We start from the raw sequence: 72,089 nt of genomic DNA, 5'->3' as shown, positions 1-72,089 counted from the left end.
CCTTAGATTATAAGCTAATTGGATTCTGTGATGCTGATTATGCTGGTGATAGGATTGAAAGAAAATCAACCAGTGGCAATTGTCAATTTCTGGGTGATAATCTTATATCCTGGGCTAGCAAAAGACAAACAACTATTGCTATGTCTACAGCAGAAGCAGAATACATTTCAGCTGCAAGTTGTTGTACACAACTACTTTGGATGAAACATCAGTTGGAAGATTATCAGATAACTGCTAACAGTATTCCCATTTATTGTGATAATACTGCTGCTATTTGTTTGTCTAAAAATCCAATTTTGCATTCAAGAGCTAAGCACATTGAAATCAAACACCATTTTATCAGAGATTATGTTCAAAAAGGAATTTTAGATATACAATTCATTGATACTGAAAATCAATGGGCTGATATATTTACTAAGCCTTTAACTGTTGAAAGATTTGATTTTATAAAGAAAAATTTGAACATGCACTTCGTGTCTGATTAAATGTTTGCTTGCTCCTGAATAGGATTTTAGGTTCTGAAGTTAGTTCAGAAGCAGTAGTCCATCAGAAGCTCTTTATTGAGGTTCTGAGGAAAACTCGCTTCTGATGATGACATCAGCATCTGAAGTCCAGAAGCTGGATTTGTTGCTTCTGAATAGTTGAATAAGTGGAAACGTTGGGAGTTACTTTTTAAAGTAACTTCTGGCCCACTAACCTGGTAGTTACTCTGTGAACTTCTTACGTGGCCTGTATGTGTTGGTGTATAACTAAAAAGGGCAATGATGATTTAAAAGCTTTGAAAGTACTTTTCACGCGCCCCCAATTTTGTCATTAATGTTATGTTTGTTTGTCTCTTTTGAATTGCAATCGTTTTACTTTTAACACTTTGTCAATTCACACACTACTCACTCACAACAAACACATTTGCTCTCAAACCGTTTGCGAAGTAAGCGCATTCTCTCAACCTTAGAACCCTAAAATCTTCATCTTCTTCAAATCTTCGTCAATCATCAAATGGCATCATCAAGCTCGCAACGAAAAGATTCAGTATCTACTTCAAGAATGGTCCCTGAATATGACTACAGAGGAAGAAGCATGAAATTGGAAGAATGGGATTTGCAAGTTCAGATAGAGAATCCAGTGGACTTTGATTCTCTGAATTTTCATAGGTGTTCTATCAGAAGCTACTATGAAGAGCAAGGACTCATGGATTATTTCAGAATGTTGAATGGACCAACATATGAAGCTCTGGTTAGACACTTCTGGGTAAGAGCAAAATTTTACAACAAAGCGGCATCCTTATCTGAGGAAAGTCAAATGGTGCTAATGTATCCTGAATTAGAAGGGAAAACAAGAGAAGAAATGGGTCTTGCGCCATTTGTTGAAGATGAAATCAGATCCAGCATCTGTGGTATTCCAATAAGAATTGCACAATGGCACATAGAGTATGTTCTCAAGGCTGCAGCCTCTGGATACTACTCTGGAATTGATCTTTCAGATGCTGCTGAAAAACGCATTTGGAAAAAGCAAGCCAACTTGGTGATTTACAATTCTGAGAAGGAGAAGAAATATGCTGAATTGAGCATGGAAACCAAGATGCTTCTGAAGATTCAGAATGAGACCCTGTTTCCAAGTGGTGACTGTGTGAAACCAAATCTAGCTCAGAAGGTCCTTCTCCAGCACTTCATCAAGAAGGAAAAGGTGAATGTGCCCAAATACGTGTTCAAGTACTTGGTAGAGTGTTTGAAGCAGAGTCAGCTACTGGATAAACCCTGGGTTCCTTATGGAAGACTCCTCTCAGAGATATTCTATCAAGGAGGTATCTTGAACAGTCTCAGTCAATCTCAAGGCTTCACAGATCAGCTACTTGACACAAAAACTGGAAAATTCATTAATGCTCATACTCTATTGAATATGAAGCTAATCAGTGAAGTCACCAAACTTCAAACTGATTTAAGTGAATCACTTGTTATGTCTGATCTTATGAAGGACTTTCCACCCATCTGCAAGAAGGATCCCATTGAAGTGCAATTGTACTATATCAAGGAACATTTTGAGGCAACCAATGAGAGAATCAGATTGGAAGATATTCCAGAGGAAATGTATGGTGGTGCTCTGCCACGAGCCAGAGGCAGAAAGTCAAAAAGGAAGATGACTGCAGAGCAATATCTAGAGGTTGAACAAACTACTAAAAAGACAAAAGTTGCTGCTGACAAGCTCAAAATTGGTAGTTCATCAGTACCTTCTATTGAAGAAGCCATTGAAGACATGGACTCCAGGATGATCATGGGTGTTGACATTCCTCTTGATCAACCTGCTATACCAAAGAGGAAGAGAAAGCCAGCCTTGAGGAGAACCAAGGATTTTCCTCATATCACCTTAAGAGCTCAAGCTGCTTCTGATTTGAAGTTAAAAGAGTTACAAGAGAAGAAAGCAGCCGCTGAAAAAGTTCTGGAAATTGCTGCTGAGCTACGAGAGTCTGTAGTTTCAGAAGCCAAGCAACTGTTGCAGGTGTCCAGTGAATCTGCTAAAGAGGATTCTGATCCTGAACCAGAAAAGGTAATTAATATATCTTCAGATTCCGCATCCGCATCATTATCAGATTCTGATGATTCTGATGATGATGTACCCTTAGCTCAACTTTTTCAAAAACCAGTAAAAAGCCAATCAACATCAACCAAAACCAACGATAAGCCCTCTTCGTCAACTTCTTATGAACCAGTTGGCCACATAGTTAATGAGAAGTTAGCTGAACTGGCTGTGCAGAGAGAAAGAGTCATTGATTCTATCTTTCGCCTTAACCCTCAACCCCTTTGCATTCAACCTCTCAACATGATTCCTCCTGAAAATGTTGAGTCCGCCTCAGAAAAAGCCTCTGAAGCAACTCCAGAAGCAGCTGCTTCTGAAAACGTTGTTTCAGAAAACCCCCATCAACAAACACCTGAACCACAAAAACCCACAACACCCCCACAATCACCAATAGCCATCACTGACCCCCAACTCAACACTCAAACATCAACTTCACCACAACAACCACCATCTGAAACTGAATTTCAACCTTTACCTGAACACTCTCCTGAACCAACTCCCATGGATGTTGACATCTCTCTAGTCAATGTTCAAGCATCAACCTCCACCACACACATTGATTCTGACCAGCCCTCATCTTCTAACACACAAACACACCTTACCATTCCAGTTCCTAACCCTATTCAAGACTTAGAAATCAGTGATTCTGATCTTGAAATCCTTGAACATCCACCCACAAACATCCTGGAATCTGGATATATCAATTCTGAGCTTCTGACAATCCTTAGTCAATTGCTTAATCTTGTGGATCAACGAAGGACAATTGATCTCACAAGTGCATATGAAGACTCCTGGGCATCACTTCAGAACCGGGCAACTGAGCTAATTGAAAGCTTAAGGGCTAAGTGCATCAGAAGCAAGGAAGCTTCGGTCAGGAAGTTAATGGAGCATCTGAATCAGAGTCTCAGAGTAAGAAGTTCTACACTGCTCCTGGCAAACCAGCCTTTCTTCTTAGAAACGGATTACTTGACCAGAGAAGCAAGGTTGTGTAAGCTTCTGAAGAAACAGATGGCACAGCAGCAGCTAGAAGCTAAGGAAAGGGAACAGGCTCTTCTCCAGAGGCAACAACAGCTTGAAGAACTGTTGCAGAAGAAGATTGAAGAAATGGAGGAGATGAAGAAACAACATCAAACCAACACTTAGTTGCACACCCTTGTGTTTTTCTTTTTGTTTGTTGTTTGTTTTGAATTCCTAGTCCTTGCTTCTGAAATCATTCTGTTTTAATTCTCTTTGCTTCTGAATGCTTACTGATTCTGACTGTTTAGCTGCTTCTGACAATTGAATATACATGATTTTTGCTCTGATTTATTTAGTTCATTGCTTAGTATACTCTCTCACGTTTGAGTTTTTCTCATATCTTTTTGTCTTTTGTGCTTAGATTTATTTTAATTTTTTTTGATAATGACAAAAGGGGGAGTATATGTGACAAGTATTTAAAGGCTCTGAGCCCCATTAATGGCATTTGAAATTTTTGAAAAACTTCTATCTTTTTACCTTATTGGTATAAGCTATGAATGAACGAAGGAGTATCAAAATTCAAGTAAAGTTAATTGAACCATTCTTCTTATCTATAAGTAAATTCTTTCAATGATTCAATTTTGCTTTTAAGCTCTGATAATAATTATTGCGCGCAAAATGAATTTAATTAACCTGGATAGAACTTAGGGGGAGCTTACAAACCTCACCTTAAAGACTATCAGACTCAGGGGGAGTTTGAGCTTACAAACCTCAGATTCTGAGCTTACAAACCTCAGAACCCCAAAGTCAACTTGTTAATTAGATTAACAGCAATTGATCAATTTTAAATACTTTTGTTTGTCATCATCAAAAAGGGGGAGATTGTTGGAACAAAATGTGTTTAACAATAAACCTTAAAGAGTTTTGATGATAACAAGGTATTAAAAATTGTAAATTGGATTAGCTAATATTTGTTCAAGTGTACAGGACCATAATTATAAAGTTACATCATCATTGGTTCTGAATGAGCAAATAAAGAGCTATGGAAACAACAAAAATTTGAAGCTTGGACGCTCCTGAAGGCAACTTGCTCCTGAAGAAAAAGCGCTCCTGAAGTCAAGCTGCTCCTGAAGAAATAGCGCTCCTGAAGAATAGTGCTCCTGAAGACAAGAGGTCCAGAAGTCACATCATCAGAAGCTGCATCATCAGAAGCTGCAGAAGTCATCTCATCAGAAGCTGCATCATCAGAAGCTGCATCATCAGAAGCTGCCTCATCAGAAGCCATTTCACCAGAAGCTGAATATCAACTGGATTTGCAAAGAATCAAGAATTGAAGAATCATTAATGCAAAAGCTGTCTATTGGATTCGAAAACACAAACAAAGGATTAGTGGAGCTTGCAACGGTCATTTCAAAGGTGTTTGAAGGTGTGTGTTTGCAATTTGGACGAAAGCGTTGACATTGTACTTTGTACGAATTGTACAACCACGTTCTCCACTACTCTGTTTTGTGTCTGCACTTCAAGACAAGAAAACAGCTCCAGAATACGGTCTCGCCTGCATAGATGTTCCTTTGGATAAGGAATGGATTTCAAATTTGTTCTTCATAGGACAACAACCAAATCAGGCAAAAGATCATTGGTGAAAGATCAAGCTTCAACAACGACTCTTTGGTGTGCTGGCAATTTCACAACGTCTCTTTCACACCTCTATATAAAGGAGTGAAGACCTAGAGAATTGGTAATGCAAGAACGCTGAACGAAAGACTCACAAGATTTTCACAAGTACCAAACCTCTGCTGAAATTGTTCTGCATTCACTTAGAATTTCTGTGTCTCAAAGTCATATCTTAGAAATTCTTAAGTCCATTGAGTCTGTATCTGATTTGTATTGTGAGCACCTCTGATTGTATATCAAGTGTTCAACCTTAAACAATTTTCTGTGTAATTTTGTTTAGTTAGGAAGTCTCTTGCAGTTGTGCTTGAGCAGGAAGTCTCTTGATTGTGTTCTTGAGCAAAGGAAGTCTCTTGCTTGTGTGCTTGAGCATTGGAAGTCTCTTGCTTGTGTGCTTGAGCATTTGTAATCAGATATTACTCATAGTGAAATCTCCTTGGAAGTGCAAGGGGGACTGGACTACTTCCGGATTGTGGAAGGAACCAGTATAATTGCTTTGTGTCGTTCTTCTTCTCTCTCTCTGTTTTATTCCGCTGCATTTAGATTCTGATCATCACTTCAGAAGCTGTCTCACTTAGCTTCTGATCAGTGTATTCAGTTATTTAGAGAAACGAAGAATTTTTGAAAAACACAATTCAACCCCCCTTCTTGTGTTTTTCTCACCTTCAAAGCAAACATGTTAAGACGTGAATTGATAATTAATCTCTTCACATAAGTAAGTATGAACAAGTATGAAGTTTACCGCTAATTGGATCGATTAAGGATTCGAGGTAAACAAGTAAACATGAATAGGTTTAACCTTTCATGATAAGATTAAGATTATGTTTAAAATGAATAATGTAGGTGCCATGTCTCTTGTCTTCCTTCCAAGGTTGGATTCAAGGGGTTCTCATGATGGGAACGGGATAAGCTCCACAAGGGGGGCCCGCATGTCACTGAGTAAGCAAGGTTTGACGGTGTCGTGTGTTGGATATTTGTATGTTGGCTTCACTTTTGCCTAAAACAAATATTCACTTCAGATGTGGAACACAATGTTCCAACATCGGTATGTACGTTCTGTGCTTTGCCTATGTTTACGCACGCGCTTGCTTGATTGAAGGAATCCAAGTCAGCTTGAGTTGGTCTGAACCGTGTGCAATGATGAGGAGATCAGAACATATGTGATTTCTTAAGGAATTGTTAAAATGACTTACGAAAGTATTTTTTTTTAAGGTGACTTTTAATGAACCTACTTTCTAGGAGTTTCCTAATCCGGCCATGTTGCTTAATCAATAAGTCACTGATCCGATCTGAAGCTTGATTGAAGGAATGACACGCCTTGCTTCAGTATATAAAGGAGGCTGCAAGACCTGAAGAATTATTCAAGACATTGTTTTACAAAATATAGCTTATCTAGGTTTTGAGTCTTTGTGTGTTCTACTCTTGTATCGGTCGATGCAAGTTTAGTTCTGATTTATTGTGAGCCTTTCGTGTATCATCTTGATGCATGTTTAGGACTGTGCTTTGAGTTGTAATATTGTGCACTACTCCGAAGCTTTTAAGCAAGGAGCTAGGTAGATTGTGAACTGCATCTAAGCTTTTAAGCAAGGTTGCATGTTGTTATTTTTGAGGGTAACCTCATTTGATTTGAGACTGTAATTTGGGAATCATAGGGGACTGTGATCTATTGTAAGGGAGTGAGATGGGATCTCAGATCTAGGAGTTCCTAGGTTGAAGTCTAAGTTGGGGTAGGTCATAGGTCATAAGTGCAAACGTGGTTTGCTGAGAGCTTTTGAATACCGACTGCACTAGTGGATTTCCTTCCTGGCTTGGTAGCCCCCAGAGTAGGTGACGTTGCACCGAACTGGGTTAACAATTTCTTTGTGCTTCTTTTCTTTCCTGTCTGTTATTTTGCTTTATTATGTTTATGACTGTTAGCTTAATGTTCTAAACATCATATACAACATCTGTTTTTCTGTGTACTGTGTTGGAACATTGTTTGGAACATCGTAAGTCTAACGGGCCAGAATAACATTTGGCATCAGAGCAGGCACCCTGCCTATTATTGGGTGAGATCCAGAGGAGATCTATTCTGGCAATATGGAGAAAGAAGGAGGTTTCGTTAATAGACCACCTCTATTGGATGGAACTAATTATGATTATTGGAAATCACGAATGAGTGCTTTCCTTAAATCCATTGACAGCAAGACTTGGAAGGCAGTGTTGAAAGGTTGGGAACATCCAGTGGCACTTGATAAAGATGGGAATAAAATTGCAGTTCTAAAACCTGAAGAAGAATGGACTTCTGCTGAAGATGAGCTGGCTCTTTCAAACAATAAAGCTCTAAATGCTATTTTCAATGGAGTGGACAAGAATATGTTCAGACTCATCAAAAAATGTGATGTTGCCAAAGATGCTTGGGACATCCTTAAAACAGCTCATGAAGGTACCTCCAAGGTAAAGAGCTCAAGGATTCAACTCCTGACGACCAAATTTGAAAGTCTGAGAATGCAAGAGGATGAGACTATACAGGACTACTATATGAATGTTCTTAACATTGCCAATTCATTTGATTCTCTTGGAGAAAAACTGTAAGATGAAAACGTGTTTTGCTGAGACCTTTTGAATACCGACTACACTAGTGGATTTCCTTCCTGGCTTGGTAGCCCCCAGAGTAGGTGACGTTGCACCGAACTAGGTTAACAATTTCTTTGTGCCTCTTTTCTTTCATGTCTGTTATTTTGCTTTATTATGTTTATGACTGTTAGTTTAATGTTCTAAACATCATATACAACATCTGTTTTTCTGTGTACTGTGTTGGAACATCGTTTGGAACATCATAAGTCTAACGGGTAAGAATAACATCGTGTCTCTGTATACCTTCCAAGGTTGGATACGTGAGGTTCTCCAAGGGGAATGGGATTAGCCGCAAGGGACCCGCACGTCACTTAGGGAGTCCGGTGTGCCTTAGCTAGGTTTTTCAACGGTAGTAAGGGATTAACTTCTGGGGTTACTCCACTCGAGATTAATCCGTAAAATGAACTCAGATAATAATGTTTGTTCAACGCTAACCAAGTATGACTCTGACTATGTTTATGATTATGTAAGAATGAATTCATGTACGACTATGTTATTGAGCAAGAGCACGAGATGCTATTAGACAAGTACAAGTTATGCAAATAGACAAGTAAAGAATGTTTTGCCGAAGACGTTCTTAGGTCCACCTAATCGTCCGGTTTAGGAATTGTGTCATGAATATGTTAAGTTAAGTCTTGATGCGTTTAACGTATCTTGAGTTAGCGGTCCTAGGATCCCTTGACCGCCATGACACATATGATGTTAGTAAAACCTATAACAAGATAAGATGAATCTATGACGGCCCCAGTATGCACAACCGTCTAAGTATGCAAGTCCCCACACACGTATAATCAACCGCCAGGTTGTATTTTAAACACGTGGTGACCTTAGGTTTCCCCTGAGGTACCTATAGCCTAGGATTTAGGGGAACTCACTGAGACATTATGTCTCATCCCAATATATATGAATTATTGGTGATTCAGTTTGGGGTTTTGACTTGCTTTTGGAGATCACGGCTGTGATCGATTTGGGGTTTTGATTGGAGATTACGATTTTGTGTGGATGATACTAATTTTGGTGGTTTGCAATCTTCAAGGTAACACTTGTCTCTTGGATTTTATTTGTTTGGTTTTCATTATTCTTGTTTACTAGTCAACACAGTAAAGGCATATCCTACAAGTTTTGGTGATTAAAAGTCCAACATATTGCCTCCTACCTTGACAGTAACATCACGTTCTATTAAAAAAAAATTAGTGTTTTCATAGTTTGTTTAAAATGGCTGGTGAAAAAGATGATTCTCTTCAGTCAATTAGTGTCCGACTTGATGGAGAAAATTATTCTTATTGGAGTTATGTAATGAAAAAAATTTTTAAAGGAAAAAGTATGTGGAATTATGTTGATGGAACTTCTGTTAAGCCTACTGATAAAAAGGATGAAGCAAAATATTCAAAAGAGTTGGAAACATGGGATGTTAGTAATTCAAAGATCCTTACTTGGATCAATAATTCGGTTTCTCAGTCAATAGGTATGCAACTAGCAAAATATGATACTGCTAAAGAGGTTTGGGATCATTTGAAGCGTTTGTATAATCAGTCTAATTTTGCAAAACGGTATCAGCTGGAAAGTGATATTAGGGCTCTTAAACAAAATAATATGACCATTCAGGAATTTTATTTTGCTATGACTAATTTGTGGGATCAATTGGCTCTTATGGAATCGGCTGAATTAAAAGTTGTCAAAGCTTACACCGACCAAAGAGAAGAGCAACGTTTAGTTCAGTTTCTCATGGCTCTTCGGGATGATTTTGAGAGCCTTCGTGGGGGTATTCTTCATCGTAGTCCTCTTCCAAATGTTGATTCAGTTGTTAATGAATTGTTGGCAGAAGAAATCAGACTCAAGTCTCACTCCAATTCGACTTCAGATAAAGGAACTCTCTCTGCTACTCCATCTGTTTTTGTTGCTCCTATTCACAAAGGAAAACATCAAGGGAGGGTTGGACTTGGTATTGATAAATGTGCTTTTTGTAAGGAGAAAGGTCATTGGAAAGCACAATGTCCCAAGCTGTTAAGAGGAAATAAAAAGAATTTTAAGAGCCAGTCATCAAATGTTGCTGTTGGTGCTCCTACTACCATTGGTTCTAGTTCTGGTCATGTATACCCATCTGAGACTACTTCCCAAATATCTGATATTGTAGAGCAGCTCCAAAAGATTCTTGCCACTCAGCCACATGCCATGTCTGTCTCCTCTGTTAAAGGTTTGAACTCTTCTAATATGTCAGGTATGTCTCCTTCCATATGGATTCTTGACTCTGGAGCATCACACCATATGTCATATGATGATAAATCATTTGTGTCTTTGAGTCCTACATTGTCTTTGTCGATTAGAACTGCTGATGGCACTCCCATGCCATTAGCAGGCATTGGTTCTATCTCCACACCTAATTTGTCATTTTCTGATGTTTATTATATTCCTAACCTCACTTTGAGTCTTGCTTCTGTAAGTCAATTGTGTGATGCTGGTTACTCAGTTATGTTTTCTTCCACTTCTTGTCATGTGCAGGATCCACATTCCGGGAGGTTGATTGGGACAGGCCATAGACAAGGGGGACTTTATGTTTTGGATGAGTTGAGAGTCCCAAAAACTGCAGCATCAACTTCTACCTCCACAACTGAATTATTATCATCTTTTCGTTTGAATTCTTCGTCTTCTAGTTTTTATTTATGGCATTCCCGTCTTGGACATGTTTCTGCTTCTAGATTAAAGTATTTAGCTTCTACTGGAGCTTTAGGAGAGTTACAAACCATTGATATTTCAGATTGTTGTGGTTGTAAACTTGCTAAATTTTCAGCTTTACCTTTTAATAAAAGTGTTTCCATTTCAAAAGCACCTTTTGATTTAGTTCACTCTGATGTATGGGGTCCATCACCGGTTCTTACTAAAGGTGGATCTAGATATTATGTTTCGTTTATTGATGACTATACTCGATACTGTTGGGTCTACCTTATGAAAAACCGTTCTGAATTTTTTGATATTTATCATATGTTTCGTGCTATGGTTAAGACTCAACATAATGCTGTTATAAAGTGTTTTCGTTGTGATTTAGGTGGTGAATATACCTCTACCAAATTCAAAGAATTACTTTCTAATGATGGTACTATTCACTAGTCATCTTGCACTGATACTCCTCAACAGAATGGAGTTGTAGAAAGGAAACACCGTCACATTGTTGAGACTGCTCGATCCCTTTTGTTGTCTGCTTCAGTTCCCAGTGAATTTTGGGGTGAAGCAGTTCTTACTGCTGTTCATGCTATTAATAGAATCCCATCGTCAGTCACATCAGGTTTGTCTCCCTTTGAAAAATTGTACGGTTTTGTCCCTGATTATTCTTCTATGAAAGTCTTCGGTTCTACTTGTTTTGTTCTTCGTCCACAAGTAGAACGTAGTAAGTTGTCTTCCCGTTCGGCTATGTGTTTTTCTTGGTTATGGGGATGGTCAAAAAGGTTATCGTTGTTATGATCCTAATACAAAAAAACTTTATGTTTCTCGTCATGTTGTTTTTCTTGAACACATTCCTTTTTACTCTATTTCCTCTGATTCTCATATTAATAGTAGTTCGAAACTAACCCATATTGATCCTTTTGGCCTTGATGATAATGTTTCTAGTGATTGTAATTTTGAGAATTGCAGGACTGATACTACTTCTACTCCAGATATTGACATCCCTCTTGTCCCCTCGGCTGCCCAACAACCTCCTGCAATTGTTGATCCTCATCCTCCTTCTTCTCCTCCTCGTTATCCATCTCGTCATCGTAAGTCTACTCAATTGCCTGATTTTGTCTATTCCACCTACTCAGCTTCTTTTGCTTCTTTTCTAACCTCTATTCATAGTTTATCTGAGCCCTCTTCCTATAAAGAGGCTATTCTTGACCCTCTTTGGCAGCAGGCTATGGCCGAAGAACTTTCTGCTTTGCACAAGACAGATACATGGGAATTAGTACCTCTTCCTTCTGGAAAACGTGCTATTGGGTCTCGTTGGGTATACAAAATCAAAACTAAGTCTGATGGGTCAGTTGAGCGCTACAAAGCACGCCTTGTTGCTAAAGGATTTTCTCAACAATATGGTATGGATTATGAAGAAACTTTTGCTCCAGTGGCTAAGATGACTACTATTCGCACTCTTATTGCAGTTGCATCTATTCGTCAATGGCATATTTCTCAAATGGATGTTAAAAATGCATTTCTAAACGGTCAACTTCAAGAGGAAGTTTATATGGAACCTCCACCAGGTGTTTCTCATAATCAGGGGGAAGTGTGTAAGTTGAAGAAGGCTTTATATGGTTTGAAACAAGCTCCACGAGCATGGTTTGAGAAGTTTACTACTGTGATTACATCTCTTGGCTTCCGCTCTAGTGATCACGATTCTGCTTTGTTTGTTAGGTCCAATTCTCATGGTCGTATTTTACTCTCATTATATGTTGATGATATGATTATTACAGGTGATGATGTTGTTGGGATTGATGATTTGAAACTACAATTAGCCAAGCAGTTTGAGATGAAGGACCTAGGTACTCTTCGCTACTTCTTGGGGATTGAAGTTGCCTACTCTAAGAGAGGCTACCTTCTCTCCCAATCCAAGTACATTGCCAACATTCTTGAACAGGCTCACATTTCTGATACTAGAGTAGTAGATAGTCCTCTTGAGTTGAATGTGAAATATGCTCCTTCTGATGGTGTTCCTCTGGAAGATCCCACTTTGTATCGTACGTTAGTTGGCAGTTTGGTGTACCTTACGATTACCAGACCTGATATTGCTTATGCCGTTCATGTTGTCAGTCAATTTGTTGTCTCTCCCACAACAGTACATTGGGCAGTTGTTCTTCGCATTCTTCGTTATCTTCGGGGAACACAATTTCAGAGTATTCTAATGCCGTCATCGTCCTCATTAGAGTTACGTGCTTATTCTGATGCTGATTGGGCTGACGACCCGACAGATCGTAAGTCCACCACAGGTTTTTGTATCTTTCTTGGAGACTCTCTTATTTCTTGGAAGAGTAAGAAACAAGATATTGTATCTCGTTCTTCTACAGAAGCTGAGTACCGTGCTATGGCGTCCACCACCACTGAAATAGTTTGGTTGCGTTGGTTACTTTCTGATATGGGTGTCACTCTTTCTGAGCCAACTCCAATGTATTGTGATAACAAGAGTGCCATTCAAATTGCTCATAACTCGGTCTTTCATGAACGCACCAAGCACATTGAGATTGACTGTCACTTCACTCGCCATCATCTTCAAGATGGAACGATTACTCTACCGTTCGTCTCGTCCTCCTTGCAGATTGCTGATTTGTTCACAAGACACATTCCATCAAACGTTTTCGTTTCTTGATTGACAAACTTTTGATGCTCCCTGTTAATGCATCATGAGTTTGAGAGGAGGTGTTAGATAATATCATTATATTGTTTATTATATTCTAGTAAGGGTTGCTTTGTCTTTTCTAAGTTTCTAGTATTTATACTCTATTGTAAACCTTACTTGTGTGACTTTTTCTCATATGAATGAAACCCTAGCCGTCTCTCTTATTATTCACTATGAATCTCTATGTTGTTAACAAATAGAAGGGCCCCAATTCCTTTTGCATGTTTACAAACTTAAGGTCCCCAATTCCTTTTGCAAATAGAAGGATGGAATCTGCAAAGGATAAATAAATTGGAAAACGCACAACATAACTAAATCAACCCTAGAGATGATTACTAAACATGCCCAGCAAAACAAATTGTTGTCAAAAAAAAAAAAATTTGTTTGGTAGGAGAGACTATGAAGCATGGACACTCCTCATATTAGGTGTGTTTCAGTGTCGGACACGCCGACACACACCAACATATATAATTACACTATATATTTATGTCATTTTTTCAAATTATTATCAATGTCGATGTGAAAAGTGTTTGTGTCGTATCCTATGTTTGTCTGTGTATTCGTGCTTGATAGGAGGCTACAATCAGAAACAATATAATAGTGCATCCACAATCTCTCAAGTTTTCATCAGTTGGAATTCAATTGTCAAACAATCTACAAGCAGTGAAGCATTTAGAGGGTGGATTTGATGAAAGACAGATCCATAATTAGACCTATTCAGTAAAGTTTTATTATGAAGAAAATGCGCAACAGAAGTTAGTAGAGATGAATCATGGTGACATAAAATATGAAGTAACTCAAAAATAAAAGCAGAAGGCCATCAATATAACGAAAAGTTTATAATAGAAACATATCTAATTTTCAAAAAGAATGGTCATGCACCAGGTCAATATGAGTCTTTATGCCTAGAAAAATAGAAGATTTACAATAATTTGAAACAGGCTTCATATCCTTTAAGAATCTAGTCCTAAAAATAGTCCAATATTTTCAAGGTACTAGAATAGAAAACCAAAGAAAAATAGATGATATCATGTAATTTTACAAGTTGTTTGTTGTACTTTGTAGTATAGTCTTCTCACAATTTATTGCTCATGCTTTGTTAAGGAATCAATTGTTTACCTGTATTTTCAAACTTCTCTTTAAGTACAAAGGTTGTTGCCACCTTATGGTCCAAGTACATTTGTTTGATTGAGTTTGTGTTTGATTTAACACAAAATTATTCTTAGGATTTTAACTCTCATTTAAGAGGATATTGCAATTCAAATCGCATACCAATCATATATAAGAACTCATTGATATCTTTCAAAAAAAAAAAAAAACACTGATAGTTGATTATATTAATGCGTACTTGTTTGATTTACAACAAGTTGTGAATTGTAATGACACTCAATCAAAGAGGATACTCACTTAACTAAATTTTATTTACTTGTTAAAAAAACTAATTTTTTTTTACAAAGTGTAGACATTTATTTTACAATTAGTTTTCCTTAATCATATCCTTCGTTTTAGGACATTCCATAGAATCTGCTGGAAAAATATAGTATAGTAGTATGGGCAAGAGGCAATGCAGTGGCGGAGCCAGAAATTTTTTGGAGCCTGGGAAAAATAAAACAACGATAAGTTTTAGTGACAGCCGCAACCGTAGGTAGAGGTTCATAATGCTTTAAAATGGTCTCCTTAGAATTACCTACGGTTTTTTCCGTAGGTAAAGGTGGAAAACATACAGTGACAGTCATTTGGCAATGACAGACAGATTTACCTACGGAAATTTGCCCTATAGTGACGGATTTTGGCCGTCACTAAAAGTCAAATTTCTTGTAAATTTCTCGTAGCGATACAAAGAAAGTATGGGTTGAGCCCGGGCGCGTGCCGGGCTAGCTGGGGGGTAAAATTGCCCCTGAGGCAATGCATTAGTAGTTTGCTTCCTGTAGGAGGAGAGAATATAATATGGTGTAGCCTTCAATATTGTTTACATTATATCTCGAAGACTTAATACAATTACACTCATATAAGTCGATTTATAGGTGCTTTTTTTTTTAAGAGAAGGAAACTTGTCAACAGACAAGTCCCAGTCCCATTTGATAGATAATAAAAAAGAAACAACAACAAAAAAGAGGGGGGACAAGAACCTGACCCTCAAGGTTAACAAAACCTATAGAGAGGTAAACCCAATCTATTTCTATCATAATCCCATATAATCTGTCTAGGAATACTATCCCACCAATGTTGAGATTGAATAGAAAAACCAATGTCTGCTAATTTGTCAGCACAATGGTTACCCTCCCTAAAAATATGAGTTACAATGAAAGACATAGATGAACAAAGATGCAAGCAGTTTTGCCACCTATTTATAGGTGCTTGAAGATGTTTCTAGAACAAGAATAATCTATGCTTTTGTTTGTCTATTCTACATTGGATTATTTTAAATGTTTCTAGGCTACAACTTAATCTAGGCATTAATAGAACAATTTAGAAACATGTAGCAACTTTAAGTTATTCTAGTTTTCTCTAATATACATCGTCATTTTTTTAACTAGAATATTCTTGAAATATGTATCTGTTGTAAAAGTGACTCAAAATTGAAGTCTGAAATCTGTCAAAATCGGAGCACGATTTTGAGAGCAGAATTGGCACTTCCATTCGTAAAAAATTGGAGTACGATCTGGCAAAATTGGAGCACAATTTCGCACAGAAGCATAAAAATAAAATGTATTTTTATGGGCCTGATTTTGTACCAATTTATGAGGGATGCTTTTACTATAAATATAGACCTTGTATCAGAGTAAACCTTGAGATAGAGGGGGCTGAAAACAAGGGTTTAGAAGGCAACACAAAAACTAGGGTTTGTATAGAGCTTGCTCTTGGCAACAAACACTAGGGTTGGGGTTGATTCACCTTGGAAATACTATTAGGATTGAGTCTCTTGGTCACGGGAAAAGATTGGGACTTTGGGTAGAATTAGGCGGGAGACTTATTCTTGTAATCCATTATTGATATCTCTTTTGTAAAGTTACTCATCATTATAGTGGAACGGAGGGCTGCTCTCTCCCCCAGACTAGGTCAATTTTGGACCGAACTGGGTAAACAAATTTTGTGTGTTCTCTCTTTCTTTCTCTCGTTGTTTTCTATTTTTGGTTTGTGCTTATAACTTCCATACACTTTATTTTGGTTGTTTCATTATTACTTGCTCCACACATCAAATATTTTATTTATTGTGTGGGCTTGTGCTTATAACTTACCAGGCTTGAACTCAAGTTGAGCATCAGAGACCACATGTCTCCATTTTTATTTATTGTATGGGCTTGTGCTCTATCTGAACTTGCCTTATTCACTATAGGTTTGCTACATTAGTTGGACTTGAACTTAAGAGGATTTGGTTGTTAGGTTACCTGAACTCTATTGCCTTCTTAGTTTTGGGTTTGAACTCAAATAGAGTGGGGACTTGTGGTTATATGTAATCCTTTTGTGTTTGAGTCATAGATTGGATTTTCTAGTTTAGTATGATAGTAGAATTCATGTTGTAGAATAAATAGTTGGTGACACGAGGTAATATTTTGCTACGATCAGTGAATGACCCAACACAACACTGATACCACTATTGGAAAAATATAGTATAGGAACCTGTGGTGTAAGGTTTAGTAAATATGGACCTTTTTTGAAATTTGTTTTTTCACAAAACCCAAACACAAAAGAGTCAAATAAGCTGTAAAAAAGAGCACCGTGCTTTAAAACCATATGCTAAATAAACAAATTGAATAAGTGATCCTAAATATTTTATATATAACAACATATATCCAAATCAAAATCACTAGACTGTCTGTCCGCTCTTTTTAGCACGCTAATATGTGTGTATATTTTATTATGTTTGTTTGTATAATTTTGATTACAATTTTTAAATTTTTAAATATTAATGGAAATTATTCGTACATCGATTTATCTACAAATTATTGTCAAAACATATAAAGAAATTATTTATCAACTTGACATATTTTGGTTTGTCCATATATAATATAAAAATAAAATAACGATCATTTTTTTATTGATTATATTTATAGTGCCATATATTAGATCTAGTTTGTTACATTTTTTAAGGATAAATGGAAGAAAAAAAACTGGACATATACTCATATCGTGTTTGTTGTGCGATATATTTTGTGTGATAACAAAAAAGTATATTGTATTTCTTATATTTTTTTTTTAATATTTGAATTCACTTTCTTTCATTATCTTTTCTAAATGTTAAGGAAAAAATCGGACATGTACATTTTATTGTATGTGCTATTTGTATTGAAAGTTGATGGTAATTTTGAAAGGTGAAAAAGACAACTCAAAAGAGCCATAAAACACATGCATTTCACGTTGTAAAGACAAACCTGGACCATTTTGCTCTGCATGCATGCGTTCATTCTTGCTCCGTCGACATAAGTGGAAAAGGACATACAATTGGTTTATATGAAATTTGTGGTTAATGCATTTCACGTTATTCAACTGTCATTATTATATGTCACCCAAATATTTGTCCTACTATTTGTCTCTTATTTCATGCATGATTTCACTACGCTCGTTTTGAACATAAAGAGTGATTAACAGTCATAAATTTATTTATTTCTCTGTTTTTTTTTTTTACCTTGTGACGAGAATATCAATATCAATTGTAGACATCAAGATAGCGCTTTTCTAGTTAAATAAACAGACAGTATACCTCCTTTTAAAAGTTATAAGCTATAAGTGAAAAAAGATAACGATTGAGAGATAACTCAAAAATAAATTTATAACCAAATGTATTATAATTAACGGTCATTGTAATATTGTATGTAAACTCTATGAAATAAAAAACGATTGTGAATTCAAAATCATATTATAATTAACGGTCATTGTAATATTATTTATTTTTAACAAGCAAAAATGGATTATATTAACACCAAAACAGAAACCTCTTTAACACAAAGTGGGCTAAAGAAATCCACAAAAGTTTACAACAAAGTCAACACACTTAGACAAAAATTAGCCGATGCTCAAACAAGCAAGCGTGCTCGACCACCAGATGTCATAGCCTAAACCAAAATTAGAATGTGTTGCCTTCATCCACCAAAAGGAATGTAACTTAATTTTATCAAACAACTAGTATACGAAACTTTCCTTATTCTTGAATAATCTATTGTTTCTTTCGTTCCACAAAACCCAAGCACAAAAGAGTCAAATAAGTTGTAAAAAAGGGCATCGGGTTTTAAAACCATGCATCTGTTAAATAAACAAACTGAAAAAAGTGATCACGACTATGTTATATATCAAAACATATATCCAAATCAAAATCACTAGACCAGTTCTACCATGATAGATAAGTAATGTTATAAACACTAGCAGAAAAAAAAAAAAAACTAATTCACTTACGTGATATCGTGTTTCTTACGTGATATATTTTGTGTGATAACCAAAAAAAATTGTGTTTGTTACATTCTTTTTTTTAATATAAGAATTCACTTTCTTCCATTATCTTTTCTAAATGATAAGGAAAAAATTGGACATGTAAAATATGTTACATTTTATTATATGTGCTATTTGCATTGAAAGTTGAAGGTAATTTTGAAAGATAAAAAAGACAGTCCAAAAGAGCCATAAAACACATGCATTTCACGTTGTACCGACATACCTTGACTATTTTGCTTTGCATGCATGCATTCTGGCTCCGTCACAAGTGGAAAGGGACAATATAATTGGTTTATATGAAAAAGGAAATTCTGTGAAAGAAAATATCAAAGAGTCCCCTCTATGATTTAGAACTAGGGCATTTACACAACAGGAGGGCATTGCCATTATTTATTTTTTTTTACAATGTGGTCCTTGGACAATTATTTTTTATTTTTTCATAAACAAAACGTGTTCCAAAAAGTCTATTTTGGTGGGATGGATGCTAAGCTACTCAATATTTATCAGTAGTTTTTATTAACAATTAGAATAAAATTTATTTTATAGAATAAAATAAATGTACATAACCTAATCAGAAATTATTTATCAACTTGACATATTTTGGTTTGTCTGTATATAATATAAAAATAAAATAACGAACATTTTCTTATTGATTATATTTATAGTGGCATATATTAGATCTAGTTTGTTACATTTTTTAAAGGATAAATTAAAAAAAAATGGACATATACTCATATTGTGTTTGTTGTGCGATAACAAAAAAGTATATTGTATTTCGTACATTTTTTTAATATTTGAATTCACTTTCTTTCATTATATTTTCTAAATGATAAGGAAAAAATCGGACATGTACAATTTGTTACATTTTATTTGCATTTACATTTTATTTGCATTGAAAGTTTAGGGTAATTTTCGAAGGTGAAAAAGACAGCTCAAAAGAGCCATAAAACACATGCATTTCATGTTGTACAGACAAACCTGGACCACTTTGCTTTGCATGCATTCTGGCTCCGTCGACATAAGTGGAAAGGACAATACAACTGGTATACGAAACTTTCCTTATTCTTGAATAATCTATTATTTCTTTCGTTCCACAAAACTCAAGCACAAAAGAGTCAAATAAGCTATAAAAAAGAGCATCGTGCTTTAAAACCATGCATCTGTCAAATAAACAAACTGAAGAAAGTGATTATGACTATGTTATATATCAAAACATATATCCAAATCAAAATCACTAGACCAGTTCTACCGTGATAGATAAGTAATAGTTATAAACACTAGCGGAAAGACGGACACTATCGTGTCTGTCCGCTCTTTTTACCACGCTAATGTTTGTGTATATTTTATTATGTTTGTTTTTATATTTTTTATTATAGTTTTTAAATATTAATGGAAATTATTTGTACATCTATTTATCTACAAATTATTGTCAAAGCATATAACGAAATTATTTATCAACTTAGCATATTTTGGTTTGTCTGTATATAAAATAAAAATAAAATAATGATCATTTTTTTATTGATTATATTTATAGTTACATATATTTGATCTAGTTTGTTATATATTTTTTAAGGATAAAGGAAAAAAAATTGGATATATACTCATATCGTGTTTCTTACGTGACATATTAATTCACTTTCTTCCATTATCTTTTCTAATTGATAAGGAAAAAATTGGACATGTTACATTTTATTATATGTGCTATTTGCATTGAAAGTTGAAGATAATTTTGAAAGATAAAAAAGACGGTCCAAAAGAGCCATAAAACACATGCCTTTCACGTTGTACAGACATACCTTGAATATTTTGCATTGCATGCATGCATTCTGGCTCCGTCACAAGTGGAAAGGGACAATACAATTGATTTATTTGAAAAAGGAAATTCTGTGAAAGAAAATATCAAATAGTCCCCTAGAACATTGAACATTTAACCAGCTTCTTTTTAATCCCTATGATTTAGAACTAGGGCATTTACATAACAGGAGGGCATTGCCATTATTATTATTTTTTTTACAATGTGGTCCATACAATGTGGTCCTGGGACAATTATTTTTTATTTTTTCATAAACAAAACTTGTCCCAAAAAGTCTATTTTGGTGGGATGGATGCTAAGTTACTCAATATTTACCAGTAGTTTTTATTTAAAATTAGAATAAAATAAATGTACATAACCTAATCAGAGACCTTATAAAAGGGTTGCTCAATCGATCTACAGTAATCAAACTAGCTAAACACAAAAAGCACAAAATGGATACAAAAAGGCAAGCATTGCTCCTTTTGTTAGTCTTGACAATATTTCCCTTCACTATCAAAGCATCATCAAGTGATGGTGGCATTGCCGTCTACTGGGGCCAAAACGTAAAAGAAGGCACCTTGACATCAACATGTGACACTGATAATTATGAGATTGTACTCTTAGCTTACCTCGAATTCTTTGGAGGAGGAATAGTCCCAAGTTTGAACTTTGCAGATCATTGTGGCCGTGCTGAGAGCCCTTGTACAAAACTCGAACCCGAAATAAAACACTGTCAAGAAAAAGGGTTCAAAGTTTTACTTTCCGTCGGAGCATTAGGAGCCCTTAACTCATCAGAAGAAGCTAAAAATGTTTCTGATTACCTCTATACTAACTTCCTTAGTGGTCAATCTGGTCCACTTGGAAATGTTACCTTAGATGGTATTGATTTTGACATTGAAGGAGGTACACAGTTTTTCTGGGATGACCTTGCTAGGGATCTTGACAATCTAAGACAACAAAACAGGTAATATTTTTTTAATGACAAGTTTTAGCATGATAGTACTAGCTAGTAGTACAACTTGTCCGCTGTACAACTTGAAACCAACAAAGTGGCATATGGCTTTGGGACCCAAAGACAAGACACCACACTTATTTGAACTTCCATTTATTTGACAATATAATGAACAACCATATTTTTACAAAGAAACATAAGTATTGACACGAAAATTAAAGCAATAAAGAGAGAAAGAAATAATATAATGTGAGTATGAAAGAAAAAATGGTCACAAAAGTTGTTATAAAAAAGTTGTATAAATATCATTTCTCTTATTATAATATAGGGAAATGTTAACTTGTGCCCTTATGCACATGTTAAGGAACCTAAAATGAAATTTTTGTTTAGGAAATTATGTCAATTTATTCTTATAAACATTGAAAATTAATGTTTCATAATAAATATTTACCATTTATGGTTTCCTTAACATGTACCCTAAGGACACAAGTTAGCATAACGCTATAATATATAAATAAGATAAAATGAGCTTAATTTTATTAGTTTTGTTTTATTAATAGTGGTTAATAGATTCTTTTGTGGTTTGAAATAAGGGGTGCCAATTTAGTTGATGTTGTCTTCTATTCTCTTTGATTTCTTTATGCTCTTAATTTAGTAAAAAAAAAGTGATTAGAGATACAATAAATACATTTTTTTTTTTGTAAGGAATGATAGAATAAATACATATATACTCTTTTTTTTTTGAAGGAAAATACATACAGAGCAATGCTATATCTCTAGAAAAATAACATCAAGAATTCTTCAAGAATAAAGAATAGCCAATCACAATGCACTATTTGCCACAATTCAAGGAGGTGTGGCTGAAAAATAGGAAGTGGACAAATTAATCATCCAATTAAAATTTGCCAACTGTGTCTTGAAAAATTTTTGAAGCTATTTTTCTTGAGAAGTAGCATTTTCCATACATATATACTCTTATTTTTTAAAAGGAATACATATATAATCCTATTAGTGAAAAAACAAGGTAAGTAATGTGTAACTAGTATTTTCCTTCAAAAAAATGTTTAACTAGTATTTTTTTTTTTTTTTAAATTATTGCATATGTGATTTTCCAACAAAAGAAAAATATCATCTCTGTATAGCTCTTCAATGTATTTATGTAACGTCCTCTAATGTTCTGTCATGTCATATATTGTTCTATTTGCGCGAATCAAACACACCCTAATCTCGTCTTAACTCTTACGTATACTTCTTTTCGATGATTTGATTTTATATGAAACTGAAAATGCTAACAAGTTTCCTTGTTACAAAGTTCAAAGTGGAAAAATTATCTTGGTGGTTGTGTATTCTACACATTGACGAAATAAAAAGCAGCTTTTTATATATAAAATTTATCAATTGTTTTCTTTTTTAAATCCTTAAAAAGTGTTCTAAGGACATTTGTTCGTTTGACTCATATAATATTTATCATTAAAAAATTAGCTCTCTATTATTTTGAATTCGTTTTGCTTACACCCTAACTAACAAATCAACCTTTTATCTCTTACAGTTACTTTTACTTGGCTGCGTCACCCCAATGTCCTATGCCAGATTACTACCTTGACCCAGCTATTAAAACTGGATTGTTTGATTATCTATTTGTTCAATTCTACCATAACTCTCCATGTGAATATAATCAAAATGCTACATTCCTCTTACAATCATGGAATGATTGGACATCTTCAGTTCTACCAAATAATACCGTTTTCATGGGACTACCAGCATCACCTGATGCAGCTGGTAGTGGTTATATACCACCAAATGATCTCATTTCTGAGGTTCTTCCTATCATTAAATCGACTTCGAACTATGGAGGAGTTGTGCTTTTGGATAGAGTTCATGATGTTGAAAATGATTACAGCAATCAGATAAAGGAGGATGTCAAACGATCTGTTCTTCGTTTTAAGACACAAGTTTCAGAGGCAATAGCTGGATGTATCTCAGCAGCTTTGAACTCCATGTTTCCGAATTAAATCATATTATACGCGTAGTTCACTATATATATGTATGAGTATGGAATAAGACAAAACTCAGATCCTCTACAACGGTTATAGATCGTTAGATTAAGAAAGAAAAATGACCAGGATCATTATTATGTTAAGTACCTTTATGCATAGTATGTACCTAGTTACACTTTGATTCCCTCCGTTTTCATATAACCCTTGGGAATCAAAGCGTCTTATCTTATGTATGTACTGGAAGTCACTTTGAAATTTGAATAAAATTGAATTGCGCGTTTTCAACTTAAATTCTAACTAGTCTATGTAATTCACAAAAGTATATAAGCTACATATAAACACAGCTATATATTTTTGTAATTTTTTGCGTAAAATATTTTCTTAACAAAATATGTATTATAATGTGAACTCGAGTAAAGTTTTTTAATCTGATGAAACATCACTACGGGGTTATACTTGATGGTTGTTTGATTTTAAGGGCAACAAAGGAAACATGGCAGTTGGTTGAAGGTAGTGAAAGGGAGTAGTATGGGCTTCTGCAAGCTTATGTGCATGAGCTAATTAGAAGTAACCAGGTTCTTTTGTGAAGATGATATACCATACAAATTCCATAGTCCCCACCAAAATTCAAAAGATTTTATGTTTGTCCTGATGCATGTAGAAAAGGATTGATGGCGGGATATCGGTCGTTGATTGGTTTAGATCGATGCTTTATGAAAGGATAGTTTGGAGGGAAACTATTGTCTGTTGTGGTACAAGATGAAATAATTGCAATTTTTTCATTGCTTATGCCATTGTGGATGTAGAAAATAGGGATAATTGGAAGTGGTTTTTGACACTATTGCATCAGGAGCTAGGAGACAACGTGCAAAATAGATTGACACGAAATTTATTTCAGACATTTATATTATGTTATTATATTCTGCATGTATGTTATAATTGCTAATTTTAAGATCAGCTTGATTTTGAATGTTGTACTTTTATGATCAGTTTGATCAGTGGCGGAGCCAGAAATTTTTACTAGTGGGGGCATTATATACGGTAGCAGATCCAAAAATATTGACTAGCAAACACACCATATATATCAATTTATAGCATTATATATATGTATAGTAGATTGATAGATTTATTTTGTTTAATATATAATGAATCTCATTATAATAATAAACAAATTATAAATTGCATAAGATGGAAAAATAAAGTGAAATCTATAAGAAGGGGATTTCCTCTGAGAAGTCCAATAATGGAATATAGGAAAGAGAAGAATGAGAAGAGAAGACGACTTGAGAGACTAGAGAGAAATTGAAAACACAATATGCGAGAATGAAAGATGCTTATAGTATAGAAATGCTAATGAGCGTCCCCAGACACTTTTTAAGACCTTTAATTAAATGGTATATTTTTATGAAATTTTGTGTTTTCAATGTATTAAAAATTTTAGTATTTAACTTTTTTAAAGAAAAATTTATGAACTTAAAATCCTTAAAGAGTGTCCCGGTACACTTGTTATATTAGTTAATTATGTTTACAATATCAATGAGAAATTATAAATGAAAGGAAAATAACAAAAAATTTATCTAATGAACCTTAATAAAATAACTTGGAGTGGATAACATAATATTAATTTGTTATGAAAATGTAATTAATTGTAAAAATAACAAATATTGACACAAATTGGTTTGCTATAATTATTATGAAACAGAAGAGTGTTTTTGTATATAGGCCAATGGAAAGTATTAGTCACTTTATAACACCATAAATAAAGACTAAAGGGGTATGTTATTTGTGTTAGTGGTGGAGTGATGGATGTGAGTCATATTGGTCAAATATATAACTACTAAACAAATTCTCCTAAATCAAGTGCAGGCATGTGCCCACAGTCTCTTATACATGGCTCCGCCCCTGAGTTTGATAGTAAGTATAATAATCTAGGGAAGTTTTGACAGTAAGTGGTATTTCATAAGGATCAATGTGATAATAACTTTTTTGAAATTTGGGAGGGTGTGATTCTTGCTATGCATGAATTAATGTCATGGGTGCCACATAGATATTGTGTCGTGCACCTTTGGAGGAACTTTAACAAGCAATGGAAAGATAAGGAGTTGAAAGGGGTGGTCTAGGAATGTGTTAAGGAAACAACTCATACCCAGTTCAATCACATGATGGGGAGGGTGAAGAGGCTGAATGAGAAGGCTTGGGAGTATCTGATGACATGTCATCTTACGTTATTCTTAGCATGTTTTTCAATTTATTTTAGTAGGATTTAGCAGCAAAAAGGAGGAGTATTAGAACGATTGCCTAAGATTTTGGGACTTTTGTAATGTTTTCTTTGAGTCTATAATTCACGAATAAATCATTCAAACCGGAAAATCAAGAACATCCGAAGAATTGTGAAGATTCAAGAAACAAGAATAAAGACTTACAATTGGGAGGAATTATGTTCCCAAAGTACCAAGGCAAGTTATTTGAAGACGAAGATATAAAAACGACTGAAACTCGGAGATTGGGCCCGGAAGGAAGACATACCCTAGAAACATACCATAGAAAATCAAGGAGAAGATTGATTCTCTCCCGAAACTCCAAAGTCGCCTTCCACTTGAACTGTTACAGTTCTGAACAATAATTTCTGAATGGGGAAGACTAGTATTTATAGCGGAGATTTCTAACTTGGTTTGGAATAAAAATGCGGGCTAAACCCACAAAAAACCAAAAAAAATGACGATTGCGCCTCCACATTTTGAGATGCTTGGGGCGCATAGCATAGAGGCGCATATGCCTCTTTGCATATGCTTGAGGCATATATGCCTCTATCAGAATGGCCTAGGCGCATGCTTTTGTGCTTCCGGGCCCTATTTCTTCGATCTTCGTCGTTTTTAGGTATCCGTCTTCAAATAACTTGCCTCGGAACTTGGAAACAGAATTCCTTCCTATGTAAAGTCTCCTTAGACCTCTTGAATCTTCATTCTTTGTCTTCCCAATATATTGACAATTCTTTAGTTGTTCTTGATTTGCCAAATTGCATGATTTCTTTGTGAATGACTTCAAAACCCCCTAAAATTGATATGTTTTGGGCAAATTAGAATTACAGACTCAAATATAGAAAACATTACAAAAGTCCCGAAATCATAGGCAATTGTTCTAATACTCCTCCTTTTTACTGCTAAAACCTACTGAAAATGATTGAAAAAAAAATGTTAAGAATAATGTTAAGAATAAATGCTAAAACTTCATTATCACATAGGTAGACTATATCGGGAATGCCCCATAAGTGTGCATTCCAGCAAATATATGCTATATGTCCATTTAGAGAAAATCTTATCCTACTCTTTTTAATATTATGGTACAAGTACTTTTAATCTTGGGATGTATCTATTGTCAAGTACTACAATGAATCTAATAATGTACTTTCATCATTGAGCCCAAGACTTGATGTTACTCAAGTGTGGGTTGAGTTTCTACTATTGGTAATCAATTAGATATGACTTGAGTCCCATCCAAAATGATGTCTTGAACACCATATCTTGTTGGAACAAAATGTGTTTAACAATGAACCTTAAAGAGTTTTGATGATAACAAGGTATTAAAAATTATCAATTGGATTAGCTAATATTTGTTCAAGTGTACAGAACCATAGTTTAAAATTTTACATCATACAAAGGTTCTGAAGAAAAAATGAGAGCTAAGGAATCAACAAAGAAAAGGGAGCTTTAAAGCATCTGAAGAGAAGTGCTCCTGAAGAATGATGACGTCATCAGAAGATGAAAGTCATCAGAAGCTGAAAATCATCAGAAGCTGAAGTTCATCAGAAGCAAGTAGTTCAGAAGCGACTCCATCAGAAGCTGAAGCTCATCAGAAGCTGATAATCACCACAAGCTGAAGATTTAAGAATCAACACTTCAAAAGCTGTCTATTGGATTCGAAAGCAATGCAGAAGACTAGTGGAACGTTGTAACGGTCATTTTGGTAAAGATTTGAAGGCATTGGAAGCTTATCTTCAAAGAGCGTTGACATTGAATTATGTACGAACTGTACAACCATCTTCTCCACTACTCTGTTTTGTGTCCATGCTACAAGACAAGAAAATAGCTCCAGAATACAGCTATGCCTGCAAAGATGTTCCTTTGGATTAGGAATGGATTTCAAATTGGTTCTTCATAGGACAACAACCAAATCAGGAAAAAGATCATTGGTGAAAGATCAAGCTTCAACAACGACTCTTTTGGTGTGCTGGCAATTTGATAGGCCAAACCGCAAGTGCACGGTCTATCGAAGTAGTAGTAAAAAGAGTATCGTTCCGACAAGGAGTTATGAATTCAATTAACTTTTAACAATGATTAGATTGAAAGTTTAAAAGGTAGAAAGTTGGTATTTTTGTTTTATTAAAAGAAAATAACAATAATAAAATAAAAGCGCCTTGGGATTATTGGTTCATCATAACAACGAATCCTTCACAAACAAACCCTAAACCTCTAATTTTATATTTGGTTTACTTTCTAAAGACAAGTTTCTCTTTAGCGTATCAAAGCTTCTCTCGAACTCAGTGAGTGTATTCCTCTAACAACCACACCTATTCTCATGGGTGATTGCCTTTGGAACCCTTGAGATCGAAACTTTATATGTCTCAAGGTTTGCTAGACTATTCTCATGTTTTGCAATCCTTGTCTAAATTCACTTGTTCCAATATCAAAGCTCCGCGTTCGCTTTATGAATTGATATTTGAGATAATGAATTAACAATTATCAAACCCTCCGCGTTCGCTTCCACAGTTTGATAATGGTTAATACATGTTAAAATAGTGAATTTAGATTAGAAAGTAAATTTATATAAAATTAGGGTTTATGGTTTGGTTTGATTAGGATTACGTCATTAGACTTATCCAATAATCCCAAGACAAGAAGAGTCAACTCACTAACATTCATTGTAGACATAGAGAAGAAGAAGAAGAATAAAATAAAGTAAAGGTGAACTTTTATTCCAAGAACAAAAGATGAATGCTTATGATGGAGAGCTACTCTATTTATAGCTTTACAATTGACTTAAAATCTAAGCAACTATAAGGGCTAATTCGTAAAACTACAACAGGGTTACTTGGGCCCGAAGAAAAAGCAGCAAAAGAGACTCTAGAGGGTGGCACGACCGTGCCACATGTTGGCACGGGCCGTGCCAAGCTTCTGACTTCAAGGAGACATATTTTTGTCTCCGTATCTTCGTATTTTTGCACTGTATTTGCTCCAGACCTCTTTCTTTTGGTCTAAGACACCTTCCATCATATATTCATTCCTGAAATAAAATAAAATGCAATTTGAAGTAAAACATTCAAAAAGGAAATAATATTAAAATAAAATAAAACTAAATCTAAATAAAACGATACTAAATAATGCATTAAAATAAATTAAATTATGACTCATCAAACTCCCCCACACTTGAATCTTTGTTTGTCCTCAAGCAAAAGGCAATAGACATAGTAGCAACAAGAAAGATTAAATCATGGCAACACAATTAAAAACACAAGTCTCTCCTAAGGTTTTGTTTCAAGTGCACTAATTATGACTTCAAGCATTCTTTGTGAACTTCTTCAACCCAACAACAAGTCTCAGGTGAGTGTGTGTGTGCAGTCCAACCCTTTTATTGCTCCTGTATAAGACCGATATTATGAAGAACAAGTTTTATCCCTAGTGCTAAAGTAACCGAGAAAAGTTTTTTCTTCATTTCATATAAGAGTGATGGGAATTTAGTTAAAATTAAATTAGATTAACAAATTAAGCACAAGGGGCTGCAGATTACTTAGGGGCTATCTATCCTCGTAGGAAGTCTTTATCGATGAGTTGTCCTTTCCCCCTAGATTCAAAATCACCCTAAGAAGAGCTGCAAAATTTTTGTTCATCTCCGCGTAGGAAGTCTTTTTGGATGAGTTGTCCTTTCCCCCTAGCATTGATGAATTTATTTTCCTCATTTGAGGGATTTGGAACTTAAGTTCAATTAGGGAGTCACCACCACAATTAGGAAGTTAGGGATTATCCTTTCCCCCACATGTTGGTGCCATTCTCCCGCCCCATTTAACTTTAACAATTTACAAAAGATAAAACAATTAAGGACATTGATTTTCCCCACACAAACTTATATTACTTTTACTCTAAAGACTTTAAAGGGTCTAAGTTACGACTAAAGATAGGACGAGCTCCTTAAAACACCTATTCATACATTTACTCAAAGTTTCCAACTGGGTGCTTTTTAAATTGGAGAATTTTTCACAATAAAACATGATGTCGGTATAGAAAGAACACTTAAAAACACAAGAAATTACTTTCATGCACAAGAAACAACCTTTTTAAGAGAGGACAACAAAATAATTTATGCCATATGATTTCCATTAAAAACAAGCTACTTAATCATGCCTTTCGCTATAAAAACAATACAAAAGAATAAAGTTCAAGGGAGTTTGAAAACACTACGACTCTAGATACTTTATTAGGCTCCCCCCACACTTAGGAGAAGCATTGTCCTCAATGATTTAAATGAAGAAGAAGAAGAAGAAGAAGACGAAGAAGAAGAAGAAGAAGAGGAAGAAGAAGAAGAGGAAGACCGGTTTCTTGGTCATGGTGCTCTCCCTCATGGTGCAAGTTAGCACCTTCTCCTTCATCAAGATTTTGCTCTTCATGTACCTGGTCATCATCAACATACAAAAAAATTTCTTCCACCTGGATGCTAGTTCGAGATGGGTTAGGAAGTAGTAACAAAATAAGCATATTGAGCTTAAGTTGGTATTACATGGGTGGATGATGTTTTATGAAATTCATAGCTATGAGGGTGTCTATGTTCAGCCTATTGTTTCCCTCAATTGGTTTTATCCCCTCATCTTCACCTACTTCAAATTGCCTAGCTATGTATGTTATGATTCCACCCACCACTATCTCTACCTTACCGTCAGACCTATTACCTACATAGGAAAGATAATCAAGCAAGTAGAAACAAATATTCACATGATGGTTATATACCATAGTCCATATCAGGAAGAACTCATCTGTCCTAGAGTTCCCTAACTCGGTTCTACCCCAAATGGTACAAGCCATAACCCTCTGAAGGTACCTAATCACAGGTTGTGTTATTCAACAGCTTAATCACATGTTCCTCTATTTCTAGTCTATCCATTAACATCAAGGTACCTGCAAGGAGAGATAGTTCTAGAGATTAGAGATTTCTACCTATTCATTTGCCTAGAATCCTTGAATTGGATCTCATGATTGTGGGCTGTTGTTTGCTGCTTGCACCACTTCAATTTCCTTTCCTCTTGGATGCCATTAACCTTGTTGATTTTGTTTTGGTTTGAGTTAAGGTTTGGTTTTGTGTGGGAAAGGTTAGTTTAGTGATGGGGTTGGTGGTTTAAGGAAGGTTTTTGAGTTTGTTGATGAAGATTGGTGAAGAAATTGGGTTAGGGTTTAATGGACTATGATTTTGGTGTTTGGATGGGTGAAGGTTGGTTTTGATTGGTGGCTTATGTTTGGAATGATGAATGAGGATGATTTGGTTAAGAACTTGCTGGATTTGGTGGAGTTATGGAGGTTTGAAGATTGGGGGTTAATGGAGTTTTTAGAGAGAAGTGAGTGAATGGGGAAGGAGAAGAAATTTTTGGAGGGTATATGGTGCAGAAGCTTAGCACGGGCAGTGCCAGCATTCTGCCATTGTGTTGGTTTTTAGGTGGTTTTGGCTTGGCACGGCCGTGCCACCACAGGCACGGGCCGTGCCAACATTCTGGCATCCTAGGCTCAATTTTTTTTCGTTTTCTTGAATCATGCTCGGACAATTACCTACAAAACAACTTAAAACAACGAAAAACAAACAAAATAAAAGCAATTAAATGCATGGGTTGCCTTCCACGAAGCGCTTGTTTAGAGTCATTAGCTTGACGGTAAGAATGTGGTTTAGCTATCCTATACCCAATCTCTCAGAAAGGGACAATGGCAACAAACTGACATTCTCTCTCAAATCACACATGGCTTTCTCAAATGTTTTAGATCCTATGACACATGGTATGGAAAAACTCCCTAGATTCTTAAGTTTAGGTGGCAATTTGTTTGGAGGTATTTCAATAAAATTCCTAAACTGGTCATCAAACTTGGAATTAATAAAACCTTGTGTTAAAGGAATTTCAGGCTCATGAGGTGGTGAAACAAATGACTTATCATTCTCTCCTATGGCTTTCTCACCTTGAGGCTTATCACTCTCTATCTCTCATTCATTGTTCTTAGCGTTGATAACGAAGTCTTTTAAATGTTTACCATCCCTAAGAGTAATATCAGATATTTGGCCTTTGGGGTTGGTTTTGGTTTGACATGGAAAGATTCCGGTGGTAAGAGAGGAAGCAACAGCTTGTTGGGCTACTTGAGAGATTTGAGTCTCTAGAAATTTTTGGTGAGAAGAAATGGAGTCTACTTTAGATGTAAGCTTCACAATAGAGTCATTCAAAAATCCAATTTGATTTTTAAGTTCTTGAAATTGCTTGGATTGATCCATGACACATTTTTCTAGTAAAATTTCCACGCTGGATTTTTGAGGGACTCCTTGGTTGTTTGCATAACCGGGCGGTGTTGTTTGTTGTCCAAAGGGATTTTGAGGTGTTTTGTTATAAAAAAATTTGTTTGTCCTCATCCCTGGATTATATTTATCAAAGTTTAATGGCTTGGGACTTTCAACAGTACTACCTAGTTGGCATTCAACGCTAGTATGACCAAGTATTCCACAAAATTTACATGGTGGTGAAACAGGAGTAGGTGTGACAACACTAGCAATTATTTTATCAAATTTTTGTGTGAGTGCGTCAACCTTAGTAGCTAGATGATCAAGGGAAGAAATTTCATACATACCTACCTTTTTTTTAGAGGGTGAAATAGCAACATTAGTGATGTCCCTTCCGTAGGTCCACTAATAGTGGTTTTGTGCCATGTCCTCGATCAAAGCATATGCTCCTGTGTATGTTTTATTCATCAAAGCTCCACCTGCAGCTGCATCAACATAAATTTTTGTGGGATATGATAGGGTCAAACCGCAAGTGCACGGCCTATCGAAGTAATAGTAGTAAGAAGAGTATCGTTCCGCTAGGGAGTTGTGAATTCAATTAACTTTTAGAGAATGATTAGAAGAGAGAAAAGTTTATAAAAAGGGGGTTTAATTGCTGAAAGTAAATAACAATAATAATAAAGGGCCTCGGGATCATTGGTTCATCATAATGACAAATCCTTCACTAGACAAGACCTAAACATCTAATTTCATGGTTTACACACTAATTTCTAAAGACCGGTTTCCCTTAGCCCCTCACCTTTCCAATGAAAGTCCGGTGAGAGTTTACTTCTAGCAACCAAGCCTATTTCGCTGACATGATTACTAGAAGATGCATAGAGGATTGAAACTTCTCTTTGTCTCAATAATTGCAAAGACTATTTCACTGTTTTGCAATTATTTTCTAGATTCACTTGTTCCAACATCAAGACTCCGCTCTCGCTTTATGAATTGATGTTTGGGATGATGGATTAACGATTATCAAACCCTCCGCTTTCGCTTCCTCAGTTTGATAATTGTTAATCCACGTTAAGACGGTGAATCTAGATTAGAAATTAGGGTTACATAGAAATTAGGGTTTAGGCTTGTTTTGTTTAGGATTGAGTCATTAGACTCCCCAACAATCCCAAGACGAAGAAGTCTACTCACTCATGTTCATCGTAGACATGGGGAAGAAGAGAGATAAACAGTAAAATAAATTGCAAAGAAAGTAAAAAGGAAATAAATACTTTTTATTGAAATAATACTTGAAATAAACAAAGTAAAAGGTGAATGTTTATGGTGGAGAGCTACTCTATTTATAGCTTTACAATCGACTTAGAAACTAAGCAACCAAAAGGGTAAAACAGTAAGGCTGCAACAGGGTAACTTGGGCCCGAAGAAAAAGCAGCAAAAGAGACTTCTGGAGGTGGCACGGCCGTGCCACATGTTGGCACTGGCCGTGCCAAGCTTCTGACTTGGTGGGAACATATTTTTGTTCCATATCTTCGTATTTTCGCACTGTATTTGCTCCAGTCCTCTTTCTTTTGCTCCAAGACACCTTCCACCATATATTCGTTCCTAAAATAAAATAAAAAGCAATTTAAAGTAAAATATTCTAAAAGGAAATAAAATGCAATAAAATCAAATCAAATCTTATTTAAAACTAAACTAAATAAAGCATTAAAATATACTAATCTATGACTCATCAAACTCCCCCACACTTGAATCTTTGCTTGTCCTCAAGCAAAAGGCAATAGACATAGCAGGCAACAAAAGATTTTATTCATGGCAATATTAAGAACACATGTCTCAAAAGAAAGGCTTTGCTTCAAGTACACTAATTACAATTTCAAATACTTCTCATGAACCTATTCTACCCAACATCAAGTCTCAAGTGAGTGTGTGTGCAGTCCAACCCTTTTCTTGCTCCTGTATAAGATAGATATTATGAGGAATAGGTTTTATCCTTAGTGCTAAAGTAACCGAGAAAAGTCCTTTCTTCATTTCATATAAGAGTGATGGGAATTTAAGTCAAAATTAGATTAGATTAACAATTAAGTACAAGGGGCTGCAGATGCTTAGGGGCTATCTATCCTCGTAGGAAGTCTTCTCGGATGTAATTATCCTTTCCCCCTAGATTCAAAATCACCCTAAGCAGTGCTGCAAAATTATTATTTGTTTCATCTCCGCGTAGGAAGTCTTTTTGGATGTAATTGTCCTTTCCCCCTAGCATTGATGAATTTGTTTCACTTTAAGTTCAAATTAGGGAGTCACCACCACAATTAGGAAGTTAGGGATTGTCCTTTCCCCCACATGTTGGTGCCATTCTCCCGCCCCTTTTAACTTTAACAATTTAAGAATATAACAATTGAGAACATTGGTTAATTTCCCACACAAACTTATACTACTTTTACTCTTAAGACTTTAAAGGGTCTAAGTTAACACTAAAGATAGAACGTGTTCCTTAAAATACCTATTCATACATTTGCTCAAGGATTGCAACCGGGTGCTTTTCTAATTGGAGATTTTCACAATAAAACAAGACATGGGTATAGCAAGAACATAAGAAACACAAGAAACTACTTTCATGTACAAGAAGCAACCTAAAGAAGAGACAAAACAAAAAATTTCATGCCATTTTTTACATTAAACACAAGCTACTAGTCATGCCTTTCACCATAAAAACAAAACAAAAGAATAAAGTTCAAGGGAGTTTGGACACTATGACTCTAGACACTTTATTAGGCCCCTCCACACTTAGGGGAAGCATTGTCCACTACAAGAAATTTAGCATTTTGCGACACATACTTTGCGACCCTTAGCTCAAAACTGCCTCTAATGTACATTTGTGACAGTTTCTGCAACACTTGAACCCAACCGCCGCAGATTTTTTAGAAAAAATTGCGACCCTTTAGCAAACAGCCGCAGCTTTTGTGATATATCACACGTTTTCCCCAATTCACTCATTCCCCCTTTTGTCATTTTCAATCTCCCGCTTCCCAATTTCACTCTCCCGGTTCCCAATTTCAAACCCTAAAACCTCCAATTTCAATTTCTCTCAATCTCAAAATCTTCATCTCACCCTAAATCTCTTTCATCTCTCACCCTCAATCTATGAAATCCTAAAAAGCAATATCCTTTCTCACACCCTCCGATCTCCACCAGCCACGCCGCCGTGCTTCTCCGCCAACCACACCGCCGAGTCTCAATCTTGTTCAACCGATCACCTTTCTCAAATCCTTCACTCGTCTCTGCAAACCTTTCATTCTAGGGTTCTCACTTTCGTTTCCTTCTGTTCATCACGACCCACCTTTATCAGAGCTGCGGTTAGCATTTGAACCTCAATAAGCTTCAACTTTTCATTTTTCTTACTGGGTTTCTGCTTATTATTGCTATACTTTACGATTTTCATACTAGGTTTCTGTTTAATAGTGCTCAAGTAGATGTTTTTCTTACTGAAACGATGCTTATTACTGCAATAGTTTTTATTTTTAATGCTGGGTTTATGTTTAACAATGCTCAAGTTTATGTTTTTCTTGTTGGGTCTTTGCTTAATAATGTTTAAGTTTTAACTTTATTTTTGTACTAATTTTGCTCTGTTAACTGAATCATTGCAAATGGGTTAAGTTATGAGAAAGAAGGGTTCTGTACAAATGGGTTATGTTAATATGCTTATTTTGTCACGTTAATTGAATCATGGCAAATGGGTTCTGTCGTTGGGTTTCTCACTTCTTAGTTCTGTTAATTGATCATGGCATGCGTGTCAATCTGCAAGCTGCAACCTAAATCATTTGCCTTTTAATTTTGTTAATTGATCTTTGAACTCTATTAATTCATCACTGTTGTGTATTATCTGTTTCTTTCAGCTATTGATTGCCAAGGGTGCTAGTCTGACTGCTAAGAATGCAAATGGGTATGTATAAATACATAGTATTTGTCATGTTTGATGTGTGATACTGATAAATTTACCTTATTTATAGTTTGACATGTTAAAGATATAAACATTTTGATCTATTTAGATCATAGGAAATTTAACAACCTTTACCCCTTGTTTTTAACTTGCTACGAGACTCACTATCTATCGTATTGGAATGATGTACAATTTTATAAGTTTATGTATGACACTTTGTTGTACTTGCATGAAGCAAACAAAGTTTTTTATTGTCTCAAGCACTATGTATCTTAGATGGATTTCAAATTGTTTTGTGTACTCTATTGATTTTGTTTTGAGGATGGACTCCCTTGATGATTGCTCGTTCATGGCATAGAAGTTGGCTTGAGTACACCTTAAGAACACCTCCAGCCGAAAATTTACAAGTTCTTCCTTCGCCATATACATCTCTTCCACTTATGAGCATTGTCAGGTATGTGTCTTTCAGATCCTTCCTCTCAAAGTTCATCCAATTTCTTCCTAACAATCAATAACCTTTGAAGATTGATATTGGTTGACAGCAGCTTTGGTCTTTATGGGAAAAACCATGTGAGAAATTTTCATAGAAATTATCATATATTGATTTTAATAATGACATTTATTTCCATGAATTTATTTACTCTGCTCTGATTTCTAGTCAACTAGCAGGCAGCAGGTGGATTTAACTGATTATACTTTGAATGCGGTGACAAGCATGATTATCAAAGAGTTCCAAATAAAATTCTATGATACCAGGAAAAATTTACTCAAATTTATGTTTGTAGGTTGTTTGTCATGTGATTATGTGCATATTTGTTTGAGTTAGAGATTTTGAAAATGGTTTTTGCCAATACTATGGTGTGGATAGATCCCTAGCTCAAAAGCAAACAAACTATTTGTTGCTAACTAGAGGAGTTTAGTCTTTTTAAGGTTCATTAATTACATATTTAATTTCAGAGTGTCAAGCTTCATTGAAAGTGCTTTGATATTTTCATTTTATTTATAGTTTAAACCAAATTAGGTTATATTTGTTCAAATCAACCTATTATATTATCAAGTTTTTAAGTGAATGAAAGTTGACGCACTTCTAATATTTTAATGCGCTAATGTTGACAATAATGAGTGAACTTGGTACATAATTTTATCTATACTTGACTTGATCAAAGCTACTTTACTCTGCTTCAAATTTTATGTATTCCAAACAGAGAATGTGGCTGGAGGACAAGTGAATTAGCACCTATATGCTTATATCCATGTGCAGTTTGTTTGGAAAGGAAATGTATGGTCGCTGTAGAAGGTATAACACCCTTTTAATTTACACTTAATGCTGATATAGATGCTTTTACATGGAAAAATGATCTGGACTTTTAAGATGCTTAAACTTTTTATGTGCAACAATTCAATGTCAAGGAAGCTTGGTCTCATTCCCAAAAAATACATTCAAAGTAGATATTCTCAAAAATCTAAATATTCTATTTGCAATATCTAGTGATTTCATTTTGACTGATATATTTATTTACATATATTAAGTAATTGGTCAGGCTTGGATCTGTTTTCTACTAATGTTCAGTGTGTAGGTCTGTATGACAAGTGCCTTGTGTTTTGATAGAGAATTTGGTTAGGGAGATTGGAATCTGATTTTGTATGCAATATTCTAATATGTATCACTGTTCATATATTGATTAATCATATTCAAACTAAAAATGAAGATGTGAGGTAAATTGAAAATGAACCATGTAATAATATTTCAACTCGTAGTTATTAAATAGATAAAATGTGTCGACAAACATAAACTCTAAATGATACATATCAATCACTTGGAGCAAAAACATGATGTTACTTGATACATGATGATCCATGCTTTTTTTTAAGAATTCTAACACTAAAGTTGATACATGAGGCTTGTTCAAAGTCCATTTGTTTTGCTGCTGTTCTGTTTTTTTGGCCTCTTTCGGGGCTCCGGAAAATTGGTTTCCGGTTAAATTTTTAGGGACGGTTGGTTTTTAGGTTCCTCAGGTATTTAAGCTATGTCGGTCTTGTATTTAAGAGCATGCAGCTGTGTTGAATACAATACTCAACAACTATTGATATGTGGTCTCTTTATTGTATAGTGAATGAATTAATTGATGATAACTATCTTGTCCATAAAACAACCATTTTTGTTTCTCAAATTTCTTAGGCATACAATGTTCTCAAAAGACCTGCTGATGTGATTGATAAATTTGACAGGAAAGCTCTAGAGCAATTAATCTGGTAAGAAATCTAGCTTTCTATTCATTTCCTCCATGCATTGCCCTCTACCATTTTTCGTTGAAGTATTTTATTAAGTGGTGGGTATAGATTATGATTTTGGTACTATTTAGATAGAATATGATGGTCTAGATAAACAATAGTGCTATGGGTTGAATTACTCGAGGTTGAGAATGTTGAAAATTATTTTAATGATAAGTTTGTTGGTCTACTTGTAAATGTAACTTTCGGCAAGCAAATTCGAATCTGGGTTAGATACCAAGACTTTTAAGTTATTTTGATGAAATTTGAGTAGTCTAAGAATACAAAGGTAATGATATTATTGAGTTCCTTCACTAAATTTGGAGGGTTCAGATGCTGGTCTAGCATCCATACTGGAGTACCTAGAGTTTTGCTTGAACTCAAGACTGGTGTTTTGAATGAAAGGGTAATGATTTATTTGTTTCACATTGAAAGCAATTAATTGGTCTTGTAAGCTTCTCTGTAATAAATAGCTAATGGTTATTCCATAGTGGTTATTTTTGACAAATATATCAGAAAGTAATTATAAGTTTAATTGCGCGATAAGTTAGAATCATGACTTGCGTGACATTATTGCTTATTTTTGTTAATTGATGTGTCTTATATAATCTTTGACTTATTTTTAGGTGGAAGACTTAGAATCACCAAACAGAGCATAGCATTCTTTGGAGTCTATTCATCTCTAGTTGATCAAAACAATTTCCTCGCCAAATATCATCTACATAATTGATTAAATTTTCATGTTAGGAACTCAAGAAACCTTATTGTATCACTTGTTTGTATTTTATATGAATATGAATGTAAAATTCATATTTTAGTTTATGAATTTGTTCATATTTTTTATTATGAATTATTTTAGTTTTATATATTTTTTATTAGTAAATAGTTCTATTAAAAATTCAGGAAAAAACTGATTTTTTTTTAAATTAACTCAACATCTGCGACCCTTGCAAACTGTCGCAATATTTTTTTATAAATAAATTTTATGCATCTGCGACCCTTCCCCAACTGTCGCAAGTCCCTTGAAATCCATTTGAATCTCCTCATTTGCGACCCTTAGCAACTGTCGCAGTGCCTTTTGCGGCAGTTGGTGCGGCTGTTCTATGAAGGGTCGCAAAAGACACTTGCGACCCCAACATCCGTGACTGTTGGGGAAGGGTCGCAATTGTACATCTGCGACCCTTCTAACAGTCGCAATCTGCCATTTTAAAGGTCGCAAAATGCAGTTTTTCTTGTAGTGGTCCTCAATGATTCAAAAGAAAAAGAAGTTAAAAGAAAGGAAGAAGAAGTAGAAGAAGAAGAAGGAGTGAAGAAGAAGAATTAGGGAGAGAAGAAGAAGAAGAAGGGAAAAGAGGAAGAGGAAAGCTCACATGTTCTCATTGAGGTCCATAAGGAGGACCTTGGAGATTGAATTGGTGCATCATCCTTCGGAGCATTGCATTGTTTTCTTCCGACAAGCGGTTGCCCCTTTGGACATCATTTCTCAGCCCCAAAAGTTCGACACCTTGCCTTTGTTGCTCGGTGCTTATCCTTTCAACCTCGGTTCGCATCCATGCCCATCTTTCATCATTATTGAGTTCTCCGGCATTATGGTCATGGTGCTCCTCCTCATGGTGCAAGTTAGCACCTTCTCCTTCATCATGTTGCTCATGTACCTGTTCATTATCAACATACAACCAATTTTCCTCCACCTCGGTGTTAGCCCGAGATGGGTTAGGAAGCAAAAACAGAATCGGCACATTGATTTTAAGGGCATATTGCATGGGTGGATGATGTGTAATGAATTTCATAGAGATTAGAGTCTCTATGTTAAGCCTATTGTTGCCCTGAATTTCATGTATCCCTTCCTCCTCGCTCACTTCAAACTTACTAGCAATGAATGTGATAACACCCCCCACTACTATGTCGGCTACAAGATTAGGCTTAGTTCCTATTGAGGCAAGGTAGTCAAGCATGTAAAAACAAGTATTCACCGGGTAATTATGAAGCATAGCCCAAAGCATAAAGATTTCATCCGTCCTACATGTTCCTACTTCCTTCCTACCCCAAATGGTACAAGCCATTACCCTTTGAAGGTACCTAAGAACTGGGTTGTGGATGTTACTAGCCTTGTTTGAACGTGAAACGTATTGATCTAGACCAGTTATGCGTGTCCAAAAGCTAGCAGGGTTATAGTCTTCCGGCTTTAAAGCTTGATTCCAAGAGTCATGGATGAACCCCGCATTTGTGAAGCCCATTTCAGTGCAAAAGTTTTCAAGGGACATCTCGTAATCAATATTCAAAAGCCGGAAGGAGACTCTATGATCGGGGTCATCTAAATTCAACTTATCTTTCTTGAATTGGATAGAACTTAAAAACTCATAAGTAAAATTTTCATACCCCCTCATAGGACTAATCATCTCACCCCATCCTAATCTATTCAGCAATTCAAAAGCATTGTCCCTAATCCCTAAGGTATTCATAGTATGAAAATGAGGGTACCTACAAGGATGCAAAGGTTTAGTGATAAGGACTTTATACCTTTCTTTTTGGTTGTTATCCTTGAAGGTGATGCCATGATTCTTTGCCGGTGCCCTTTTCTTTGATGGAGGTCCTCCGGAAGATGTTGTCGGTTCCTTGCCATTTCTTCTTGAAGCCATTAGACCTTTGACCTTGGGTTGATTATGGAATTTTGGTGAAGGTTAGGGTTTGTGAAGAATTTTGTAGAAAAGGGTGGTTGAGGGTTGGGGTTGATGTTCTAGTGAGGTTTATGGGTTTAGATGTGGAGATTGGTTAAGATTTTGTGGTTTTTGGGTTAGGGTTTGGTGAATTATGGGTTTGAGTGGATGAAAGATGTTTTTGATGGGTGGTTTGTGTTTGGAATGAAGTTTGTGATATGTGGAGATTGGTTAAGATTTTGTGGTTTTTGGGTTAGGGTTTGGTGAATTATGGGTTTGAGTGGATGAAAGATGTTTTTGATGGGTGGTTTGTGTTTGGAATGAAGTTTGTGATTGATTGGTGAAAGAAATGAGTGAATTGGTGAAGTTTTGAGGGAGATATGAAGGTTTGAAGGTTTGAAGGTTATGGAGGTTTAGAGAGAAGTTTGAAAGATGAAAGACGGTTGTGGTTTGTGAATGAGGAAGAAGGAAGAAATTTTTTTTATGTTATATGGTGTGTAGAGGTCGGGCACGGCCGTGCCACCCTTGGCACGGGCCGTGCAAACTTACTGACTTCATGCTCCAAATTTGCCTTAAAAACCTGGCACGGCCGTGCCAGCCTTAGCACGGGCCGTGCCAACCTTCTGGTCCTGGGGGCTTCAAAATTTTTCACTTTTCTTGAATCATACTTGGACAATTACCTACAAAACACTTAAAACAACCAAAAACAAGCAAAACAAAAGCAATTAAATGCGTGGGTTGCCTCCCACGAAGCGCTTGTTTAGAGTCACTAGCTTGACGGTTAGAAAGTGGTTTTAACTATCCTATACCCAATCTCTCACTAAGGGATAATGGCAACAAACTAACATTCTCTCCCAAATCACACATGGCTTTCTCAAATGTTTTATATCCTATGACACAAGGTATGGAAAATCTCTCTGGATCCTTAAGTTTAGGTGGCAATTTGTTTGGAAGTATTTCAATAAAATTTCTAAACTTCTCATCTAACTTGGATTTAGCAAACTCTTGTGTTAAGGGAATTTTAGGCTCATGAGATGGTGAAACAAATGGCTTGTCATTCTCTCTTATAGCTTTCTCACTTTGAGGCTTATCACTTCCTATGTCTCCTTCATTGTTCTGAATTTTCAAACCGGGGTCCTCGAATTGGTTACCATCCCTAAAAATAATGGCACTTATATGGTCTTTGGTGTTGGTTTTGGTTTGGCCTAGAAGGACTTCGGAGGTTTGAGAGGGAGTAGCCACCTGTTGGGGTACTTGAGAAGTCAGAGTCTCTATCACCTTACTGTGAGTAACTATGGAGTCTACGTTCGATGTATGTTTGGCAAGAGAGTCCTTCAAAAATTCAGTTTGATTTTTAAGCTCTTGGAGCTGCTTGGATTGATCAATAACACATTTTTCTAGTAAAATTTCCAAGCTGGATTTTTGAGGAACTCCTTGGTTGTTTGCATAACCAGGTGGTGTTGTTTGTTGTCCAAAAACATTTTGAGGGGTTTGAAAAATAAATTGATTGTTTTTAAACCCTTGATTATATTGAGCATAGTTTACTTGCTCATGACTTCTAACAACACTACCTAGTTGGCAATCAATGCCAATATGGCCAAATACACCACAAACTTCACAAAGAGGTGATACAGGGGCAGGTGTGACAGCACTATTATTTATTTTATCAAATTTTTGTGTGAGTGTGTCAACCTTAGCAGCTAGATGATCAAGGGAAGAATTTTCATACATACCTACCTCTCTCTGAGAGGGTGAAGGAGCAACATTAGTGGTGTCCCTTCCGTAGGTCCACTGAAAGTTGTTTTGTGCCATGTCCTCGATCAAAGCATATGCTTCTGTGTATGTTTTGTTCATCAGAGCTCCACCTGCAGCTGCATCAACATGAATTTTTGTGGGATACAAAAGACCATTATAAAAAGTGTGAATAATAAGCCAGTTCTTTAAACCATGATGGGGACAAAGTCTAAGCATTTCTTTGAAACGCTCCCACACATCGTAAAGAGATTCTCCATCTTTTTGAGTGAATTGTGTGATTTGATTCCTTAATTGAATTGTTTTAGAATAGGGGAAGAATCGAGCGAGAAAAGTTTGCTTCATTTGATGCCATGAAGTGATAGAACCATTTTCCAATGAATTAAACCAAGTACTAGCTCTACCCCCCAGGGAAAAAGGAAAGTAGTGCAGCCTTACGACCTCTTGGTTTGCATTCACGGTTCCACTGAGTCTTAAAAAGGTTGAAATATGAAAATTCGGATCCTCAGTGGGTGATCCAAAAAATTGATTTTGCTGCACTAACTCGATAAGTGCAGGTTCTATTTCAAAATTGTCGTCAACCGTTGGGTACACAATAGCATCGTATGACTCATTTGAAGATGGGATTGCATACTCTATGAGAGTGCATTCCTTAGTCATATCGTTATTATTTTCCCAAGAAGTTAAAGGCAAAAGAAGAAATAGAAAAAGAAAGAAATAAAACAAGATAAAATAAAGGAAAAGATTTTTTTTTTTTTGGAAAGAAATATAAATATAAAACAAGATAAAATAAAACAAAAGATTTTTTTTTTTAAGAAATATAAAAAGAAATAAAATAAGGAAAAATATTTTTTTTCTCTAATCACTATTAAAAAGTTAATCAAATTACAACAACTCCCCGGCAACGGCGCCAAAAACTTGATAGGGCCAAACCGCAAGTGCACGGCCTATCGAAGTAATAGTAGTAAGAAGAGTATCGTTCCGCTAGGGAGTTGTGAATTCAATTAACTTTTAGAGAATGATTAGAAGAGAGAAAAGTTTACAAAAAGGGGGTTTAATTGCTGAAAGTAAATAACAATAATAATAAAGGGCCTCGGGATCATTGGTTCATCATAATGACAAATCCTTCACTAGACAAGACCTAAACATCTAATTTCATGGTTTACACATTAATTTCTAAAGACCGGTTTCCCTTAGCCCCTCACCTTTCCGATGAAAGTCCGGTGAGAGTTTACTTCTAGCAACCAAGCCTATTTCGCTGACATGATTACTAGAAGATGCATAGAGGATTGAAACTACTCTTTGTCTCAATAATTGCAAAGACTATTTCACTGTTTTGCAATTATCGTCTAGATTCACTTGTTCCAACATCAAGACTCCGCTCTCGCTTTATGAATTGATGTTTGGGATGATGGATTAACGATTATCAAACCCTCCGTTTTCGCTTCCACAGTTTGATAATTGTTAATCCACGTTAAGACGGTGAATCTAGATTAGAAATTAGGGTTACATAGAAATTAGGGTTTAGGCTTGTTTTGTTTAGGATTGAGTCATTAGACTCCCCAACAATCCCAAGACGAAGAAGTCTACTCACTCATGTTCATCGTAGACATGGGGAAGAAGAGAGATAAACAGTAAAATAAATTGCAAAGAAAGTAAAAAGGAAATAAATACTTTTTATTGAAATAATACTTGAAATAAACAAAGTAAAAGGTGAATGTTTATGGTGGAGAGCTACTCTATTTATAGCTTTACAATCGACTTAGAAACTAAGCAACTAAAAGGGTAAAACAGTAAAGCTGCAACAGGGTAACTTGGGCCCGAAGAAAAAGCAGCAAAAGAGACTTCTGGAGGTGGCACGGCCGTGCCACATGTTGGCACTGGCCGTGCCAAGCTTCTGACTTGGTGGGAACATATTTTTGTTCCATATCTTCGTATTTTCGCACTGTATTTGCTCCAGTCCTCTTTCTTTTGCTCCAAGACACCTTCCACCATATATTCGTTCCTAAAATAAAATAAAAAGCAATTTAAAGTAAAATATTCTAAAAGGAAATAAAATGCAATAAAATCAAATCAAATCTTATTTAAAACTAAACTAAATAAAGCATTAAAATATACTAATCTATGACTCATCAGGATACAAAATACCATTATAAAAAGTGTGAATAATAATCCACTTCTCTAAACCATGATGGGGACAAAGTCTAAGCATTTCTTTGAAATGCTCCCACGCATCGTAAAGAGATTCTCCATCTTTTTGAGTGAATTGTGTGATTTGATTCCTTAATTTAACAGTTTTAGAATGAGGAAAGAATCGGGAAAGAAAGGTTTGTCTCATTTGGTGCCATGAAGTGATAGAACCAAATTCCACTGAATGAAACCAAGCACTAGCCCTACCTCCTAAGGAAAAAGGAAAGTAGTGCAGCCTTACGGCCTCTTGGTTTGCATTCAAGGTTCCACTGAGTCTTAAAAAGGTTGAAATATGAAGATTCTGATCCTCACTAACGTTCATTGTAGACATAGAGAAGAAGAAGAAGAATAAAATAAAGTAAAGGTGAACTTTTATTCCAAGAACAAAAGATGAATGTTTATGATGGAGAGCTACTCTATTTATAGCTTTACAATTGACTTAAAATCGAAGCAACTATAAGGGCTAATTAGTAAAACTACAACAGGGTAACTTGGGCCCGAAGAAAAAGCAGCAAACGAGACTCTGGAGGGTGGCACGGCCCTGCCACATGTTGGCACGGACCGTGCCAAGCTTCTGACTTCAAGGAGACATATTTTTGTCTCCGTATCTTCGTATTTTTGCACTGTATTTGCTCCAGACTTCTTTCTTTTGCTCCAAGACACCTTCCATCATATATTCGTTCCTGAAATAAAATAAAATGCAATTTGAAGTAAAACATTCAAAAAGGAAATAATATTAAAATAAAATAAAACTAAATCTAAATAAAACGATACTAAATAATGCATTAAAATAGACTAAATTATGACTCATCACAATTTCACAACGTCTCTTTCACACCCTCTATATAAAGGAGTGAAGACTTAGAGTTTTGGCAATGCTGAACGAAATACTCTCAACATTTTTACAAGTGTCAAACCTCTGCTGAAATTGTTCTGCATTCACTTAGAATTTCTGTCTCTCAAAGTCTTATTTTAGAAATTCTTAAGTCTTAGAGTCTGTATCTGATTTGTATTGTGAGCACCTCTAATTGTATATTAAGTGTTCAATCTCAAACAATTTTTTGTGTAATCTTGTTTTTTTAGGAAGTCTCTTGCAGTTGTGCTTGAGCATAGAAGTCTCTTGATTGTGTGCTTGAGCATAGGAAGACTCTTACAAAGTGTGCTTGAGCAAAGGAAGTCTCTTGTTGTGTGCTTGAGCAATTGTAATCAGATATTACATTATAGTGAAATCTCCTTGGAAGTGCAAGGGGGACTGGATTACTTCTAGATTGTGAAAGGAACTAGTATAATTGCTTTGTGTCTTTCTTCTTCTCTCTCTATCTGTTTTTATCCGCTGCATTTAGATTCTGAACATCACATCAGAAGCTGTCTCATTTAGCTTCTGACCAGTGTTTCAGTTTTAGGAGGAACGAAGAAAATTTTAAAACACAATTCAACCCCCCCTTCTTGTGTTTTTCTCACCTTCAATTAGTATCTAGAGGCTTGGTCTGTTGTCTTAACACTTAACAGTGTAACAGAGAAAGATTTGAGAAAAACATGTCTGGTAGGCATGGCAACAAAACCCATACCCGTGGTTACCCACCCGAACCAAACCCAATTTGACGGGTTTTCCCCGTTTTGACTGGGTTTGGGTATGGGTTTGGGTTTTCCCCGATTTCAAAACACGGGTATGGGACGGGTAACAGGTATATAGGTACCCACCCCAAACCCATACCCAAACCCGTCCCAAATGCATAAAACTATTTTATGTTGATATGTCATGTTATTTTGTTTGATAATTGCTGTGTTATAAAAGCTACCATTGATATTTAAAGGAGCAACTAAATCAATCGGTCTAAAAAATGCTAAAGTGAACATATTGTTGGATAATGCATTACAATATTTCACTATGGGTTGCAAAAAACTTATATTTTTTATTAAAAAATATTATTCAATGTGGGGACGGGGATGGGGCGGGGATACCCGAACCCGTTGGGGATGGGGATGGGGTTCTATTTCTCATCCCCGATGTCTGGTGAATCTCCTATTCCTATTCCTAGTGGACCTGGTCACACTAGTCATCATACTGTCGCATATGATTATAGTGACAGTAAGAAATCCAGTGTAGGAAAGTTTTCTAAGTTCAATGGAGATGCTGAAGAATTTTCTTGGTGGAAAACCAACTTCTACAGTTATATCATGAGTTTAGATTAAGAACTTTAGGATATACTTGAAGATGGTGTTGGTGACTTGGTTCTTAATGAAGAAGGAACTGCTGTTGATAGAAAGAAACATATGCCTGAATTGAAGAAACTTTACAAGAAGCATCATATTATCAGAGGAGCTCTTGCCACTTCTATACCTAAAGCAGAGTACATGAAGATAAGTGACAAATCCACTGCTAAAGCTATCTTTGCTTCTCTCTGTTCTAACTATGAAGGCAGCAAGAAGGTCAAGGAAGCAAAAGCTCTTTTGTTGGTTCATCAGTATGAGTTGTTCAAGATGAAGGATGTTGAAACCATTGAGGAGATGTACTCAAGGTTTCAGACTCTAGTCTCTGGATTGCAAATACTAACGAAGAGTTATGTTGCTTCTGACCATGTGAGAAAGATACTCAGAAGTTTGCCTGCTAGATGGAGACCAAAGGTGACTGCCATTGAGGAAACTAAAGATTTAAACACTTTAAGTGTTGAAGATCTTGTTAGTTCTCTCAAAGTTCATGAGTTAAGTCTTAATGAACATGAGTCTACTAAGAAGAGTAAATCAACAGCTCTTCCATCCAAAGGCAAGTCATCAAAAGCTCTCAAAGTAGTTGAATCTGAAGAAGAAGAACCATCTGGTTCAGACTCTGAAGAAGATGCTACTGAGATGGCTTTGCTCTTCAACAGACTGTAGTATCTGGCCAGGAAGAATAGAAAGTTTCTGACCAAGAGGAGTAGTTTCAGAAGCTCAAAGAAAGAAGATCAGAAGGGTTGCTTCAACTGTAAGAAGCATGGACATTTCATTGCTGATTGCCCTGATCTTCAGAAAGAGAAGTCAAAGGACAAGTCAACTTTCAAACCAAACAAATTCAAGAAGCAGATTAAGAAGAGTTTAATGGCAACCTGGGATGATTTGGAAAATGAATCCAGATCTAATAAAGAGGAAGATGATGAAGGTGCAAAGATAGTTGATGGTTTAGTAGCTACAGTAACTTCAGAAGCTGGATCAGAATCAGACTCTGAAGATGAAAACAAGGTATATTCTAAGATTCCTAGAGTTGAACATGTTGAGTCACTTAAGGAACTTCTTACACATTTTGAAGTAAGAACCAATGAGTTGAAGGATTTAAAAGAAAAATATGTTGATTTAGTGAAACAACAAAAATCAACTCTATTGAATCTGAAAGCTTCTGAAGAAGGACTTAGGGGCTTTGATTTCATTTGTAAAACTTATGAAGATAAGCTCAGGTTCTTGTGTCAGAAGCTACAAGAAAAGTGTAATGAAAAACCTTTAAGCAACCATGAAATTGCTCTTGAATATTTTATCATGTCTGGTATTGACAGAAGTAGAGTTGCTTCAATGATTTACAGCATTTACAGAAACAATGGCAAAGGGATTGGATTTTTAGGAGGGAAACCTAATGAAATCAGTCTCAAAACATGTTGTGAATGCATCAAGGAAGGATTGAAAACCTTCTTTGTACCTGAGTTAGAAACTGTTGTTCAATCAGAACCTGAAGCTTCTGGCTCTAAGGCTAAGATTACTTCAAAGCCAAAGAACTCTAAGAAAAAGGCTATAATCAACACTGATTCTAAGACTTTAAAGATCAGGATCCTAAAAAGATCAAAACCTGTTCCTCAGAGTCTAGTAAAACTAAAATCTGAGGTTCTAAAGTCTAAGTTTCAGAAGAGAACAGTGACTGCTCCAGAAGTACCAAAACCAAAGGTTGTTAAACCTAAGGTGATGGTTAATCAGAAGCAATCAAACTCACAACACAAGGTATAATAAGTGAAGAGTAAAACTTCTAGTACTAACCTGAGAGGACCCATAAGACAATGGGTACCTAAATCTGGAAATGTCAATATTGTAGGTATGTCTAAGAGCAAAGGAGAAACAAAAATCATGGTACGTAGACAGCGGTTGCTCAAGACACATGACAGGAAAGAAGTCCATGTTCCTCATCCTAACAATGAAAAGGGAGGAAATGTGAAGTTTGGAGGCAACCAGTCTGGCAAGATCATCGGTACAGGAACTATTGGTAATTCCTCTACCTCAATTAATAATGTATGGTTGGTAGATGGTCTTGAACATAACCTTTTGAGCATTATCCAATTTTGTGATAATGGTTATGATGTGTTATTTGAGAAAGCCAATTGTATTGTAATCAACAAGGAAGACAAATACATTGTGTTCAAGGGAAAGAGGATAGAAAATGTCTACAAAATCAATTTCTCTGAACTGGTTGACCAGAAGGTGATTTGCCTTCTGTCAGTGAATGATAAGAAATGGATGTGGCACAGAAGGTTGGGATATGCTAACTGGAGATTTATCTCTAAGCTTAGTAAGTTACAACTTGTCAAAGGGCTACCTGATATTGACTATCATTCAGATGCACTCTGTGGTGCATGCCAGAAAGGGAAAATTGTGAAATCATCTTTTAAAACTAAAGACATTGTTTCAACCTCCAGACCCTTAGAACTACTCCATATTGATTTATTTGGACCAGTCAGTACTGCATCCTTATATGGAAGTAAATATGGATTAGTCATTGTTAATGATTATAGCAGATGAACTTGGGTAAAATTCCTGAAGAGTAAAGATGTTGCTTGTGATGTATTCAGTAGTTTCTGCACTCAAATTCAATCTGAAAAAGAATCAAAGATTTTAAAAGTCAGAAGTGATCATGGTGGAGAGTTTGAAAATGAGCCATTTGAAGCTTTTTTGTGAAAAACATGGAATTGTCCATGAATTTTCTTCTCCTAGAACTCCACAACAAAATGAGGTTGTAGAGAGAAAGAATATAACTTTACAAGAAATGGCCAGAACCATGATCCATGAAAACAATTTAGCAAAACATTTTTGGGCAGAAGCAGTGAATACAACATGTTATGTCCAAAACAGGATCTATATCAGACCTATCTTGGAGAAAACAGCATATGAACTCTTTAAAGGAAGAAAACCCAATATCTCTTACTTTCATCAATTTGGATGTACATGTTACATTCTAAATAATAAGCTCTACCTAAATAAATTTGATGCCAAGGCCCAAAGAGGAATCTTCTTAGGTTACTCTAAAAGGTCAAAGGCATAAAAAGTGTATAATTCAGAAACACTCTGTGTTGTAAAATCTATGCACGTTAAATTTGATGACAAAGAGCTTAAAGATAAAACTTCAAAGCAAGATGAAAGTTTTGCAAAGATACAGGTTCCTGAAGATACTCCAGAAGCTGATCAGATAGCTGAATCTGAAGATAGTCCAGAAGCTGAACCCACATCAGAAGCTCAAGATGAAGCTGCTTCTGATGAAGCACAAGATGGCTCACATCAAGCAGATCCTCCCAAAAACACATTCAAGCACAAGTCTTCACATCTTGAGAATCTAATCGTTGGAAACAAAGATAGTCCTAGATGAACAAGATCGTACTTCAGAAAAGAAGATTCAATGATTGGACTGATATCAATGATTGAACCTACAACAGTTGATGAAGCACTTTCAGATGAAGGATGGATATTAGCTATGCAAGAAGAGTTAAATCAATTTCAAAGAAATGATGTGTGGGATCTGGTACCCAAACCTCAGCATAAGAACATTATTGGAACAAAATGGGTATTCAGAAACAAGTTGAATGAGCAAGGAGAAGTAACAAGAAACAAAGCAAGACTTGTTGCACAAGGTTACAGTCAACAAGAAGGCATTGATTAAACTGAAACATTTGCTCCAGTTGCAAGATTGGAAGAAATCAGGTTACTTCTTTCCTATGCAGTTAATCATGACATAATATTATATCAAATGGATGTCAAGAGTGCATTTCTTAATGGTGTCACAGAAGAAGAAGTGTATGTCAAGCAACCTCCTGGTTTTGAGGATATTAATTATCCTGATCATGTTTTTAAACTGAAGAAATCACTATATGGCTTGAAACAAGCTCCCAGAGCTTGTAATTTCTTAATAAAAAATGATTTTAAAAGAGGACAGGTTGATACTACACTCTTCATAAGGACTCTTGAGAAAGATATTCTTGTTGTGCAAATATATGTTGATGATATAATATTTGGTTCTACTAATGCATCTCTTTGCAAGGAATTCTCTAAGTTAATGCATGATGAATATGAAATGTGCATGATGGGAGAGCTAAAATTCTTCCTGGGCATTCAAATCAATCAATGTAAAGATGGAGTTTATGTTCATCAAACAAAATACACAAAGGAGCTTCTGAAGAAGTTCAAGCTTGAAGATTGTAAAGTAATGAACACTCCAATGCATCATATATGCATACTAAGCAAAGAAGATGAAGATGCAAAAGTAGATCAGAAGTTGTACAAAGATATGATTGGTTCCTTGTTATACCTCACTGCATCTAGGCCAGATATTTTATTCAGTGTATGCTTGTGTGCAAGATTCCAATCAGATCCTAGAGAATCTCATATGACTGCTGTCAAGAGAATCTTCAGGTATTTGAAGGGAACAACTAATCTTGGACTCCTTTATAAGAAATCCTTAGATTATAAGCTAGTTGGATTCTGTGACGCTGACTATGCTGGTGATAGGATTGAAAGAAAGTCAACCAGTGGCAATTGTCAATTTCTGGGTGATAATCTGATATCCTGGGCTAGCAAAAGACAAGCAATCATTGCTATGTCTACAGCAGAAGCAGAATACATCTCAGCTGCAAGTTGTTGTACACAATTACTTTGGATGAAACATCAGTTGGAAGACTATCAGATAATTGCTAACAGTATTCCCATATATTGTGATAATACTGCTGCTATTTGTTTGTCTAAAAATCCAATTTTGCATTCAAGATCTAAGCATATTGAAATCAAACACCATTTTACCAGAGACTATGTTGGAGTTTTAGATATACAATTCATTGATACTGAGAATCAATGGGGTGATATATTTACTAAGCCTTTAACTATTGAAAGATTTGATTTTATAAAGAAAAATTTGAACATGCATTACGTGTTTGATTAAAGCTTGCTTGCTCCTGAATATGATTTTTGGTTCTGAAGTCAATTCAGAAGTTGTCGTCCATCAAAAGCTCTTTATTGACGTTCTGAGGAAAATGTGCTTCTGATGATGACGTCAGCATCTAAAGTCCAGAAACTGGATTTTGTGCTTCTGAATAGTAGAGCTAGTGGAAACGTTGGAAGTTACTTTTTATGGTAACTCCTGGCCCACTAACTTGGTAGTTTCTCTGAGTACTTCTTACGTGGCTTATTTGTATTGGTGTATAACTCAAAAGGGCAATGATGATTTATAGCTTTGAAAGTACTTTCACGCGCCCCCAATTGTCATTAATGTTATGTTTGTTTGTTGTTTTTCTGAATTGCAATCATTTTTACTTTTAACACATTGTCAAATTCACACACTACTCACTTCACAACAAACACTTCATCTTTCAAACCTGTTCTTGCGAAGTAAGCGCAATCTTCAAACTTAGAACCCTAAATCATCATCATCATCATAAATGGCATCATCAAGCTCGCAATGAGACGTTCCAGAATCTACTTCAAACATGCAACAACAAGGTGCTCCAGAATCGGGGTTAGTTATCAAACCAAAGACCATGTCTATTCCAGCAGAATCTTTGATTATTCAAAAGGAAACACCTTTTGGCTTCACTTCTCTAGAGAGATACGAGGTGAACATGGAGGCTTTCGTTAAACCTCAGAAGTTACATGGTTATTTCTGTATGTTGAATGGACCAACATATGAGAATCTGGTAAAGGACTTTTGGTTAAGGGCTGAAGTCTACGACATGGAAGCTGCAAAGTTAGAAGAGAAATTGACTGTGGATAGAGATTCTAGTCAGAAAGGGAAGACTAGAGAAGAAATGGGTTTGAAACCTTTTGAAGGAATGGAGATTAGGTCAGTGGTGATGGGTATTCCAGTAACCATCACGGAAGGAGTTATTGCTGAAGCCTGCAGAGTATCTTCAAAAGGATACTTTAAGTGGGATGTCAGCAAGGATGATATCATGTTGGAATGTTACACAAGATTGTTTTTGAAATGAAACCCGAAGGCTAGGACTGTGGAAATGGAGGATTGTCACAGACTGCTCCTAAAGTTTTGCATCAATTGCTTTTTTCAAGGAGGATGAGGGTCTGACCAACCTATTCATGATCATCAACTAGCCTTGTACACAATGGCTACTTTTCAAAGGATTAATCTTCCAAGATACATCATGCACCATCTGTGTTGGGCTATCAAAGAAGGTATCAACAAGAAAAAGAAGCAAGTACCTTCTGGAAGGCTTCTGTCTAAAATCTTCCACCAAGGAAAGCTGTTGGAGACTCTGAGGAGATACAAACAAGCTTTTGATAGTTGTTTCACAGTTACCACTTCTGACCGGATCTTACACAGCAAGTCTCTGTATGCTGTGAGGATCATTGACAAACTTCTTGTCGATGACAAGTGGATGGAAAGGACCACAACTGAGTCAGAACCTCTGAAGAATTTTCCTTCCATTCTTCAAGAAAACAATCCTGAAATCCTGGTTCATCTTAGAAGCATGCCTTCTTTGCTTGTTGTCTTTGAGGAAGAATGGGCATCTTTGAAGAGAAGAGCTTCTGACCTGATAGAAGCTGTGGGCAAGAAATGTATCAAGATCAAAGCTGCTACTGTTAGAAGATTTTTGAAGAATCTGCAATCAGCTGAGAAAGCTAGAGGTCTTAAGCTGTATCTGGAAAATGTGTTTAACAATGTGTTTAACAATGAACCTTAAAGAGTTTTGATGATAACAAGGTATTAAAAATTATCAATTGGACTAGCTAATATTTGTTCAAGTGTACAGAAAAGGGATCAACAAAGAAAAGGGAGCTTTAAAGCATCATAAGAGAAGTGCTCCTGAAGAATGATGACGTCAACAGAAGCTGAAAGTCATCAGAAACTGAAAATCATCAGAAGCTGAAGTTCATTAGAAGCAAGTAGTTCAGAAGCGACTCCATCAGAAGCTGATAATCACCACAAGCTGAAGATTCAAGAATCAACACTTCAAAAGCTGTCTATTGGATTCGAAAGTAATGCAGAAGACTAGTGGAACGTTGTAACGGTCATTTTGGTGAAGATTTGAAGGCATTGGAAGCTTATCTTCAAAGAGCGTTGACATTGTACTATGTACGAACTGTACAACCACCTTCTCCACTACTCTGTTTTGTGTCGACGCTACAAGACAAGAAAACAGCTCCAGAAAACAGTTATGCCTGCAAAGATGTTCCTTTGGATTAGGAATGGATTTCAAATTGGTTCTTCATAGGACAACAACCAAATCAGGCAAAAGATCATTGGTGAAAGATCAAGCTTCAACAACGACTCTTTTGGTGTGCTGGCAATTTCGCAACGTCTCTTTCAAACCCTCTATATAAAGGAGTGAAGACTTAGAGTTTTGGCAATGCTGAACGAAATACTCTCAACATTTTTACAAGTGTTAAACCTCTGCTGAAATTTTTCTGCATTCACTTAGAATTTCTGTCTCTCAAAGTCTTATTCTAGAAATTCTTAAGTCTTAGAGTGTTGGGTATTTGTATTGGCTGCATTGTTGCTACAACAAATATCCTTGATCTGTAAGTTGGAACCAATGTTCCAGCATGTGGTTAGGCAACTCAGTAAGATGTTGGATATAATGTTCCAACATCCTGGCACGGTTCAGTGTGCCTGAGTTTCTGCCTTATCTGTACGCGCGTATTTTATCGTTTAAGGAAACCATATTTCCTTTACTTACTGACCAAGTAACGCGCATATCTTATCAGAATCAGCTGTGGAATATTTCTAAAATAGATATTTTATTTTAGGAAATATTTTTTATGATCTGGAATGTTTCTAAATAGGTTCCGACATGTTAGGAATTTCCATATTTGTTTTTGATTCTGTTTTGCAGGTTTGCTGAACCGATCTGCAAGTTTACTGAAGCCCAATGATTTATTTAGCCCAAGCTGCTTCAGTATAAAAAGAAGACTTCAAGACCTAATTTCTCATTCAAGCCGTCATACTAAAAAGTTTAGATTTTTAGGGTTTGAGTCTTCATGTATTTTGTTCTTGTATCGTTTGTGATGCAAGTCTAGAATCTTAACTGTGTGCCTTTCTTGTGTCGCCTATGATACTTGTTTAGGACTGATTTTGTGAGTATTGATACTCTTGTGCATCAAACCGAAGTTGTGAAACAAGGTTTGGTTGTTTGTGTTGGAAGGTAACTTCTATTTTGTTGTGTTTGAGGTCTGATAGGTCACTGGGGCAGTGACTGACCATTAGGATAGTGAGATGGGATCTCAGATCTAGGAGTTCCTAGGTTGAAGTCTATACGGGTAGGTCCTAGGTCATATAGTGTAAACGAGGAGTTTGATGAGAGCTATTGAATAAGGACTACACTAGTGAATTTCCTTCCTGGCTTGGTAGCCCCCAGATGTAAGCGTGTTGTGCTGAACTGGGTCAACAAACTTCCTGTGTTCTTTATTTTTCTGCACTTTATTTTCTTGTTTTATTTTCTATTTATCACTTGATGTTGAAACATTAATCGGAACATCGCAAACGTTATAACATCTGACAGAACATATTAAAACAAGTGCGCTAGAATTTCATAGAGTCTGTATCTGATTTGTATTGTGAGCACCTCTGATTGTATATCAAGTGTTCAATCTCAAACAATTTTCTGTGTAATCTTGTTTGTTTAGGAAGTCTCTTGCAGTTGTGCTTGAGCATAGAAGTCTCTTGATTGTGTTCTTGAGCATAGGAAGACTCTTGCAAAGTGTGCTTGAGCAAAGGAAGTCTCTTGTTGTGTGCTTGAGCAATTGTAATCAGATATTACATTATAGTGAAATCTCCTTGGAAGTGCAAGGGGGACTGGACTACTTCCGGATTGTGGAAGGAACCAGTATAATTGCTTTGTGTCTTTCTTCTTCTCTCTCTCTGTTTTTATCCGCTGCATTTAGATTCTGAACATCACATGAGAAGCTGTCTCATTTAGCTTCTGACCAGTGTTTCAGTTTTAGGAGGAACGAAGAAAATTTTAAAACACAATTCAACCCCCCCTTCTTGTGTTTTTCTCACCTTCATATCCCTTGTCATACCTTTAGTCAAAGGATCTGCAATATTCTTCTTTGGTCTTACGAACATGATGGATATTACTTCATTAGAAATAAAGTCTCTTACATAGCTATGTCTTAAACCAATATGCCTTGACCCATTATAAACTTGGCTATAAGCTTTTGATAGTGTGGATTTACTATCACAATGTATGGATATTGGCGCCATTAGCTTTTGCCAAAATGGTATCTCATACAATAAATTTCTTAGCCATTCTGCCTCTTATGCAATAAATTCGGCAGCCATGGTGGAGTCGGGAATGCATGTGTATTTCTTTGAATCCTAAGAAACTGCACCTCCATCAAGGTTGAAGATCCATCCACTTGTGGAAGTATGATCTTCAACATATGTTACCAAACTAGCATCTGTGTATCATTCCAAAATAGAAGGGTCTCCACTATATGTTAAACAATAGTTCATTGTTCTCTTCAAGTATTTTAATACTCGTTTCATAGCGTGCTAGTGTTCTTTACTTGGATTGCTAATATACTGACTTGATTTTCCCACAACATATGCTATGTCAGATCTAGTACAAGTCAAGGCATACATCAAGCATCTGATTACTTTAGCATATTCAAGTTGTGTCACCGATCAATCTTTTTTTGTTTGCAAACTGACACTTTGGTCAAATGGGTAGAAAGTCATAACTAACCATAATCCTAACTAAAAAAATAATCATTACAACTAATAATCTATCATTTTTTGAGATGGGACATAAGTCCTTGTCATTTTCTATTATTGGAAAAATAAGTCTGTCATATTTAAATGGGGTACTAACATGTTCCCTTTAGATTCCTTTTAATGCCACATATATACTTGACATTAGCAGAAAACCGTAGATAAAGGTCATTTAGCCGTAGGTATAGCACACAATACCGATACTTAGGGCTGTCTTTTTCGTGGTCAATATATATGATATGCCTATGGATTTTTCCGTCGCTATATCCTATAGTGATGGAACTCTGGCAATCGGAGTGGTTGTACCTACGGATTTTGACCGCAGGTACTGAGCTTATTGAGATATGATAAAATGTTTTACCTATGGATTGTGGCTTTAGGTAAAGAGCTTATTAGGAACCGATAAAATGTCTTACCTACTGGTGCAAATTTTCTTCCTTATATTTATTTATTTTTAAATTAAAATTTCATTAAAAAATAATACAATGAATTTATGAAACAAAGAAATCAAACTTCAATTATATTAAAAACTAAGGCCAAATCTTACAAGCATGTGAAATTATAAAATAAATAAAAATGACAACATAAGAGTATTATAATTGAAATTGTTTTCAATCAAGTTCTAAATCTAATATAAACTCGAGTAACAACAAGAAGACTACGTACGATGAGAAGAAGAGCTCGTGCACTACCCTTGTTAGCCTATTCGTTAATAGATGCATCCATTGAGAAATGCTTGCAACAGCGGAAAAACTACCACATAGAACATTATGTATAAAAATATTGTCCCTTCCATTACATTAATCATTCATTATTTTGGTCTTCCATATCATTGAACAAGAAACAATTCTATCCTGGCGTCAAGAAGAACACAAAGGATATTGTTTTAACCGTATAGAGATAGTTACTCAAGATGAACCCAAAAATTGAACAATTGCTAAAATGAATCAATAATCAAAATTTGAAGCAAAATTGACACAAAACAATTACTAAAATGAATCGAAAATTAAAATTCGAAGAAAAATTGAAGAAAACAAAATAGAAATCAAAATGTACCAACAATTTGTGAATAAAGAACAAATAGAGAACTGGAAAGAGCATAAACAAACTAGAAAGAACTGGAATGCAAATGGAACACAAAAAGAGCAATCCAATTCACGAATCGATGATGCGAGTCAGAATTTGTGAGGAGAGAAATGATTTAGGCGAGTCATCTTAACATGATTTCGGTCATGATTAAGGTTTCAAGATTTGAATTTCTGGAGGTGAAGCGTTCGATTTGGAGATTTCAGGTTTCAGATTTGGGATTCTGTGAATAATCTTTGTGTGGGAAAAATATTGTGGTTGAATTTGGGGGCAAATATTTAGAATTTTTTTTAGGGAAAATATTCAGAACTTTTGCGGGGAAGATTATAGCGCCGCTATCAAGAACTATTTTACTTCAATTGCAAGTTATTTAATTTCAGGAAAACTTTTCATTGGGTGCTCTTTTGTTTTGTTTTTCATTTCTATAGCTACGGTGATTGCTTTTTCCGTGGGTATAGCTTTTCTATACCTACAGTTTCTAGAACGGTCACTATAAACCTCCAGAGATATATGTCAGTTTCTTGTAGTGATTATTTTGAGTTTATGTTTGATTTAACACAAAATCATTATTAGGATTCTAACTCTCATTTCATTTAAGTGGATATTCTTGTGAATATATTTTTGTGAATATTGAACATGCCTTTTGATTTTATTTACTTCTTCTCTCTCGTCTAAAGAAAGTACTTATTATAGTCACATAACGTGTTCCATTGATATTCCTATCAACAGTTATCTTACCAAGTGTATAAAATTTATTTTATAATTATGTTCTCTTTAATTATCCCTCCTTTGTGGTCTTCCTTATTCCTTATATTAGTTGGATTTCCTTATTTCTTATATTCGTTGGATTGTTCTAACTTCACATTTTGAGTTATGTTCTTTATATTGTGCTAGAGATATAGTCCTTGAGAGAAAAAAACCATTGGAATAGTACAAAGATCTGTGAGATTGTACATGCAGTCGTTAAGACAGTAGACATCTTATATCATAGAGTAGATGACATCATGTAATTTTACAAGTTGTTTGTTGTACTTTCTAGTATAGTCTTCTCACAATTTATAGCTCATGCTTTGTTAAGGAATCAATTGTTTACCTGTATTTTCAAACTTCTCTTTAATACAAAGGTTGTTTGCCACCTTATGGTCGAAGTACATTTGCTTGAGTTTGAGTTTGTGTTTGATTTATTTAACACAAAATTATTCTTAGGATTTTAACTCTCATTTAAGAGGATACTAGGTATATAACCCGGTGCGTTGCACGGGTTTGATTAAATTAGTGTTTGGAATATTTTTACAAATGGGAAAATAAAAATTTGAGATAAGTATAATTATATAAAATTTAATGATTTATAATATTTTGAAATGTGGTGATATTTTTATTTTTGATATTGATTTATATTAAAATATGAGTGTTGTTTAAAAATATGAGAATTTGTATTGATTTATATAATAGGTTTATGTAAATATTTTAATGACGATGAATATAGTTTTTGGTGAATCTTATGGTATTTTATAATTTTAAATATAGATATTATAGTTTATCCTAAAAGTGTAATGATATTAGAGTGTTACTTTTTTGGGATCACAATGGTGCAGTCATGTTTGTTGTCAATATCGTTTATAAGAAAAGTTGAAATAAGCTCTGATTTCCATATGATTAATCTTCGATGGTTTTGTCTTTTTTATTTTTTGATGATGTCCTTGAAAATTATACAACGTGACTGCTTACTTTTCTTTTCCTATATCTTATTTAAGGTCTCTCATATTTATTAAAATGACAATTTTTTTGTTGATAAATTAGCGCCTTTTGAAGTTAACAAACAAACCTCCGCTACATGGAATGCTACTCCGACTTTTATTAGTTTGAATTTTTTTAGTTAGTGGTTTGATTTTCCTTCTTATCATTTTGTTGTTGTTTTTGTGTTTTCCTTTTCATGGTAAAGTTTATGTTTTCTAATATATATGTTATTTTTGCATTTTTAATTTTATTATTATGTTTCGCTCTATAGCACTATTATATTGAGAATATAAAACTATTATTTTTTTCTTTCAAAAAAAAAATATTATTTTAAGATAAGAATGCTTTTATTAGTTTTCAAACAGTTCCAAATAATCACAATTCTAAATTAAAATTAGATAATATAAAAGAGAGTGATACTTTTTTCTAAAGATGTCACATAGAACTTTCTCTAAAAATGTCACTACATCATGATTGTACTTAAGAAAAATTTAAGCTTTCTAAATTCAAAAGACATATTCGAGACAACAAACAACGTAAGTATATAATCGAAACAATGGTATGACGTTTTTTTTTTTTTTTTTATGGGAACAATGGTACGAAGTTTAAAAGGCCATAAGGATTATATTCAAAAGACATAATAAGAGTATGTTTAATTGCAACAATCATGTCCAAATATAAAAATCACAATCAACATTGCAATTTTGATCTTCTTTTTTTTTTTTTTTTTTTTTTTACTTTATTCATTGATTGGAGTACTATTATTTATTCCTACTATGAAGAAGGAAATTTTCTATTAATTTAGCTCCTACAATTTGCTTCATCAGATAACTTATAAAGAATTATTTAGTATATCAATTTATTTGGTTCAATGGACGATAATCTCATGACTAAGATATTAACAACACTCAATCCTCTTGGAACCTTGGAGTGTGCTCCTCCTCAAGGTCTCAGGTTCGATTCTCTTTAGTGCCAATTTGAGGGGGTTAGTTTAGCTTCTTAAAAAAAAAAAAAAAAAACACACTCAATCCAAGCAAGAGTGTCTATTGAAAAACTAATTATTGTAGCTGCAACAAAAATACATGTAAAACAGAAAGAACGTAAAATTTGAATTGAAGGGGAGTACCTTTGAAACATAGATGAATATTTCACCATAGAGAAACCATGAATGACGTATATAGCCAAGCCACCTCAAAAGTCAAAATCATTTTGAAGGGGAAAACCATTACTTTACAGAGCTAGCTTGGTCATCTATTCCCTCTAAATGAAATAGAGTACAAATCATACATCAATATCTACATAGTCATGCCTTTGTAAATCATGAAAGTAAGCAAATCAAACTTTGAACATTATAATAATAATTATGAGAAGCAAAAATCAACCACATATGTTAAACAAACTAACACGGATATACATCAAAGCTAATGCACATGCAAACAATTAATCTTCAATGACTAAAGTAATTCACAATGTAAGAATAGTTTTTGGTTTAACATAATACAAAATTAAATATATTTATTTATTTATTTAACAAATATTAGTTATGATTAAAAACATATACCTTACATGAGCTGCCATTTCTCATTGACTTCTCGAGTAGTAAAAGGACGCAACAAAACTGAAAATAGAAGTGTCTCGTTTATCCTCTTCCCCTGATTCACATGAAAAAATAAAATCCAAATTAATTCAAAAATATAGAATTCCTTAATGTTGTCATATCCACATTAAGGAATAAAAGAAAGAAAAAAATAGAAAGTTAAAAAATATAGACTAACAAATATTATATCTAAGAAAAAATTAGGGCTGAACTGTTTGATTAATTCAAGCCAAGAGATTATGAAGCAAATTATCAAATGCCACATGATGAGTATAAAAGGAATTTGAGATTAGTGTTGGTTATATACTGACACAATCTTGCCAATACAATATTTCTAGATGAGATCATAAACGCCATCCTAGACTTTGGTGTTGGAAGGAACATCATAGACTCATAGTAGGTGGTTGATAACGGAGAAAACAATGCCAAATCTTGAGATGCAATTATGCAAAACGGGTAAGAGAAAGAATAGGAAAGTTATTGAGAAATAGACAGTCACCTTGATATACATAATTCCACTTTCAATTTTGGCTTTTATAGTTCAAATTCATTCGATGTATATGATACGTTTTTTTGGCATGTGGACATAGGTGGAATTTAATTAGAGTAATAACTAAAATCTTTTGGTTTTCATGCCTACTTATGATTGTCTGCGTTTTTTTTCTTCTTATAAGTGAAAGGAGTTTTAAGAAGTTTGTTGTGAAAGTGACTCAAAATTGGAGTTTGGAGGCCAAAATTCATGTTTGCTGGAACTGGAAAAATCGGCGCCCGATTTGCAAAATCGGGGCCCGATTTTGGACGCATGTTGGAAGCTGTTGGTGCTGGAAAAATCTGCGCCCGATTTGGAAAATCAGGGCCCGATTTTGCGCGTTGTTATTTTTTAGAAACGTATTTTTTGGGCCAGATTTGGTACAATTTTATGGGAGTTACTTTTACTATAAATATAGGCATTGTATCAGTGTAAACTGGAGATAGAGGGGGCTGAAACAAATGTTTAGAAATCAAACTAGGGTTTGTATTGAGTTTGTCTCTTGGCAACAAACTAAAGTTTGAAGGTTGATTCACCTTGGGAAACACTATTAGGATTGAGTCTCTTGGTTACGGGAAGAGGCTGGGATTTGGGTAGAATTAGGCGGGAGACTGATTCTTGTAACTCATTACCTCTTTGTAACGTTACTTATTATATAGTGGAACGGAGGGCTGCTCTCTCCCCCAGACTAGGTCAATTTGGACCGAACTGGGTAAATTTTCTTTTGTGTTCTCTCTTCCTATTCTTTCGCTGTTATTTTTAACTTTTGGCTTGTGTTTATAATTGTTCCATACACTTTGATTTTGGTTGCTTAATTATCCCTTGGTGCCTACCGTGAGGCAAAGGTCAAAGGATAATCAAGTATCATGGGTTCGAAGTGGGATATTGAGAAGTTTACCGGCGATAACGATTTTGGGTTATGGAAGGTAAAGATGGAAGCGGTGTTAATACAACAAAAGTGCTTTGAAGGGTGAAGGTTCGTTACCGGTCACCATGTCACGAGCGGAGAAGACCGAGATGGTGGACAAGGCCAGGAGTGCCATTGTCTTGTGCCTCGAAGATAAAGTTTTGAGAGAAGTAGCAAAGGAACCAACCGCGGCATCGATGTGGGAAAAGTTGGAATCTTTGTATATGACAAAGTCTTTGGCTCATCGGCAATTCCTAAAGCAACAACTCTACTCATTCAAGATGGTGGAGTCAAAGGCCATCATGGAGCAACTTGCGGAGTTCAACAAAATCCTTGATGACTTGGAGAACATTGAGGTGAATCTTGAGGATGAAGATAAAGTTATACTCTTGTTGTGTGCTCCACCTAGATCTTTTGAATCATTTAAAGATATCATGCTCTATGGAAAAGAAGGCACTGTTACCTTGGAAGAAGTTCAAGCGGCTTTGAGAACCAAGGAGTTGACTAAGTCGAAGGATTTGATAGTTGATGAAAACGGGGAAGGCCTAAGTGTTTCAAGAGGGAATGGTGGAAGTAGAGGTGACCGGGGAAAGAGTAGTAACAAGCCAAAGTTTAAGTGCTTTAAGTGTAACAAGATGGGTCACTTCAAGAAGGATTATCCGCAGATTAATGGTAATTCCGCACAAATTGTCTCTGAGGGTTATGAGGATGCAGGTGCTTTCATGGTGTGTTGTTTAGAGGATGAAGAAGGTGATGTGTCTCACCTTGAGAGTGATGCCTAGTGGAGCGGTGAACGTCTGGAGAGACGTTAAACACTCAACATCAGCCTGGAGACGCAGTGGTAAGAATACTCACGATCAGCCTGGAGAGGTGGTGGTAAGAATACTCATGATCTACCCGTTGAGGTGGAGTTTCAAGGTGGAAGACATAGTGGGATGTACTCATTTGCTAGTTGAGAGGTTGGAAGCTCAGCTTTAGGTGGAGTTGAACACACCGGAAGTGGTACGACTATGGAGGACCTTGGGTGCTATGCTCTAGTGGTGAGCAAGGGATTTCTTCATGAAGACGGAAAGCATTCCGGAGGTTGAAGAATGTATAGCACGGCTTGTGGAATTACCCTAAAAGTCCAAGGGTGATTGGATGCAAGGTGATCTTCAAGGAAGCGGGAGATGTTTCGTATTGAAGAGGTATGGTGTAGTCTTGTAGAACTACCTGAAATTCCTAGTGTAGTTTGGATACAAGGATCTTCGAGAAGGCAGAAGACATTCCGATGGCTGAAGAGGTTAAGGTGTGTACTTGTGGAACTACCTAAAATTCCTTGAGTAGTTTGGACACAAGGATCTTCAAAGGGGCGGAAGGCATTCCTATGGTTGAAGAGGTTAGGGTGTACACTTGTGGAGCTACTTGGTGTAGTGGGAAGCAAGGGAAAGAGAAGCATGGTGTTGATGTTATATTGGCATCATCACTAATTTGGAGTCAGGGTGGAGATTGTTGTGAAAGTGACTCAAAATTGGAGTTTGGAGGCCAAAATTCATGTTTACAGGAACTGGAAAAATCGGCGCCCAATTTGCAAAATCGAGGCCCGATTTTGGATGCATGTTGGAAGCTGTTGGTGCTGGAAAAATCAGCCCCCGATTTGGAAAATCGGGGCCCGATTTTACGTGCTGTTATTTTTCAGAAACGTATTTTTTGGGCCAGATTTGGTACAATTTTATGGGAGTTACTTTTACTATAAATGTAGGCATTGTATCAGTGTAAACCTGGAGATAGATGGGGCTGAAACAAAGGTTTAGAAATCAAACTAGGGTTTGTATAGAGTTTGTCTCTTGGCAACAAACTATAGTTTGAAGGTTGATTCACATTGGGAAACACTATTAGGATTGAGTCTCTTGGTTACGGGAAGAGGCTGGGATTTGGGTAGAATTAGGAGGGAGACTGATTCTTGTAACTCAATACCTCTTTGTAACGTTACTCATTATATAGTGGAACGGAGGGCTGCTCTCTCCCCCAGACTAGGTCAATTTGGACCGAACTGGGTAAACAGATTCTTTTGTGTTCTCTCTTCCTTTTCTTTCGCTGTTGTTTTCAACTTTTGGCTTGTGTTTATAATTGTTCCATACACTTTGATTTTGGTTGCTTAATTATCCCTTGCTCCACACATCAAGTTTGTTATTGGTGTGTTTTCTCATCGAATCCGCAACAATTGGCGCCCACCGTGGGGCAAAGGTCAAAGGATAATCAAGTATCATGGGTTTGAAGTGGGATATTGAGAAGTTTACCGGCGATAAAGATTTTGGGTTATGGAAGGTAAAGATGGAAGCGGTGTTAATACAACAAAAGTGTGAGAAAGCTTTGAAGGGTGAAGGTTCGTTACCGGTCACCATGTCACGAGCGGAGAAGACCGAGATGGTGGACAAGGCCAGGAGTGCCATTGTCTTGTGCCTCGGATATAAAGTTTTGAGAGAAGTAGCAAAGGAACCAACCGCGGCATCGATGTGGGCAAAGTTGGAATCTTTGTATATGACAAAGTCTTTGGCTCATCGGCAATTCCTAAAGCAACAACTCTACTCATTCAAGATGGTGGAGTCAAAGGCCATCATGGAGCAACTTGCGGAGTTCAACAAAATCCTTGATGACTTGGAGAACATTGAGTTGAATCTTAAGGATGAAGATAAAGTTATACTCTTGTTGTGAGCTCTACCTAGATCTTTTGAATCATTTAAAGATACCATGCTCTATGGAAAAGAAGGCACTGTTACCTTGGAAGAAGTTCAAGCAGCTTTGAGAACCAAGGAGTTAACTAAGTCGAAGGATTTGATAGTTGATGAAAACGGGGAAGGCCTAAGTGTTTCAAAAGGGAATGGTGGAGGTAGAGGTAACCGGAGGAAGAGTAGTAACAAGCCAAAGTTTAAGTGCTTTAAGTGTAACAAGATGGGTTACTTCAAGAAGGATTGTGCGGAGATTAATGGTAATTCCGCACAAATTGTCTCTGAGGCTTATGAGGATACAAGTGCTTTGATGGTGTGTTGTTTGGAGGATGAAGAAGGTGATGTGTCTCACCTTGAGAGTGATGCCTAGTGGAGCGGTGAACGTCTGGAGAGATGTTAAACACTCAACATTAGCCTGGAGAGGCAGTGGTAAGAATACTCATGATCAGCCTGGAGAGGCGGTGGTAAGAATACTCATGATCTACCCGTTGAGGTGGAGTTTCAATGTGGAAGACATAGTGGGATGTACTCATTTGCTAGTTGAGAGGTTGGAAGCTCAGCTTTAGGTGGAGTTGAACACACCGGAAGTGGTACGACCATGGAGGACCTTGGGTGCTATGCTCTAGTGGTGAGCAAGGGATTTCTTCATGAAGACGGAAAGCATTCCGGAGGTTGAAGAATGTATAGCACGGCTTGTGGAATTACCCTAAAAGTCCAAGGGTGATTGGATGCAAGGTGATCTTCAAGGAAGCGGGAGATGTTTCGTATTGAAGAGGTATGGTGTAGTCTTGTAGAACTACCTGAAATTCCTAGTGTAGTTTGGATACAAGGATCTTCGAGAAGGCAGAAGACATTCCGATGGCTGAAGAGGTTAAGGTGTGTACTTGTGGAACTACCTAAAATTCCTTGAGTAGTTTGGACACAAGGATCTTCAAAGGGGCGGAAGGCATTCCTATGGTTGAAGAGGTTAGGGTGTACACTTGTGGAGCTACTTGGTGTAGTGGGAAGCAAGGGAAAGAGCAGCAAGGTGTTGATGTTATATTGGCATCATCACTAATTTGGAGTCAAGGTGGAGATTGTTGTGAAAGTGACTCAAAATTGGAGTTTGGAGGCCAAAATTCATGTTTGCTGGAACTGGAAAAATCGGCGCCCGATTTTGGACGCATGTTGGAAGCTGTTGGTGCTGGAAAAATCAGCGCCCGATTTGGAAAATTGGGGCCCGATTTTGCGTGCTGTTATTTTTCAGAAACGTATTTTTTGGGCCTGATTTGGTACAATTTTATGGGAGTTACTTTTACTATAAATATAGGCATTGTATCAGTGTAAACCTAGAGATAGAGGGTGCTGAAACAAGGGTTTAGAAATCAAACTAGGTTTTGTATATAGTTTGTCTCTTGGCAACAAACTAAAGTTTGAAGGTTGATTCACCTTGGGAAACACTATTAGGATTGAGTCTCTTGGTTACGGGAAGAGGCTGTGATTTGGGTAGAATTAGGCGAGAGACTGATTCTTGTAACTCAATACCTCTTTGTAACGTTACTCATTATATAGTGGAACGGAGGGCTGCTCTCTCCCACAGACTAGGTCAATTTGGACCGAACTGGGTAAACAGATTCTTTTGTGTTCTCTCTTCCTTTTCTTTCGCTGTTGTTTTCAACTTTTGGCTTGTGTTTATAATTGTTCCATACACTTTTATTTTGGTTGCTTAATTATCCCTTGCTCCACACATCAAGTTTGTTATTGGTGTGTTTTCTCATCGAATCCGCAACAAAGTTTACGCATTTTGTTTAGAAATTTTGGAGTAGATATTAAATGGAATTGTTATAGTTAGGGAAACTCATGAGTTTATTCTTTAAAGATGCATAATAAGATGGAAAGTCAAGATGCTAATAGTGTGAGAAGCTTTTTTAGATGTGTCGCATAGGCACAATTCTAGTTCTAGAATTAGTCAAGTTTCTTTTACAAAGATGATGATGATGATGATAATGATAATGATAATAATAATAATAATAATAATAATAATAATAATAATAATAATAATAATAATAATAATAATAATAATATAGATAGATAGATAGATAGATAGATAGATAGAAACCAATTGATAATCAAGAGATGAAGAGTAGAAGTGAGTAGAAAAACTGTAATACAAAATTGAAGATGTTCTATCCAATTATTGCTTGAAAGTGGCGATGAACAAAATCCAAAATTTGGTGCAAAAAATCACATACTTATATACACAATCTTTTTCAATGTAGGACAAATAGTCTCATTAGTAGAAACTAACAATATTGAGATCATATTAGTGGTTGTATATATATAATGAGTGAGTGAATGTTTGTAGTTAAGAAATATGAGTTATGGAATACAAAAAAATAGTAGTTCAAAGGTTAATAATAATAATGTAATAAAAATGAATGCATTGGAGTTTATGATTCATAAACACATAAAGAATGTGTGAAGCTTTTTTAGATGTGCTGTTTTATCTTGGTTTTCGGGTGTCAAACATTAATTACGTTTGAACCTTTTTAACCGGTGATATCTTATTTTTTCTTGGGAAGGGAAAAAGTAAGCAAAACCCTTGAGAATCGAGGTCCGGGAGTTGTTTTCGCTACGGGAAGGTGTTAGGCACCCATAACGACTATAGTAACCTATAGGAACCGTCTTTAATTTCTACGCGCGCGCTTTATTTTTAAATGCTATTTGAAAATGTTTGTTTAAATCTAAGGATTTCTAAGTGAAGAATTGGAGGGAGAAGAATGGAGATTGAGAGGCCTCTAGGGCGTAAGGTTGTGAAATCGTAAGGTTGAATTAGTCATTTGCAAAATATGGTCTAAGTATGATTAAAATTCTTTAAGATTTTGTTTAAGAAAAGAAAGGGAAAATTCAATGGGAGTTTGATCCCAAGGTTTATTAAGAAAAATATTTGAGTGATGTTGTTCATATTTTTTGGAAAATAGATTTTTTCTAAGTGTAAATCCTAAGCATTCATCTAAACATACAATCCTAAACATACATCTAAACATGCATATTCTAGCCATATACCTAAAGTGATGTGTGTGCATGTGTCGGTGCTTGTGTCGGTGTACATCATTAGAGTCCATTGTCCTTATTACATCATTGGCCTAGATACATTCTATGGTCTTGCAAGAATTTAAAATGGCATAAAAGTAAAGTACAAAAAATCCTAAGTATTACATTCTAATTTTGGCATGAACTTTAAAGTGTAGAAAAAGGATGAGGATGTGAGATGGAAGATGAAATGCTCATGATGTATGAAATACAATAGAGGAAATTGTTAGTAATATAAGGCATAGAGATATAGGTAAGTAAGGTGGTACTAACAAAGTGGCAAAACTTAGCAAAACAAGTAGTAAAATATGCCTAAAGATTCACCACAATAACAAGGCAAACACATGACCTATAATCCTCATATCATGACCACTTTACAAAGTATTTTAGTTCAGTTCTAACACAAGAATTATGAAGGAATGTCATGCCAAGCTTTATAGCACACTTTAAGCATATTTTACACTTCATTTTCACAAGAAATCTCTCATTACTTGCAAGACAAGAAACTCATAATTGGACACACAAAACTGTAAAACACAAACATATATCCAGAGATAAACACATCACAAAATCACATATCAAGGATCAACATCACATAACAAGGTAACATGGTCAAAATGTAGTAAGATTTCACAAAAAAAATTAACAAGAAAAGCAAACAAGTAACAAGAATTAATACACCTATCTTTAGTCAAATTTTTATCATGCAAAAATATCATAAAACCACTAAAGAAAATACCAAAAACTCGTGGAAATTTGTTTGGAGTTTTTACACAAAATTTTGACACGCAGGAGGTGTAAAAATCAAAGTCCAGGGGTGTATCTAGCGAGAAATCCACAACAAACGAAAAACATAAGCCCAAACCAAACCTGTATGGATCCTGGATCTTCAGGAGATTGCAAGGACCGTTGGATTGATCCAGATGGATCGACCCTAGATCCAACGGTCTAGGAAGCAAACTAGTTGAACCAGGCCGGTCCAAAGGCTTATATAAGGGCTTGGTGACCGGTCTAATTCATTTTCCACTTCCCTTTCTCTCTCTACGTTGCAAGTTCTCTCCTTTCTCTCTAGACCTCTGGTCATCTTCTCCGGCGGGTTTCACCGCCGCCGGTGAAGATTCCGGTACTAGAAACCTAACTAACACTCAAACACACCAAAACTCTTCGATCTAAAGCTTTTCACCGTTTATTTTTTGTTCTGAACACGAATCAAGCATCAGAAAACATGAACGAAGTCTAGATCTATGTAGATCGGAACTCATACTTTACGGTTCCTAGGGTTTCAAACTTTTTCCTAATTTTCTTGAGACTAAACCCTAATCTAACCTATTTTTTGTGCTGATTATGGATTTGAACTCTGTTTTGTGAAATAAACGGTGAATCTCTGAGGATCTACATTTTTAGGGTTTCGTTTCGAATTTTTTTTGAATCTTTTCGAAGTTTTCTCTTCGATTTACCGTTTATTTCCAAATTCGAGCCTTCGATGATAATTTTATGCGAAAATGAGAAGGTTCTGAGGATTTACCTGGAGATTCGAGTGAGAAGACGGACGAAACCTTCGCGACTCTTCTCTGAACTTCTGGTAAGTGATTTGTTGTTGCGAATTGAACCAGTGAACTTTCTCTTCTTCTTCTCTGATTCGAATCTTCTTTGTTCCTCCTTCTTCACTCTCAAACTCTCTGCGATCGTACGAATTCCCACCTCTGGTGGAGGATTTGTGCTTGAATTGCAGAGGAATACCGTTCGGTGATGAAGGCTCGTCTTTGAGTCACTGAGAACGGTGAAGAAATTGCTTCGATTTTGCTCAATTTGTGATTCTGGATAATTAGGGTTTTGAATGTTCTTCGTGTTCTTGGTATTTTTTGGAAACGGTTAGGATTTTGATTCTTGAGGAGATGAGAGAGAATCAATTTTTGTGTTTGTGATGATTTTTGCTGAGTTGTTGTATTGTGACTGGAATGGTAATGATTGGGGCTTTTTATACATCTGACATGTGTCCTGAAGCTCCAATGGAATATTGACACCTGGATTGGACCTGAGGTATTCGGCCTTGCTGAGTTTGAGACTTAAGGGCCTCTTTTGCAATTTTGGGAAATTTGAAGGACTGTTCTGCAAACCAAAAAACTAAAGGGACAAAACTGCAAAATAGAAAAAAGGACTGAACTGCAATTTTAATAAAAAGACTTAAAAAAATTTGAAACAAAAAAGGACTATTATGCAAAATGCGAAATTAAAAGGCCTAAAAAAAAGAAAATTATTAAGGACTAAAAGGACTTGAATGTAATGTTTGGAAACTTTAAAAAAAAGAATAAAAAATAATAAAATTGAATTAAAAGACATAATTTGGAACAAACGTAAAGTGAAACGGTTAAAATTGACAAAACGGACTAAAATGAACCAATTACCTAAATGAGGTACTTTAAAGTAACCTCTCTCTGCCGAAATTTCGTGTGAAATGACCAAAATGCCCCTGGGGACTAAAATGACTAAAAATGACCCAGATGCAATTTAAAAAATGGACTTTTAACAGGAAATTAAAGCAAGAATTTATTTAAATCAATTTAAAAGACTCAGAGACAATTTTTAGAATTTAAACAGAGTTTTAACACCTGAAAAGACTAAAATGCCCCTAGGGGCTAAACTGACTCAAAATGACTTCAAATGCAATTTAAAAAAAAATGGATTTTGACATGGAATTGAAATGAGGACTTATTCAAACTATTTGAAAGGACTCACACAAATTTTTAAAGTTTGAAAGAAATTTTAACACAGGAAATGACTAAAATACCCTTCTATGTGAATTTTTGCAAGTAATATTGAAATAAAATGCAGAGAAAGATGTAATTGATCAAAGATAGTTCAAATGACTTGAAATGCAAGAAAAGAAGAATTGAACAAGTATTTTTAGGTCCAAAATTAGGGTATAACATGTGCCACATCATCTCAATGGAAGAATAAGAATAGTTCAAATTTCTAATTCAAAGATATATAGAAGATAGATAGATAGATAGATAGATAATAATAATAATATAGATAGATAGATAGATAGATTGCAATTCAAATCGCATACCTATCATATATAAGAACTTATTGATAGTTGATTATATTAATGCGTACTAGGTTGATTTACAACAAGTTGTGAATTGTAATGACACTCAATCAAAGAGGATACTCACTTAACTAAATTTTTTTTACAAAGTGTAAGACATTTATTTTACAATTAGTTTTCCTTAAATCATATCCTTCGTTTCAGGACATTCCTTAGAATGTGTTCGAAAAATATAGTATAGGAACCGGTGGTGGAAGGTTTAGTAGTATGGGCAAGAGGCAATGCATTAGAATAATTACTGTAGGAGGAGAGAATATAATATGGTGTAGCCTTCAATATTGTTTACAATATATCTCGAAGACTTAATACAATTGCACTCATATAAGTCGATTTATAGGTGCTTGAAGATGTTTCTAAAACTAGAATAACCTAGGCTTTTGTTTGCCTTTTCTACATTAGATTATATTAGATGTTTCTAGGCTACAGCTTAATTTAGAGATTAATAGAACAATCTAGAAACATGTAGCAATTTTAAGCTATTCTAGTTTTCTCTAATAGACATTGTCTAGTTTTCTCTAGTAGACTGTCTTTACTATTTTAAAGGTAAAGACTGGTTTTCTACCATTTTAAAGGTAGAAAGCTGTTTAAATTTCTTGGTCTCTATCATTTTAAAGATAGTAGACTGTCTTTACTATTTTAAAGGTAAAGACCGATTTTCTACTATTTTAAAGGTAGAAAACTGTTTAAATTTCTTGGTCTCTATCATTTTAAAGATAGTAGACTGTCTTTACTATTTTAAAGGTAAA

The 72,089-nt window shown here is 35.6% G+C and overlaps 3 protein-coding genes, 1 long non-coding RNA gene and 2 other non-coding genes across 6 annotated transcripts; all 6 read left to right on the top strand.

Annotated features, from left to right (window-relative positions):
• Window positions 1–7,278: 7,278 nt before the first annotated feature.
• On the top strand, window positions 7,279–7,773 carry LOC146945943 (uncharacterized). The gene has a single exon (XM_085748122.1). The coding sequence runs from the start codon at window positions 7,279–7,281 to the stop codon at window positions 7,771–7,773; it is 495 nt and encodes a 164-aa protein (XP_085604248.1).
• Window positions 7,774–20,812: 13,039 nt separating this feature from the next.
• On the top strand, window positions 20,813–23,633 carry LOC146945942 (hevamine-A-like). Its single transcript, XM_085744211.1, has 2 exons — window positions 20,813–21,357; window positions 22,895–23,633. The coding sequence occupies exons 1-2, from the start codon at window positions 20,846–20,848 to the stop codon at window positions 23,355–23,357; spliced, it is 975 nt and encodes a 324-aa protein (XP_085600337.1). The 5' UTR covers window positions 20,813–20,845; the 3' UTR covers window positions 23,358–23,633.
• Window positions 23,634–37,090: 13,457 nt separating this feature from the next.
• On the top strand, window positions 37,091–38,968 carry LOC146945941 (uncharacterized). The gene is made up of 2 exons (XR_015026554.1): window positions 37,091–38,464; window positions 38,685–38,968. It is a non-coding gene; the product is annotated as an uncharacterized LOC146945941 (long non-coding RNA).
• Window positions 38,969–42,657: 3,689 nt separating this feature from the next.
• Window positions 42,658–42,764, top strand: LOC146945940 (small nucleolar RNA R71). The gene has a single exon (XR_015029476.1). It is a non-coding gene; the product is annotated as a small nucleolar RNA R71 (small nucleolar RNA).
• A 1,886-nt stretch (window positions 42,765–44,650) lies between these two features.
• On the top strand, window positions 44,651–44,757 carry LOC146945939 (small nucleolar RNA R71). Its single transcript, XR_015029454.1, has one exon. It is a non-coding gene; the product is annotated as a small nucleolar RNA R71 (small nucleolar RNA).
• Window positions 44,758–52,357: 7,600 nt separating this feature from the next.
• LOC146945938 (uncharacterized) lies at window positions 52,358–52,855 on the top strand. Its single transcript, XM_085748121.1, has one exon. It carries the CDS (start codon window positions 52,358–52,360, stop codon window positions 52,853–52,855), a length of 498 nt encoding a protein of 165 aa, XP_085604247.1.
• Window positions 52,856–72,089: the final 19,234 nt, after the last annotated feature.

Source organism: Medicago sativa, chromosome 2, assembly GCF_051527215.1.
Source record: "Medicago sativa cultivar Bolivia chromosome 2, Bolivia_mono, whole genome shotgun sequence".
Taxonomy (NCBI): Eukaryota; Viridiplantae; Streptophyta; class Magnoliopsida; order Fabales; family Fabaceae; genus Medicago; species Medicago sativa.
This window is presented reverse-complemented; position numbering and strand designations above follow the sequence as displayed.

Coding starts and splice junctions, on each gene's coding strand:
- LOC146945943 (XM_085748122.1), top strand. CDS start 7,279: ATGGAGAAAGAAGGAGGTTTCGTTAATAGACCACCTCTATTGGATGGA.
- LOC146945942 (XM_085744211.1), top strand. CDS start 20,846: ATGGATACAAAAAGGCAAGCATTGCTCCTTTTGTTAGTCTTGACAATA. Junction 21,358..22,894: donor AATCTAAGACAACAAAACAG/GTAATATTTTTT, acceptor TATCTCTTACAG/TTACTTTTACTTGGCTGCGT.
- LOC146945938 (XM_085748121.1), top strand. CDS start 52,358: ATGCAACAACAAGGTGCTCCAGAATCGGGGTTAGTTATCAAACCAAAG.